Source organism: Haemaphysalis longicornis, unplaced genomic scaffold (assembly GCF_048455015.1).
Source record: "Haemaphysalis longicornis isolate Haplotype H1 unplaced genomic scaffold, Haemaphysalis longicornis Haplotype H1 scaffold_3, whole genome shotgun sequence".
NCBI lineage: Eukaryota > Metazoa > Arthropoda > Arachnida > Ixodida > Ixodidae > Haemaphysalis > Haemaphysalis longicornis.
Window position 1 is genome coordinate 49,183,343 of NW_027526335.1, and position 72,089 is coordinate 49,255,431.

The 72,089-nt window shown below is 47.2% G+C and overlaps 1 protein-coding gene across 1 annotated transcript; it reads right to left on the bottom strand.

Annotated features, from left to right (window-relative positions):
• Positions 1-18,461: 18,461 nt before the first annotated feature.
• On the bottom strand, positions 18,462-54,775 carry LOC144173244 (cytochrome P450 2A13-like). The gene is made up of 9 exons (XM_077701741.1): positions 54,634-54,775; positions 46,916-47,160; positions 45,010-45,134; positions 30,122-30,228; positions 27,656-27,960; positions 26,214-26,329; positions 24,358-24,616; positions 21,406-21,596; positions 18,462-19,103 (listed from the first exon to the last, which is right to left on the bottom strand). The coding sequence occupies exons 2-9, from the start codon at positions 47,131-47,133 to the stop codon at positions 18,928-18,930; spliced, it is 1,497 nt and encodes a 498-aa protein (XP_077557867.1). The 5' UTR covers positions 47,134-47,160; positions 54,634-54,775; the 3' UTR covers positions 18,462-18,927.
• Between the last annotated feature and the right edge of the window lie 17,314 nt (positions 54,776-72,089).

Genomic DNA, 72,089 nt, shown 5'->3' on the forward strand with positions numbered 1-72,089 from the left:
TCGTAATGCTATGGTATTTTCCTCAACCTCAACTCATTTGAACTCTATGGCGACTCTAAACGAGCTGATGATGATTGAGATGATGAAGAAGAGGAGGAACGAGGCCATTCCAACAAATCAAGACAGAAACGATTACCTCTCGGCGTTTTGCCAATCGGCGTTGAAAGGTTTCCCTCTGTCTTCAGAGCCAAAGCTGTTCAGTAAATGAGTGATTCCCGGGCGTAGCAAATTGGTGTGGAAGATGGGTACGCAACAACGAAACCACAAGACATGATCCGCAGCTGACGTCTCGCAGGACTGCAACGTACCAGCGATGCCTTTGCGTGGCGATAGTCGTTAGCCTGAATCGGCGCCAATTGCCAGCTCGCATCACCAATGAGAACCACGAACCTTTTCGGGGTATACTGCAGAAGACGTTCAGGAGTAGCTGACACATACCAAGCGAGTGAGTCGATTCAACCGCTGAGACGCATCTGCTCAGCTCTCAAACGTCGTATTAAGTGCGGAGAATTTTATGGGCTCGCCTTGTCGTCGTAGCTCGCTCGCTGGACCCTAGTAGAGCCACACAGCGTTCCGTCGTAGCGGCTGTCATCGTGACGTAACCCAGAGGCTTCGAAAGACAAGCCGTTTATATAGTCATAAACGTTCAAAACTCCTTAACCACTGGCGTTTGTCATACATCTCCCCGTTGCTTAGCGCAAAGAAAACTGTAGGTACACTTGATGCATAATATACGTAATTAACCGGCAGCGCCGGAGTTCATTTAGTTAGGAACGCTCGTTGAGTTGGTTTTTTCGACAGTAAGCGAAAAAATGTGGCAGTACAACGCCTGCACGTGCGGGAGGAAAAGCAAGCAAAAAAAGAACAGAACTCCCTATGGCGCAGTTTCAGGCAGTGGGAGCGCGAACACTGGGTAGGCGGGAAATTTGTATTGCATTGGGTGGTAGGAGAGAGCGTATAACGACGGTACAGCCCATTACGGCTAATGACTGCTCTACACTTCCGACCGTTTTCATATTGAGTGGAACGGCTTTAATTTTTTTCCGTGAATGGAACAGCGCTCACGTGGTTTGAAAACGACGAAGACATGATTACCACTTGGGACCACGTTGTCGAAGAGATATCAGGCCGCTTCGACGACTCCATCGCAAAAAACGGGAAAGCAGAGCAGACACTGCTTCAGCGGGCTCAAATTCCTGGCAAGATATGTACCACATATATAGAGTAAGTACTAAAGCTATGTCAGGTCATCAACCCGCAGATGTCGGAGGAAGACAAAGTTGGCAATCTCTTAAAAGAAATAGCCGATGACGTCTACCATTTTCGATAAGCAGGGAAAGAATGGAGTCCGCCGCGGACGCCATTCAACAATGTCGTACCTTCTAGGAATGGAAAACCTGCCCCATTACCCCTACCTTCGGCCGCTTGGCCAACGTTGCCACCAGCGCAAGTGTTGACGACAACGCATCGCCTGACTTGGCTGACACTATCCGCGCCATCGTGCGCGAAGAACTGGCACGACGCCAGGCATATTGGGACAATGTGCCTTTATCCCTTAATTTGTTGTTCGTGTCTAGGCCATGCGTAGCACGTATCAACCAACAGCTATTTTTTAATGGAATACGAATGGAATTCGTAACAAGATAAGTGCATTCCATCAATTTATAACCTGCTATCTGGGATATCCCTATCTTTGCAGACACTAAGGTGACCGTGGGACATTCTAACAAACCTGAAGAAGTCCTTTATTCGTAGTTTGTGCACCTCTTACAAAACACTACCATAACGACGTCGTGACATGAAAGAAGCATTGATGTTGATACTAGGGTATGTTAGCGCGCGACCTTGCGGGAGCTTTTATCTTTATTTTAATTCCCGTATTTTTTTTCGATTCTAAGCACCCTCCCCTACTTTCGGAAAAAAATTAAAAAAAAAAACGTTTGCATGTGAATCTAAGAACCTCCTTTTCTAAGCAACCATCGCAAAGTTGATTTCAGACGCGTAGAAGCAAGCCCGGGCTCGCATTGTGGCCGAGTCATTTTTGAAGTTTTAAATTGCAAACCACTTCAACGGAACAGAAGACCTGCTGGGGATACTGAAAGCGGCGGCCCAAGTGGCACAGCGTACTCGAATGGTGGTGAGGGTGACTGGACCTGGACCAGGACCTCGACCAGGACGAATTTTTCTTCAACTACGAAGTTTCTGAGTGTCATGTGGTAAGAACCCATACCCGAAGGGGGATTGGCCCGAGAAGAAAATGACGAAAGAAAAGACGAAGAGGAAGAAGAATCAGCGCACGGGATGGAAAGGAGGATTGGAAGGAACCAATAAAGAAGGTACACAGGGTGACCGAAGAGGAGGAGAAGGTTATCTACGACAGCAAATTGGAGCCTCACACGATATAATGCGAGGTGAAGACGGGGAGAACGAAGTTGGAGCAAAGAGAGTGGAGCGGGTTCTTCGGAGGAACGGTGGCAAGTTCGGGCCGTGCCTGCACATCGCACCAGCGGCATCGCACCGTTTGGCAGCGGGCTGCCCGGAACCACCGATTACCAGCAGCTGCGCTCTGCTGGCCTCCTGCTGACCGGCGGCATCGCACCGCCGGCGACCCGTCGAGCAGTGCCCCACGACGCACCAGCGGCACCGCACCGTCTGGCAGCGGGCAGCTCAAGACCACCGATTACCAGCAGCTTCGCTCTGCTGGCCCCTTGCTGAGCCGCGCTGCTCAGCGAAGCCGTGGCATCTCACCACGGTCATCCCGACCACTGAAGAACACCACCCGCCATCGAGACGAGCTGCTACGTTCGGAAACATGTAAGCCAACCGTTCCACTGGGCCACGTCATCGGCGTCGCACCGTGTTCCTAGTAGTACCGGAGGTGGGATTTGTTTGAGTTGGGCATTAACAGTTAACGTGTTATAGTGACGTTTTGGCTAGATTTTTGGTAGTGTGAGGTCGACCTTGTTTTTTATGTATTGTGTGATATGCTTGTGGGTTTGCTATGATTCTGTTCGTTTGAGTAGTTTTGTTTTGTAAATATATTGTGTTGCCATCAAATGAACCAACTTGAGCCTCATTTCTTCGCCGCGTGAGACGCGTGACAAAACATTTGGCGAGCCTGCCAGGATCTATCCTTGGCCCAACCACACGTCTCACCTGGCGGAGAGATGAATCTCGAGAAGATTTTAACCTTGGCTAGTACGTTAGGTTTGACCAAGGAGGAGGTGTTCAGTCTGTACGAACGGGAGAGTATAAGGTTACGAGAGAGAGCTCAAGAAGATGAGAGGAAAGCCGTGCAGGAAATAGAGATTTTGGAACGTAAGATACGCCTAGCAGAGTCAAAGCGGCGCCGCGAGGAAATAGAACGGAGAAACAACGGTGAACGCGCCGCACGTGAGTATAAAGGCACGAGGGTCGCTGACCTCTCTGAGGCACGAGAGAAAGAAAGAACACACATAGGTGACAGCGAAGAAGCACGTGCTGTGGAGAGAACGCGGCTTACACAGCGCGGTGATGGCAATGAAAAAAGAAAAGGAAAAGGGGTCTCGCCAACGACCGCGGAGGAGAAAGGCGCGTTCGAAGCGCAAGGAGGTGAGCGGGCCGGGTTTGGCAGAACCAAAGGTGAAGAGCGTAAAGATGAGTGCACTGAGATGACACCATGCGAGGACAGCGCGCTGCCGCCTAGTGTCTCAGTTGAGCCAGTTGGCTTCACGGTCTCTGAAATATCAATAATTGAGGCGGAGGTACCTGCCGCTCCGTGCACTGGCAGTGATAGCCTCCGGACAGAAAGCTCTATTGCTGGTCGGGTGAAAATGCCTAGGACTATAGAGAGTACACTTGTCCCACAAAAGGACAGTGCAAATTCTCTAAACGGCTCAGCGGACAGCTCAGCATCTAAGATGGTAAACGAGGTCAACAGTGCACAGCCAGGTGGAGGGATGCCAGAGCAACTAGGGAAGCTCCCTCAGACCGAGCAGCTTGTTGTTGACAAGGAGTCCCGACTCGAGAAATTTAGGCTAGGCACAGGACCGGGGTTAGTACCCAGCGAAAGGCAACGGCCAGCACACCGTAAGGGTGCTGAGACACAAGACCGCGAGAAAAAATGCCCACGCTTTCGTAAGCGTACGAAGCAGAGGGGGAAAAAGAGTTTGGTTCTCAGGAAGGTTCGAGTGCATGAACAGAGCTGTGCGAAAAGTGACAGGGTAGTGAGACAAGTGAACATTGATCGTGGGTCAAAGAGAGATGGCAGTGTAGCGAAAGGTGCTGAATGGAAGAGGCGCAAGAAGGTGAAGATGAAGGCAAGGGTCACCTAACCTGATGGAATACACGGAGATGACCTGGACAGAAAGAGGACTCATAAAGGTGACGAATAGGTTGGGTACTAAGATAAAGCATAAATGTTGTGGTAGGGTGCAGACAAGGTGTTGTAGGAGTATGAAGTGTACATGGAAAGGAGGTAGTTTAGTGTAGATTAATTGGGTTTGCAAGCTTGAGATGTGTTGTTGTGTTGGACTTTGGTGATATTAGAGCAGATTGCATGAGCAGATTAGTGTATGTGGATGAGGAAGAGTTGTCTGTTATTGTTACGTGTTGGGATTGGGTGCAGGATTTGTAGTTAGTTTTTGTGAAGATTGAACTTGATGTGTGATGAATAATAATAGTTTAGTAGGACTGATGTAGTAGATTAATAGGACTGATGTTGTTGTGACGTACGGACTGCGGACTTTGTTCCCACGGACAGGTGTGGTGTTTAGCAGTTTTTTTTTAAGAAAAAAAAAACTCTTCAATTTCGGGGGGTAATGTCATGTGGTAAGAACCCATACCCGAAGGGGGATTGGCCCGAGAAGAAAATGACGAAAGAAAAGACGAAGAGGAAGAAGAATCAGCGCACGGGATGGAAAGGAGGATTGGAAGGAACCAATAAAGAAGGTACACAGGGTGACCGAAGAGGAGGAGAAGGTTATCTACGACAGCAAATTGGAGCCTCACACGATATAATGCGAGGTGAAGACGGGGAGAACGAAGTTGGAGCAAAGAGAGTGGAGCGGGTTCTTCGGAGGAACGGTGGCAAGTTCGGGCCGTGCCTGCACATCGCACCAGCGGCATCGCACCGTTTGGCAGCGGGCTGCCCGGAACCACCGATTACCAGCAGCTGCGCTCTGCTGGCCTCCTGCTGACCGGCGGCATCGCACCGCCGGCGACCCGTCGAGCAGTGCCCCACGACGCACCAGCGGCACCGCACCGTCTGGCAGCGGGCAGCTCAAGACCACCGATTACCAGCAGCTTCGCTCTGCTGGCCCCTTGCTGAGCCGCGCTGCTCAGCGAAGCCGTGGCATCTCACCACGGTCATCCCGACCACTGAAGAACACCACCCGCCATCGAGACGAGCTGCTACGTTCGGAAACATGTAAGCCAACCGTTCCACTGGGCCACGTCATCGGCGTCGCACCGTGTTCCTAGTAGTACCGGAGGTGGGATTTGTTTGAGTTGGGCATTAACAGTTAACGTGTTATAGTGACGTTTTGGCTAGATTTTTGGTAGTGTGAGGTCGACCTTGTTTTTTATGTATTGTGTGATATGCTTGTGGGTTTGCTATGATTCTGTTCGTTTGAGTAGTTTTGTTTTGTAAATATATTGTGTTGCCATCAAATGAACCAACTTGAGCCTCATTTCTTCGCCGCGTGAGACGCGTGACACTGAGGAAGCTGTATAGCTCTCCTTTGTAGCCGTACGGCTGCTTTCAGGTGGATGTCAAACTTTCCTTTGCAGTGACTGAGTATCATACGTAAGCGATGTGTTCGCTCCCTGTACCTATTTTTTTTATTTTCACCATATAAAACATTATTCCTTTCACCCGTCTTCTCTAGATAAAACCGCGAAAAAAAAGTAGCGGGGAGGGGGGTAATCTAGGTTCTTCGAATCTAAGCCCCCCCTCCCCTTTGGGCATCGCGTTCGTGGAAACAAGGGGGTGCTTAGAATCGAGTAAATACGGTACTTATAATAAGAGCCATGGTTTAAAGGAGTACTGATACCAAAACATTTTGTTCTTTCTTTACTGCTTTTATCAATGTTTAACGGCCTGGCGAACCCACAACAGCGCTTTAACTTGAGCGCGCGATAATTGATTTCATTTAGCGGCCTGAAAATTGTCCTTTTTGGTTTCCCGCGCTTCCAGCCCGGAGGCGCGTGTGGCAGAACCACGGAATGACCTCACCGTTTTGTGCGGACGTCAACACACCGCAAAGGCCAGAGGAGGCGTTGTTTTGACCCCCCCCCCCTTCCCCCCCCCCCCCCCCCCCCTCCGTCTTCCACCCGCTGGAGCTGAGCGGATGAGCTGCCGCAAGGCGTTAGCCCTAGCACTGCGGCGGAAATTTGATGACCGCTTTCAATAAAAGACCTGATGGCAGCTTCTGTTACGATTGTGGGCTTTATTATTGGCTCTTTTTCCGCGTGTGGAACATTAGTTTTGGTAACAGTGACTTTCTTGGCTGTTACGCCTGTAGCTCTGGCTACGTGTATCGCTTCATGAACGTGCCAGCGCCCAATCGCAGCTCGCCGGGCCACGCGCGTGAAGTGACGTCCCGAGTTTCTGACGAGGTTTGAAGGCAGACGGCCACGTCACTTCTTTTCCCTCTCGCGGAGTGATGTCAGGCTGATGTCGTTTAATGTGCTACCGCTCCGCGAGCTGTTTCGTCGGCGCGATAAATCAGATCAAATTGAAGTACGTTCCACACGTCGCAGGCCGCTCATATTTCGACCAGGGTATTCTGTTTTGTAAAGCAAGCGAACTTTGTAATAATATTAACACCAAAAATTGGTGTCAGTACTCCTTTAAGATCTGTGCTGTAGAGGACTTAGCGTAGAACTGGCCCACTGCTGGCTTCAGAAACCTCTTAATTCAAAATAGCAAATAGGCTGCGGCACTGTTTGATATTGACGGGGGGTGAGTGTCATGTGTCAAGGGCACCCCCTGAGAGGGGGATGCATCAAACCTCCGAAAAACAGGAGAGAAAAGAACAAAGGAATGGAAATTTGAAGTGCGTGCCACGAGCGCACCAATGAGGAAATGCCAGCGCCTAAACGCCGAGGCATCATGGTAAAATATGGCAGCGCGCTAGTCATCCAATCGCGGAATGCCGCGCAGAAGACCAGGGGTGTGATGGCCATATATGGATATAGGAAAGGCAAAGAGCCAATGAGAGTGCACCATGGCAAAGCCCAGAGGGGATAAAAGCGGGCGCACAAAGAGAACGGAGGAGGCCAGAAACCGGGAGGCAGACAACCAGGAGGCGGCAGGAGCACGTGTGCTGCAAGGAACGAGCCAGGGGGACGCGGCCAGGCCATCGACCATGCCATCCGAGCCTGGGTGGGAGCGGGCCGACTTCGCATCGGCACCGTCATCCGAGGTGCACCACGAACCTGTGTCTTCGTGGCCCCAGCGGCATCGGTCAGGCACCTGCGGCCAACGTCCACGCTCCGTCGACGTTCGTCTCGACGGCTCCGAAAGGCTACGTTCGCGCCGAACATACCTGGGACCTCCAGCGGCAGCGGCTACCAGGGGGTAGTCACCAAAGAAGCACCCCGCCCAAGAGATGACCGCGCGTGTCGAACGCCGGCATCAAGGACATCCAGCGGGAGCGGCTACCAGGAAGTAGCCGCAGAGGAAACGTCAGGACGCGCGGAGCCTACGCCGTCCAAGGAGTGACCGCGCGCATCGAACGCCGGCACCGAAGCGAGACGAGGACGGCTACCACCAAGTCGCGGCCACGCAACGGGAACGACACGTCAGCGCCGACGACAGCGGGTAGGCCAGTCCAGTAGGGACGCAGTTGTAAAGGATACAACTAGGGAGTTGTGGTACGAGAGAAATTAACTAGAACTTGAATAAGGAGTGTATTTGAACTAATAGTGTAGGACTTTATGGGAGCGACTTTTGGGTTTTGATGTGAATTGTATAGTGAGCGGTTAAGTTAGGGGTTTATATTTGAGTTGTGTTTTGGGATTGTTAGAGGTTTGAGGGCGTATTATTTGTGTGCAGTTAAACCATTGTGTGCTTTCCGGTAAGTTTTTTGAGTGTGCATAAATGGGTGTTTTGTCAAACATGTCAACGACTTTCCAGCGTCCATTTCTCTGGGCTGGTAAAGACAACCTCACCATCGGTTCACGTGACAGGGAGGTTAGCTGAGCCTGAAGCAGATACGCTTTCGTTGGAGGAAAAACACTTCTCAGCATTTTATCTTGATTCAGGCAGTGAGGCGACGTCCAGTCCCGAGTGTGGCCTCGTGCCTTCGAGCAAACAACGTTTTGTGGGGCTCGACTAGCGGCGTTGCGGTTGCGGCAATTGTGGCGGTGATCTGCCTGATAAGTGCAACTGCGCCAACAAGGAAAACAAAGACACTTTGACAGGACAGCGCCATAAACGCTCATGACTACTGATGGAGTTTTGTATATGTATGTTGGGGACAAGTTCAATTTCATTTTTACCGGTAATTCGTTTTGATAGTTCATTTACTACATTTTATTTGTTTGTTTGTGCAGAAATTGTTTAATATGCTCTAGAAATTCGTATGAAGGCTGCTATTTTGGTTCTCGCAAACCTTACCTAATGGCTGCGCGCAGTTTTAGGTGATAACGGCATTAGTTCTAGGTAATGCCACAAATTTTTATGTCGCTGAAAAAACCATGGTCAGCTGAAGCCAAGGGTACTTCAATAAATCTGTTTTTATGTTTATTTTGTTCGTTTGATTGATTGATTGATTGATTGATTGATTGATTGATTGATTGATTGATTGATTGATTGATTGATTATGACTTTTAACGCTCCGCCGAATTCATTCATTTGTATCCAGTTTATTCATACGTACACATGCGCTTACGCACCAACACACACACGCACGCACGCACCCAAATACATACGCATGGTCGCAGAGATCAATGGTTTTAGGACCTACCGTGCTCCGTGTGGTGTACGTAAACATTTCCCACGCTCGTCTAGGTCTGTTTCGCGATTTTGCGACGTATTAGCTAACTAGATAGGCTACCTAACTAACACAGCCCTCTCCGGTGCACGCGGAAATGAATTACGCTGATATTTCAGGGTCAGAAATATTTGCTGCTACAGCGTGCGCGAAGTGCTTGCTTGAACAGGCAGTGAACCCTAAATGCAAGCTTTTTGCACAGAAACTAAGCCTTTCGCTCCCTTTCAAGCAGAACATGCCCGCGCTGCAGCCAGTCAGATGCATATGCGAACACCTGTGTTCAATACTTGAGGTTCCGTGCTACAGACATATTTTCCTTCCGGTATAACGCTCCGTAATAGATAAGCCTCCCAAAACAAGAAATAAATTAGTTGCTGTCATTATGCTTTCCATTCATGATGCTTTCTTTATACATCCACTATGCGCTCTAATCCCCATCTCTTTTAGTAGGGAACAACGCCAAAATAAACAGGCCGAAACACACAATGGCAAGTATCCTGCTGACCGAACAATACCGGAGGGGAAACGCCGCTTTCTGGGGCGGCCAGATAACGTCATGACCACTTCCCGCAGCTTAAGCTTATGGAATCTTTCACCAGAGAAGAAACTGTGCGGCCGCCGTCATCGGCGTTTCACTGCGTAGCCCCGTAATGAGTTGTCACCCCCACAATTTCGTCCATCAGGTTCCGCTAACCTCTCCTTCGCCCTTGCCACTACGAAGCTTTAGAGTCCGGGCTAGTTTGCATTGTGGCATTATCTGGTTGCTCACCCGCGCCCCCTGCGAAGGACTGTTTCGCTTGTTATATATATTCTTGGTCCGTAGTCGGAAGGCAACAGGCAGCCTGATACCTTTTCTGTAAGGGGGTGTTAAATTAATTGTGTTCCTGTTTTGAAGCACTTGTGTCTGTAGCGTTTTCTCGTTCCGCTCTCCATCTTTGTCATGTACGTCGCCAGGTTCCGGGCTCACCGAAGCGTCACGTGTGTCTAGTTTCCTCCATCTCCTCGATGCGGTGGGAGTGGTCCACAGAAGTTTATATAAAACCAGACACATCAGAGAATGAACCTCTCTGTCTGCCTTTTTTTTACGACTACCAGCAACTAAACAATAGATGAATTTCTAACTTCGTTCAAAATTTTGCGCCCCCTGTGCTTCCCTTGCCATCCACCTTCACAAAATGAATGGCTGGTGATTTTTTTTTCAATCATCTACTCCTTGGAGGCGGATTTCCAAGAATCCCGCCATGCAAAGCTTTAAAGAAACAAAATAATACACTCGTGATAGGACAGAAGGTGATGCGATCTAAGCGGAAGCAGGCGGAAGGATATACCTATATTGTAGCAGCATTGCGTGCTGTGGGCAGAGTCCTTATTCTAGGACTCTGGTTTATCCTACTGCCGTCACCTGACTCATCGGCCGTAGCTAGACCTCAACGTGAGAGCTGGGCAGCTCTTTATTTCACTGGTGGAACTGGGGGATGGGCATTGCATTAATCGATGTGTTCTTTTGACAGGCCCACAACATGTGGTAAAATAGAGGCACCAAGAAGAGCTTCCTCACTCAAAATATTGTGAACGACGAGTACTATTCTTTTTCCCACTACAATCGTTCCGCCATTAGTCACCCGCACAAGACTCGCCTCCATGGGGTGATGCGCAGTGCAGAAAACCGGCTCACGCCAATCCAGCAGGTCACTCAGCCAACTCGCTATGCTATGAATACGTTTGTCCTAGCATAAACGGTAATCAGGTCCATAATACAGACTGTAGATTAGTCCACTGCGATTACCCGAGTTACAACAAAAAACAATATCAAAGAAACAAATTCAGATATACAAAAATATAATTCAATAAACACCAAAGTAAGCACAACTCTACTCTATTTTCGAGTTTTATAAACACGTTACTTTTGTACACATATTTTATAACAATCTATGTGCAATCACTGTGTCACATTTACCCGGTAAACAGTAGTAGGTATGGGTTAGGTGTTTTTTATTTCTCTGTATTTTTTCTCCTGGCCCCGCAATAAATGAAGTCAGACCACACAATGCCAGGCCGATATCCCTCCACTGCGTCGAACTCAAGGAATGGAGATTTGGGATTTAGGCGGGAGTTCGCCGTTCTGAAAGAATTCACGCAGAAGACGGATAAAAAGGTCAATGGCCGCGCTATGACTACCGCAAAACCCCTTTTCCCCCTTTCCATGCTGTTACACTGAGCCATTCTAGCGGAGCACCACGGGAGTTACTTACGCAGCTAAATACGCAGGTCCCTCTCGTCTCTTACGAGTTACTAACGACAACCCCATTTTGCAACGTACGTTCAGATAATACCCTAACTAAACATACAAGGGTATCTGGCACACAGCGTCCAAGTTGAAGGTTTAGGTTCTCGCAACTGGCGTGTTGACGGCTGTTGATAGAGGTACGCTACACCAGCTAGGCAGGAAGTGGGTGCCAGTCATGTGACAGCGCCGAAAAGGTAAACGAAAAATTTTGATTCGATGATTTGATTAGGCCGCACTGCCAGTTAGTCAATGTGCAAGCCTTTTGTTTCCGAGTCTTTGTGGGCGCATCCTTGCCCGTCACGGAAATATCGAGCACAGCGAGTGGTGGTTGCAGCGTGAGGCGCTCTTCATTGCGCTCCTATTCAAGTGACAGTAATTGTAATGCTTGGAGCCACTCGTGTGGCCGCCTTCAAACGTGGAATGCGGACGTGTGTAGTAGATGCTCGGTAGTAAAAATACAGCCCTGAAGGACTTCACAGCTTTCATTTGCAAAGGTTAAAGTCATGGGAGCAGCGGGTTTACCGCAAAATCGGTAAAATTCGCGCTTTTAACGTTTCGTGAATGGAGCATATGGTGCACACCTCAATGCCGCCAAATGATGCTGAAGTTTGGCGATTTATTTGACTTTCAGTAATTAGCATATACGCCTTGCTGTAGCACCGGCTGTACAATATGAAGAATATATTATTCCCACTCATTTGAAGTTGAAGCCGTCAGAGTGCTTTCAAAAAGTGTCAAGCGCGGCGACTTTTCAGAAAAGCACACAGTTAGTAACTGCTATAGTTAGGAGACTGAAAGCGCCTTGCACCAAACGCAGCATGCTAATCGAGCTGCGATACCCTAATTGCTTTTACTCCGGACCAACCTGTAGTGCAGATGCTTGGTGATAACGACAAATCGGTCTCCGCTGAGCACAATGATGTTTGCTTTTCGAATTTTTTAATCGAGATTGAGCTTTGTTGTATTAGGGGTCTCGAAGAACTTAACTTGCAGATTGAGCAGAAGCGAAGTTGAGAATTTCAGCGCATTCATACGTTCAAAAAAAAAAAAATAATAAAAAATCACGTGTCTTCTTTGTAAAGAACATTCTAAATTCATTAACATATCATTAACTTTGAAATTGTGAAATTCCCGAGAATAAGAGGCTCGCGATAACAAAGGATCTTAGAGTAGAAAAAAAACAGTGCGCTTCTTAAAAAAATGTGGCTTTCTTTATTTTCATAAGCCTGCTTCAAAGCGGTCTGTGTAAGGCGCAACAAGGTGAAAAATAGCCGTTTTATTCTTAGCTTTATATGCAGCGAAACAAATTACAATGTATATCGTATAAGAACTAATTAAAAAGCAACAATAGCGGGGAGAAATACGACTGCAAGCTTAAAGCGTTGAGAAAGGTCACTTCGAAACGAACGAGTCCTATGTTGCGCTTACGTCATTGGCCGTACGCGGAAATTATTGAGGATTTTAATTTGGCAAGCCCCATGCCGTCCCCATATTTTTAAGTCCTGAACCATGAATAGATTAATTGCGTTCGGATTTTCGTGGTTCTGTTGCCAGCAAAAAAAAAAAAAAACTTTTTCAGGCACCTTTTCACGGCTAAGGGAAAAGTGGCCGAGTAGTGGCAAAAAATGACATCCACCTCAGATATGGCAGCAGCAGTTGACTAACGCTAACTATACATACACGCTTGCACGGTGGCACGCCGGCACACTGTCAAGCGGCACGCTGTGGATAGCACGCGGGAGCTGCCAACGCCCTCTGAAAGTGATGGCTATCGCCCTAAAAGCACAAGTGGGGACAGCGAAAAGCACAAAAAAGCCGTTTGGAACAAATATCCTCTAAATATTAAAGACCACCACGCAGACATTATCGACCCGTGCGGCCTTATAAGTGGTAACAGTTACGATTACCCCCCTCCAGAAATGACTGGACAGCGACGTGCTGTGACATTGTACAGGGCTGAATACGATTTGATCCAAAATCCAAAGGAAGGTGCTCGAAGCAGCATCATCGGTTGTGCAGACGTTTATCGGGAAGACTAGGAGCTATTTTTAATGTCGTGTTAAGTTAATGGAGCGATACGCCTTAGGCTGCACCTATTGTAAATTTATGACCCATAACAGAAAGATTGAGATAAAAACTTGGACTAGGCCTGTGAAAAGCTGCTGGTTATCGCTCCCTGACCAGGATCGGGCAAAGAGAAACGACAGAACAAACACAAGTTGGGATGATGCGAGCATTTTTGAAACAATTCACATAAAATATTGGGGAAAATGTTGGTACCAACAAGCATGTTATCGAAAACAAGAGCCACCGGGAACCAAACGTTGCAGTGGACGTTACTTAGGTTGCGAAGAGATCAAGCTTGTTCTAAATTCGTATGTGTTGTCCCAATTTTGTTTTCAGTACCAACAAGCATGTCATCGAAAACAAGAACCACCGTGGGCCAAACGTTGCAGTGGACGTTATTTAGTTTGCAAAGATATCAAACTTGCTCCAAATGCGTATATGTTGTCCCAATAAGAAGACAGTCAACCCGGTAACCCGAAAAATAAAGTGAACTGCACAGCGGAAGGAGTGCATCTCACTTTTGGTTTCTTGGGAAAAAGACTGGAATGGAATCGAACAAAAAACTACACGTTATCGAAATATGGGCGTATCTGCGCTCCCTAGTTCCGGTGTTCACACTAAATTGGCTTCTTGGAACGAACTCCGGAAACAATCCTTTGCAATTTCGTAACGAGAAGCTCACGGCACTGTTTTCCAACATGTTCGCTATTTTTTTTCCCGAAGCCGGTGTCCCTTGCTATCCTTCATTTGCACATACGGCACCGCGGAGCTGTCTTTAAAAGATGGTGCTGTAGCTAGTACCAGCAAAGATAAGTTCCACAAATTTTTCGGTGACCCATCTAAGTGTGGCCGTACACGGTGAAGTGAGCCGTTCTTTGTGACCAGAAGGAAATAAAGCGATATTCTTCGTCTTCTGACGCAACTTCTGCACGAAGCTCTACAGTCCTGCCGCAGAACCGCCATTCTGTTTCATCGTCGGTACAACGCAGAAAACATTCACCGCTGTTTCTGACCGTTTTTAAGACTGCTTAAGCTTACATCATCACACATCATCCCCCTTGCCTCCATCCGAATTGACTACGTACGTTATTGTTAACTTTCAATAAAAATATAACAACTAAACAATAATTATTTTCTGCTGTTTATAAATCGATATTGACATGTATATAGAAGGTAATTTATGACAAACATGGTCGCTTTCGGGCTCAGTATTTTTCCTTTGGTATTACCGATGAAAAGTTTGGAAAATACTTCGAGGGAATTCGGGACGCTGCCGACGAACGCTTCCACTCTTTGTTTTCTGCCTGCAAGCACTTGAAAAGATTTAGTTGTCACCAGGGGCGGTATTCTCGTAACTGTCCCTTTTGAAAACGTCTCTTTTCAGTCCTTTTCATCGTGACGTACTTCCGGTTGAGCAGTGAGCATTGGCAGTAGGTTTGTTGCGCTTGCGTTACGTCACTTCCGGTTGTTTGCTTTTAGCCAATCAGGGCTCGCCAAAAGGGACACTTTTGAAAGGGACGCAAAAGGGACAAAACTCGAGAATACCGCCCCAGGACAGAGCATCACTGCGTGATTTGCTGGTCGCGACAGAGACGACTTCTAATTTCTGCTTCTCTTTTGTCGAGATGTCCTTTGAAGTGGCGATCGAGCGCGTTTATTACTGCTACTGGAAAGGGGCCGGCCAATCGTCATGACGCTCCTTAAGAGCCTTCATTCCTGCGCGGAAACAATGGCAAGACCAAGAAAGAGAGGAACATTTTTTGAGAAAATTTCCAAGTTTCATGATCGGCGTAGCACACTAATATGTGACTGGGGTACTTTGCGAATTCCCCTAATTAAATATCACGTGCCCTTTTCAACAATGTTTATAAAACATTCACGATTCAGAAAAAGTTCCATAAATGTTGCAGGGTCCCTTAACACAAAGAATGTTATGTAGAAATAAAGTGAACCCGGAGGATCTGATTTCGGCGGGTAATTTAAAAAGTTAAGCCGTGCGACAAACGCGAGCAGATTCGGCAAAGTTGAACCGGCTGTACAGAATTTATTCCTCGCTGAGGGGTTGGGATAGATTAATAATCGGAAGGTGTGTAAATAGGCAAAGAATAGAAAGATCAAATCATATGCGTCTAGTCCTGTTGATCCATGCGCACTTGGGATCGCTAAGTACAAACATCCATGCCATGCAATAGTGCACTAATTCCTTGCGAGTATGTGGTGGGCGGAAACAAGTTTGGCCTTCATTAAGCCAGCCCCCTGTACCCGATTCTTCGCGGGGTCCCGTCTTGCAGCTTATCATAGCTGCGCACGCGCACGCACTCACACAAGTGTACACGCACACGCAATCGTGAAAGCCCATGTTCTCAAAGGGGAAAAACAACTTACGCAAAAATAGGTGATAAACTTTCATGTTTCCTTTCCTTTTATTCTTCCACACTGCGCCCGACGCCCTTCAGAATTTATGACAAGATGTAAGTTATAAAAATACACAAACGACAATGTTTAGTGGTGCAAAACAAAGCGTTTCGTATTTGATGTAACGGATACTTGGCGCGGAGTCCTTATGTTAAAGGGGCCCTGAAAGGCATTTTGAGCACACTAAATGAACTAGCGCAATCGCTAGATTGGGTCGCCAACGTCACCTGTGCCAAGTATTACTCTTTTACGCGCAGCGGAAAGCTCACACTTTTGTTGCAAAGTTTGTCGCTTTTTTCTCACCCTTTCCTTCGTGTTTTTGGACGCCGCCATCTTCACATGTCTACATCATCGATTCCCAGATGTTCGTCATGAGCTAGACATCCTGCTATTGGGCGGCTTTTTCACGCACTTCCGCCAAAGAGATGAGTCGTCTGCTCAGCGTCGGCTCGCCGGCTGATCTGCCAGCGGAGTGCCGGAGTGCTTTGACATTTTACGACAAACGAAACAAGTGTAAACAAACGCTTAACCGTTTGTATTGAATGCAACACGGCCATAACACGACGTGGATTTTATCTTACGTGAGTACGTACCATAAAGAAAGTCCCGTGGCACTTTGGTGCAATCGCAGAGAACGCCCTGAGCCGAATGCCCGGGTTTGACGCGTACATTTTATTCAACTTCAAAACAATCCAGAGATGCGTTTCGAACGAACGCAACGTCACAACATGCGTTGCAAGTCTGAACCGCGATTGACAGACGATGAGTTGCCTCCTCCTGCCCGTCGTAAATACGGCACTCACCTCACACCCGGTTTGCGGGGACGAGCAGAAAGTCACAACTCTGGCGCGCAAGCGAGAAGGCTTTTAGCCAGGCACACTGCACATATCCCATGCGAGGTTGAGTGGTACGTCGTTCGAGAAAGATAATCCAGACCATGGGAAGCACTATCCACCCGCAGAAGTACAATGTCGCATTTCATCGCGAAACGAACGCGTCCACAACACACAGGAGGCGATGCACACACACACACACACACAGCTTCGGTCGCTGCATTGGCTTAGCTGCAAGCTTCGTTCGGACAATCAGCGATGCTACGACGATACAGAGCTGCGTGAGGACGACGTGCTAACCACTTCACGTATTTAAAAACACAGGGGCAAAGAACTAGGTTCATCGGAAGCAAAAAATCTTTCCTCCATTATAGTGCCTGAAATATACTGGCTAGTGTGCCGAGGGCGGGCTCCAGGCGGGCGCCGGGAGCGATGTACGCGACCATCTGCCGCTTGGGGCGCTGCCGTGCGGGAGTGTGCGCGTTCATCCGGCCCGAGCAGATCGCGCGGTTACCTCCGAGCTGCGTAGCAGACGGCAGCGGCAGAACTTTCCATTCCCGCTTGCGACGAAAGCGAGCGAAAGCGACGGGAATTCTGTCGCGCAACCAAAATTTTTCCCGACCATTCGACAAAAACGATCGTCGCGCGACAAAGCGACGGAATTCCTGCCGCTCTCACTCGCTTTCGTCGCAAGTGCGAACGAGCCTTTATGCGCAATCTCCGCCCCACATAAAACAAGCTCTTGCTTGTCGCCTGAGCATACGGTTGATATCTGACTACGTTACACTGTGCTTGCCAGTGTATTTAAACGATGTCACTAGGTTTGAAACGTACGCGCTCGGCGTGCAGCTTTGTAAACGCAAGCGGTTTCACATACGCACGCTATTTTGCTGCTAATAGAGTTTTAGTACAGCGTTTGTGGCCTTTGCATACGCTAAACGCTAAATTTTTGCGTCCCGCTACGTGACACCGCGATGGGAGTTTTAGTAGAGCGTCTCATCAGTTTTGCGTAGCGACACACTAATGCATACGGCGCCATCTGTCAAATGTTTTCCGAAATGTCTCGCCGGCTGATCTGCTAGCGGAGTGCCGGAGTGTTTGGACATTTTACGACTATCCAAACAAGTGCAAACAAACGCTTTCCCGTCAGTGTTGAATGCAACACATGGGTGCAGCTTGTCAGAACACGGGTTCTCGCTGATCGAGTGCAGCGTTGGTTTGCTCTTCGCCTTCACGTTCATCGCCGCTGATAAAGCGATCCGATCCGGCGCGTTTTGTGCACGGGTTCTGTGTCGGTTGAAAATGTCTTTTTTCACATGCCGCCGGTAGTAGGAATTACAACCACCGCAAAATAACACCCGGCACCAGCGGGGCCACATCTGAGACCGCGCTTTTTGGATAAACAGTGCGCGGTGCACCAAAGGGAACGAGCGCACGATTCTCCCCACGCGGCTGCGAGTTCGCCGCCGATACCAACTGCAGCCCTGCAGCTACGTACACCGCGAAAGGGCAAGGCCAGGCCGCACGCATGCGGCCAGGTCATTCGTTCGCTTTTCTAGCCTGTGTCCATGGTGTCTACAGAGATGAAAAAGCCGAAAGAGCTGGCCCGTAGCAGACGGCAGTCTGTGGGAGCGCAATAGCGGAAGTACGTCACCGCTGAGGAGCGGAGCATCATGGGAGGGGAGGCCAACAGCGAAGAAACAGTTGAAAGGAGGAGGAAATACGGCGCGGCGATAATTCGCAGTTTTTGATTTACGATTTCTCAGCTAATACTCATCGCTTTAACAAAATTCTTGCAGGAGGAGATTGCTAATACATTGCTTTATTTGGTTACATGTACATCCATGCATCGGCGGAAGGCATTTCAGGACCCCTTTAATTGCAACGGAAATATTCCTCCCTTGGCGCACTTTTCGTAGGCATGCATTATGTTGTGATGTTCCCTAACAAAACAACCTTGACTATGATGTATATTTAGAAATCTTATTTATCGCCAGCGGGGAGTGACGGCGAGAAAAATCTCAATTACCATTCAATACTTTCTTCAACTGTCAGTGTTCACGGCGATCAAAAAAGATTGTTAAACAGACATAATTGTGTACATTGTTTAGTTTAGCCTAACGGAACACATTTTATTTTTTACTTGCAGGAAATAGTGAGTCGTAAGACGTAGCTCACGGACATAAGACAGATCACTTTCATCAACTGTGTCTCCATTCGATGGCTATAGGACCTCAATGAGGAGATGGTACCAAATAACTGAAAGAAATATATTTCGCCTAAACAGTCTTACACTGGAAAAATCAAATAAATGTGTGTATTACGTTTAGGAACGTTTAGGAACCGCTCAACGGGGCGTAAATGTGAGCTTGTGGTTTTCGAGGTCCACCCATGGAATGTCGATGGCATTGATGTCATGGCTTTTCCCATCTGCGGGTAGGATGCGGTACTTCTGCAGGAGGCACGTGATATACAGGAAGACCTCAACGGAAGCCAGCGTCTCGCCGGGGCACATGCGTTTTCCTGGGTAGCACAAAGAAAGGCAATAGAGTTGGATTCAAATAATTGTGATGGACACATCTTCCACAAGATATCATTTGCCAGTGAAACAAGATTGGTCTTGCACTCGTAATGAACGTTTATTAATGAGTTAACACGCTTTGCCGAGTACCCCAGCTGCGAAAAGCGCCCCTGTACCCTGCTGTAAATTACCCACTTGGCGGTGTTGAGACATTATGCTGTCATAATGGTGTGAATGTCCGGGATTTGTCCAAGAAAATAAACCACAAAACAATGAACTAAGAAATCCCAAAGACCCATTTAATCTAAAGCCTTCACGTGATTAAAACAAATGCCAATAAACAAAAAAAGGCAATGAAATGTTTAACCAAAATCCGTCCAAAAGTATCAACCGTGTAACCCGTTGTGTCTGCAGAAAAATGCGTGATTGGCAATGTTAAGTAGAGATTGTTTCAAGGAACAAACGAATATAGAATAAAAAAATAAAAAAACGAAAGTAAAAATAAGCCGATGAAATCACAAAGGTATATCAAGGGTACTGCCAACACGCCATTATGACAAAAAAAAGTCCCCCCCCCCCCACAACACAAAAAACAAGAAACAGGCAAATATAACAAAATCACCAACATTGTAGCCGTTTGCATTTGCCCATATAACGCGCTTTTAGCGAACTGAAATCATGTAGTCGTTATTATATTGAAAATATTGATTATAGGCAACAAACTTGAGGACTCTTTAGCTTCGCCGTTAAGCGGGAAATGCGGTAGCGTTATCGCGCTCGGTGACGAGGTAGGCTCTGTTGTGCACGCCGGACAGATAGACGCCACCACATCCACCGCACGTGTATCAAGAGGGAGCACGCTACGGCGTATTACACCTTATTGCTCACGTCATCATATTCTCTAGCGACGGCCGCAAGTGGTGAAAACATGCTGCTCTTGCTTGCACGTCATCTCTGTTGCCGCGCCATATGATCTCGGGGCTTTCAGTTGGCTCCGCAAGGTGGCGCTAGGGGATTTTTGGCTCACGGTCAACTCCGCCGCCAAGTGAGCTTTTATGCGCCGCGGAGCCCTCCTTAAAAATAAGACCGAACGAAACTAAACTTTGCCCAGTTTCTCACGATATAGCGGAAGGCAAACTGAAGATAAAAGTCACCCGGTTTGGATAGTCACAGCCGAATTTGTGTGTGAAAATCGGAAGATGAAGCAATAAGGCTTCCGCATTAGTAGGCGATTCTGAGAATTTCTGTGGGATATTTTGTTTGTGGTGGTTCATACACGTCCTCCGTTACAAGTTTTTGCTTAAAAAGGAAAACCCAACTTCCACAGAAACTATATACAGCGATACAAAACCGAATACAACGGGGAGTTCAAATCCTGAGCAACTAAGCGTTTGTAAGGCCAAAACTTTTTTCAATACACGTTTTTTTTATGACACGGTCAAACAGAATTTACTACTGTCTACTTGTGAATATTTACGTTACATGTACCGGCCTATACTCTACCGGCTAGGACTAAACTGTTCTTCGTTGTCCTTATGAATTTTATAGACGATATAATGGTTGAGAAATCACATTCAACGGCGTGATGGTTCATGGACATAACTTGTTTATCTTTTATGCCTTCTTCTGATAAACTACTGTTGTCATTGCGACCGATCATTTACGGTACTTCCAAACGCAGGTTGTTGACTCTGATGTGCATAAGATTAGGCGATTAGGTTTGCATAATATTAGGAAAAATATATTCTGTATGTTAGGATGGTGAGCTTATTGAGATGGCGAGAGTTGTGCTTGAAATCTTGAAGAGCCCCATTCGGTTCTTTCCCTTCGGTTTTGGGAGTTCTGCTACACAAGACGTTACTGAGATGATATTTATTCTCTAATCAATGCTAAAACCATCGTTTCAGGGTTACTTTAAAATTTTGGTAAAGTCTTTAAGGCTCCTCGGAGTACCACATGGTGCCCTCCCTCCTGGTTCGTGCGTTTAAGAAATTGCTTGTAAATATCATAATTTAGTGGGGCTGATACATCAATTTTGTAGCAAAAGCAAGCTTAATTACGGACTTTGGTTTAATTTCTCTGACGTACCACACATTGGTGTATGCAAATATATAACACCGACACCAGCTGTCCTCACCTAGTGCACTTACCTATGTCTTCAATAGGCGGATTAACGCAGCAGACACTTATAACGGAAAGTATTTCTCAATTAATTACCATGTTAATCGTGCATGAGGGCCTACACTGATTCACCTGACTCAGAATGTACTGATCAAAATTTTTTGAAGTCTAGTGTTTCCTTACCGATAGAAAACGGTATCAAGTACTCGGGCTTGTGTTGGATGAGCGTTCCGTCTTCGTTCAAGAACCGACTCGGGGCGAACTTCGATGGATCCTTCCATAGCGCCGGATCGTTGTGAACTGCCCAAACATTAGGAATGACGGTAGTTCCTTTAGGAATGTAATAGTCGTCGAAAACAGTATCTTCCCCAGCTCTGTAATAGAAATGACAACAGAAGAAAATATTGTTAATCTTGACGGGAGGAGTTGTTAAAGGGACACTTAAAAGTGAAACCAAGCCGGCTTAACCCCCCGGTTACGGTACACAAGTTAATGCCGACAAATCATTTCCCGCTGCAGCAGCTGCTCATTAACGTACAATTACAAAATCTAGAAAGCGTGTTACGCCACGTCATACTTTTCAACTGTATAGGTGGTGATGGCACAATCATAAATGGTCAAAACGGTGAGCCGAAATGTTACCGCATAAGACTGTATGAGTTTTTTTTTTTTTTTGCAAAAAATGAAGGTAGGGGAATGTAAATTGAAACTAATGAATACGGTAACTTTCTCTGAGCGCGTATTGTAGGACGAAAAATAAATGATGCTATTAAGCATATTGGAAAAGATTGCCTCGCGACCACAGGTGGAAGACGATTTCATTTTGAATTTCGGCGGAATGTTTCGTTTTGGGCACAAGTGAGGTTAAACGATTTGTGGTGATAAACGCAATAGCTAACCTCCTTCTTTTGGAGTATATAAATACCACCACCAGCAGTGAAATTTCCACATTACAACCTCGATAAGCAAGGCCGCCAGGCTGGGCTTCAGCAATTTGGATCAGCTATTTGACCAACTTAGCGGACATTTTCGCACCTGCTCCTCAACTGCACAACCACACGGACGTTGCCGGCGGGGTTTAGCTTTTGAGCTCGCTCTGAGCACTTAGTGACGTAGTTTTCTGCATCCCGAAGAAAAAGCGATTACAATAGCATGATTTTGGCCTTCATTAAAAAAACGCATTGTTTGCGCCACACAAACGCTGGTAAAGGTACAAACGACGTGAAATTTCAGGAAAATATCAAATATTATTCAGCCCTTTGTGTCCAAATAAGGGTGGAAGTGTTGCCAAAACAAAAGTCTTCCTCCGCAACTCGTCATAATTTTGGATTTAATGCACTGGCATGCCTTGTGGGGTAGTTCCCAGCCGCGAGAAGTGGGGTGCTTTGTACTTGTACAAAAATGCCTATATTGCAGATATAGGTCATTCATTCTTGGTATGATGTACCTTTGATTATTCGTTGAGGAAATACGAAACCCTGAGAAATAAAATAAAAACTAAGGAATTCACGAAGGTCAATGTACTCCACCGCTCTACGCGTTAAGACCAGACAGAAACAAAAACTCGAAACATCGGCAGAAAATTCTCTTTAAAATTGCACCAAATCTGTAACTGCACAAAAGGCACTATGTCCGAACTATTTTACTATTTTACTATTGTAGCAGTCTAAACATATATTGCTAATAAAAAGCAAGACAAACTACATTAAAATGAAAATTAATCTACGAAGTCACATAAGCCTATCTAATCCAACTATCTCAGGCAATTAGGCACCATCAGAGAAATAAACATTCGTCAGAAGGCAAAATATGTGAACACCATGTATATCCACGGGAAAGACAATTTGCGAATACATTACCCACTAAAACAGCGTAAACACTTACGCGTTGTCGGACAAAAAAGCAACAACCAGAAATTCGAAACATCAATTAACGCAATTAGAAATACCTATCAAATCATCGTCCTTACATGATCACACAAAAATAAAAGCTCCGCCACAAACACACAAAAAAAAACGTAAACGTCTGTCTGTTATGCAACGCATTGTTCACGCGAATGCGTGATTTGCGAAGTTATGACGTTTAATAATCATAATAATGCAAATGTCTCCACTTGATAAAAAAACGAAAAACAAGAGCTATCGCCGAACTGAAGCAAATTTGCCCAATTTCGCTCACAATTGCCAAAAGCGAACCATAAATGACAAAAAGTCGCCTCTTGTGGCCACTAATATAGCCTAATGTCGCAATAAAATGCTAGATCAAACTAACGAAATCACGAAGATACACCTAGTTCGGCTCCCTCACGAAATTAAATAAAAACCTAAAACAAAGACACAAAATGCCTGCAAGGCAACAGAATGTTTGGGAAACGAAAAGGCGGCGTAAGAATTTGTAGACAATATTAAAACTTTTTGTACATTACGTGATTAGCGCAGGTTTCTGCTCATTCTCTTCCTGTCAAATTCCCGTGTGCGTCGGTGAATCATCCATGAATCACGTGATCATCCGGCAACACATGGCTGGTCGGAAGTCACCAACGACCAATCACTAACCCAGTATTCACAGTGGGTTAGACCCACTGGGAGGAAGCACACGAGCAAAATTACTAGCTTGTACGGGTTACAACAGCAGGGACCAAAATTTCTGCGAGTAGAGATCCCAAGAAAAGTACAGCTAAGACCTTCTTTTCGTGCTGTGAATGCGAAAGCATTAGTGCTTAATTCAATTGAGTGATCAACGTTTTTGGCGCTGGGAAGAGCAGAGGTGGCCACAGCGCCGGCAAGAAATGCGGAGTACGCGAGGCAGAAACGGCTCTCTCGTGGTTGAAGCAGCGGCGGGAGCTCGTGCCACGTGCTACGGAACCCCAGCAGAAGCTTGGCCTTCCCGTCCAAACGTGGGAGCGACCCGTGGTTTCATCACCCCCCCATGAAAAGGTGGGCATCGGAGTCTCTCAGGACCACCAATAAAGTTCCCTGTCTGTCTGCCTGTCTGTCTGTCTGTCTGTCTGTCTGTCTGTCTGTCTGTCTGTCTGTCTGTCTGTCTGTCTGTCTGTCGATCATTACTTCTGTGAACATCTCTCTCTATATATTTGTCCGCAAATTTCAGTAACACGTCAACCGCATGAAAGCTCACCCCCTGGGCACGCCAAGCGGCGAGGGAGTATTCCAGCGGTACATCTCCCAGATGCAGGCCACCGTGAAGGGCATCTTGTTGCGGTCCTCCCACGTGGGCTGTCGCTCTTGGCCCACCACCTCGTCGATCTCCTGCTGCACTCGAGCCTGCAGCGTGTCCGCGTTGTTGGCGAAGTTCAGCATGTGCCAGTGGATCGTCACGGCCACCGTGTTCGAGCCGGCGATGAAGAAGCTCAGCACGTTGCCCACGAGGAAGCCGGCTGTTAAAGATAAGGAGTGAAGTCACATTATATTTGCCTTTAAGTTGCATTCCAGCAGGTCTTGTTTGCTCCATTTATCCATCTTTCGAGATATCTGAGATCAGCAATTTTTCCTCATCCTCCTTATACCAAGCTAATAATTATGCAAGCTTGTACGTATACGTACGGGTTTTGAGCCAGAAGCACGGCCGCGATATGTGAGGATCGTCAGGTAATCAATTTTGGACAACTGCCGAAACAAAAAGCTCTGTGTATATGATAGAAAATTGTGGTACGTGAGATTATAAAAAGCTGGCTACCTATTTTGCAAGCATAACTTCTGTGCTGCTGTTCCACCATATGAAATGCAGAAGAAGGAAATATCTGGATAAAGGCTGTATCTGGATAAAAGGCTGGATAAAGGGCTGGATCAGGTTAAAAGGCTGGATGATATTTTAGTGCCGACCTTAGGCTTAGAAGAACAGCTGGCATTTGCTTCTGTATAGGTAGCAAATGTGCGCCTCTCTAGTCAATTTTACGCTTTTTGGCTGCTGTGATTTCGTCTATACGTGAACGACCGATGGTCCTTTCTATACCTTCAACCAAATGCGACACAGTCTTCACCTTATTGGCATACCTTATTTGTTTCACTACATGACACTGTGCACCACAGTCTTCGCATTACAGCGAATTCGAAAGTTGTTCTTGCAAGGGCTCTTGAGCCTCCTGCCAGAGTTAAAGCAACTTTGAGTGGACATGAATAAATGTTTAAACAATCATCGGTGATCGGGTGCTGCCAGAGAAGGGTCGCCGCGAAGTACTTGAAGTTAAAAAAGTATCAGGAACATGTGTGTTCGCAAACCTTTGTAATGTGGCCTCCAAGAAAAAAATTCGATAAATTTCTTGGATTGCTTCGAAAATGGGCCTGGGGTATTGGTCATCAACGTGGACATCAAAGTTTTCTTTCGCTCGGATAAGCGCAGGTCTTCGCGTCTTTTTAACAATACGCCGATGTCAATAACGTGTGAAATGTTCTGCCCATGCCAGCATTGTATTCATGATTCGTTTAATTTTTTTGTTATTCCGCTAAATTTCCATGGCAGCGAGCCTTGCTTTGAAAAATCTTGTGATTTGACGAAATTCATTTTGACATTGTAAGACTTGTGAGGCTCATTTCTTCGTAGAGCGAATGCTGTATCGAAGTTGCGTAGCACTGTTACCTAGTGGATGAGTGTAGATGTGGTAAAAAAAAACTTACTGCTTCCGTATAAGACTAAGGAGTGTCTCAACCGTAGCGCAGATCGTAGTGAACTTCAAGTATTTGATTTCAAAACATAATAGCTCAACGCACGTTAAGGATGGCCAGTTGGTCTAAATTGATCCGCAGGCGTCCTCTACCAAGTGCCTGATACCCAAAATGCAGCCTTCGGCGACCCAGCACAATTCGAGCTTTAAAGTGACGTTCTAATATGATAATTCATAGAATATAGCAAAAAATTTTAAAGGCCTTGATACAGTAGGCAAAAGCGCTTTATTTTGTGAGGACCAAGAATATTAAGCTATTCAAGCATTCCGAGACCAAAAAGTAAAGCGCAAATTTATAAGCATTAGTGCTTACGCAAGAAGTTTGAAGCGGGGTCAGTTTCGTGCTCCTCGATCTTCTTCAGGTAGCCGTCGATGAAGTCGCGGTTAAAGTGCTCATTTATGGTTGACTTGTGCTGCTGTACTTGTTCCCTGCAACAGAACGCCATGGAGATGCGCTGTCACAAAACTGGGATCACGTATACACATTAAACGAACCGAGAGTACAATATATTTCCTAGTTGAGACACGAGCGAAAATTATATGCTCGAAAATGAAACAAAGCAAAATTTTCCCAGTACACACAGTGTTACTAGCGGCTGTACATGCCGAATACGCTTCGGTAAAAGAGGCATAAAGCGTGCGCGCGCATTGTTCAGGTGCGTATACTTCCATGATGCCTCTGCAAGTAAAGAGCGACGAGCGTGCCATTTGATACTACCAGAACACCCTATACGCTCCCTGGACACTCTGTCTTATGAGCACTGGGACTTAGGTGCGTCGCCCGGCTAACTCCGGCTCCCGAATAGGGTGTCATCCCAGTGCTCGTCTGTCGCGCCGTACTATTTTCGTTGTGCTATATTCATGTTACGCGTGCACCAAGGAGGCCGTTGTGAGATTAATGAAGGCTTTGTAATAAAGAACGCACGTCAACCGTTCTGATCTGGACCATCCTGGTCTCTAAATTCATTTTTAGTGGTGAAGCCCCTCAGGGGCTGGTGCTTCTGGCGTCTCCTGTCGTCATGGTGATCATCGTCTCATGTAATCACAGTACTAAAACACCGGGTCACTCGTTTACGCCTCGCGCTACAGACCTTCGTGCTTAAAAGACAAGAGACCTTTACAGCAAAGCAGTATACCTCCACCTCCCAACGGTTTAATCTCCGTTTGCAAAAGCACCAAGGTGGCAAGATTACACTGCATGCTTCGCCCTTCCCCAGGTTTCACGTTAGCGGAGATGGCTCCTCATTTCTTGGTAGAGCGAATTCTGTATCAAAAAAAGCGACTCTGCCAGATGCTGCTCTTTTTTCTGTCTTCCTCGCCGTCATCACTTCTTTCTTTCGGAAAAAATCTGGTGCTCGCAAATGTCGAATAGTGGCTTCACGGCGTCAAAAGAAAACGTCGGGCTCGTCGTTCGGGTCACCAAAAAGGGCCCTTCATGTACTCGCTGTTTCAGTGGCATATTTTACTTTTTGGTGTTTGGAAACCACCCGGATCAAGAATACGATTAGTTGGGTGAGTTGATGCAAATTTCGTTTGATTCAACGCAATTCTTACGTGGACAAACGAGAAATATATACGGGCACAGCATCGTTTACAATTGCGCTGGTGTCAGTTAATTTTCTCGATCGACATCATCTCCGGGCAGGGGATTTTTGATTAATAAATAAAGCATAAAACATTCGGTTGGAACGACAGATGAGGCGCCATATAGTTGGTATTACCTTTAAAGGTGGCAATGTAAACGACAGTGCTTACTTGGTGTATTCTATAAACTCCTTGAGCTTGGATATAATCACAGTCCGGCGCATAGATGGAAGTTTGCTGAGAATTTTAAGCACGATTGGTGGCAGGCACTCTGCAAGCGCTCCAGCACGGACGGCCTTGAGAAGCACGCGGAGCAGCTCGTCAAGGTAGCGGCGACGCGGGTGGTCGAAGGGAAAGCGGCTACCGTAGACAAGGGCTGCGATGTTGTTGGAAGTGCTGGGTAAAAGGTAGTCCTGGATGGCAACGGCGCCTCCTTTCGTTTCTTCAAGCTTCTCCACCAAGTCATTGCACTCCGCCTGTTCGATAGGCCAAAAAAACACTCAGCTTTTAGCACAAATTCCAGTTCACCGAAGATGACCTCTTGCACCCAACCGTATCTAAATGATCGAAATCACCTTGCCTAGTGTTCGGGTGAGACGTCACATAATTACAAAAAAAAAATTAGAAATAGAGCCACCAAAGCTTGGCCATACAACACGTGGAAGGGATTAGGAAGGAAATGAGCAGAGAAACGTCATTATGTTATAGCAGTTATGAACCTGCATGATCTAAAGTGCTCAACAGCATATACTGCGATGCCCTGCGCTAAGCCGAATACATCACCATTTAGACAAGAACCGGCTTTCTGGGCAAAGTCCAACTACAGCGGGAAGCAGGAACCATACATCAAAACGCAAACGCCGAGGACTGCAGCCTCTAGAATTCAGCACAAAATTCAGAACGCTTAGTGTTTTGCCCCGAAGTCATGACGGCCATCAAAGAGGACATCCAAATCTAGCTAAAGGGACACGCAATCATCCACACCCTCCGCATCGAAATTCCTGGAGTCCACCTACAAGCAGACAGAAAAAGCTGCAAGTATACGTGCAAAATCTGAAACGAACCAGCGATCAAATTATGCACATTGTTAGGAGTGTATCATTAAGAACAGAGGAATGAAATACGCAGATACTATGTTTGGTCGAGGCATTCTTTTCGAGAATAACTTACATCGCCTCATACCTTTCACTGAACAGGGGCGACTTAAGCCTCACCAATACGCATTAAAAGGAAGTCAATATAAAATCCCGTAGGCCTGCAGATTAGTCTGTCCCCAGACAAGCTTTTCAGAATGAGGCTTCACAACACCGTAGAATGTATCAAACATCACCTTTTGTGTCCTAAGGCTAGGCTTAGTGAAACTAAAGGAAGGCTAAAATTCTCAAAATCTGGTGCACGACCGTTGACGAGAACCCGCAAGGGGAGGTTTAACACCCCTTGCTCCAGTCAATTGTTACTCTTAGTACAGGAGCATAAATACGGCCCATCATGAAACCGCAAGAGCAGCCGGAGCCTGAGAGCTGAACCCGGACTTCGACAAAGACCCCAACACGTTCCCGCTCAGAAGAAAGCCTTAAGTAACGTTGCTGGGATAAACAAAAAACAGCCTCCAAGTGAGCGCATACATCAAGATCACGAACATCACGGAAGCCGACAAAATCCTATTGCGCCGGCCCTCACACAGACGCCGGCACACACAACTGTCATCGACTAATAGTAAGCATATAGCAACTACCTATTGGGTTGGGTGTCTCCATGGACACTCAGGTTACTCCAACACAGAATGCTAACAAAATAAAACCCAACAGTGCGGGCACCCGATCACGTCTCCATGAAGGGCAACGAGTTTGCCCACCTCCGCACTTGCACTACAGGCTGCGGAGGAGGACGTGGAGTACTTCCCTGTAACACTCTCAAAGCAATCCCTAAGCACTATCCGCTAAAAAAGACATCACGTCTGCACCTGCCCCCCTACTCTCTATAGAGCTTCAACCAGCCCTTCGCCTAGTTATAGCTTTACAATCCCTCCACCACACGAAACTACACACTATATTTCTGGTGGGGTACGCTGGAGAAAGTAAATTTTGTGAGGAATTAGGATCCCACCACCACACAATAGGGGAGTGTGACATAAGCTCGGGTGGATGCAATCATCCACAGACAGGACCAGCCCTCGCTCTCTTGCGTTGTCTCTTCTGCGCTTTTATTGCAAATACAATAAACCCAGGTGGCCAGCAGTAGCTTTTGTTAAGCCCCCTTTTTTTCTACAACGGACCCTTTTTCTTTTATCTCTGCTTCCCCTTCTCCATCTCGAGCCTACTTCTTCGCAAGACACAAAAGGAAGCAAAGTGCTATTTGCGTATGTATATGTGGTGCTGTCTGATCTGCGTTAACTTTTATTGCGAATTCATTAAGCATAGCTGCAAGTTTTATTTAGCGGCCGCAGAGCGCGCAGTCCGCTATTTTGATGGGATTCACTAACAGAATAACTAAAACTATTGCAATGGCAACGTTTGGTAGGCACCGCCGTTTTTACACCAGTCGCCGTTAATTCAGGTGCCGCCGCATCTCTGAGACTTCGAATTCGTAAGTGCATCTACAACATGAACAGAACAAGCTAAAAAACTCAGGAATCACCTTCACGTGTGCCTCCATGGAGGTCTTGCCGAAGCCGAGGTCCCGCAAGACGTGCAGACAGAACCGTCGGTTGTCCGCCCATGCCTCGCCGTTGAGCGTCGCGACCCCTGGCGATAACGAGGGGCAGCAATTGAAAAATTGTAGTGTTTTTACCAATGGTGGGAATTTATCGTCGGGTTTCCTCACTAGAAACGCTTGCACGAACTCCTATCTGAACCGACCATATCTAGGGAAATCCCCAAGGGAAGGGGGGGGGGGAGAAGGTTTCTGCGAAGAAAAATTTGTCATCCAACTTAAGTGCACCGGTACGGCTACTAGGGAAAGATACACAAGTTTCTTTGAAAATTCGCAGCTGAATAAAAATATTCTCTGAAGAAGAACTCGTCCTAGAATGCGTCTGGTAAAGGACAAAAATTTGTGTCTGAAGAAAAATTTGTCCTGGACCAGGACCAATTTTTAAAAACTGTGAAGTTTCAGGAAAAGTTGTATAGCATTCCTTTTAGCAGTACGCCTGCATTTCAGGGCGATGGGAAATTTTTCTTCGTAGATCATGTAAATATTTATAGTCCGCAGATATACTTCGTTCCAACCATTCGTTCCTAATCATTTTCTTACTTATTTCGGTTGATTTTAGGGTCTGCATCATGCGAAATCTTAGTCAAGAACGGGCCTGTCCGAGTAGTACTATTTAAACTGGGACATGCCAAATGCACTTTAAAGGGAATGCAGGGTGAAGTCAACGCGAAGAGACATTTTGTTTAAATAACGTTCAAGTAAAAGCTCCAAGCACATGGGGGTAAATATGTTTAAACAATGACCGGCTTTATAGATAAAGCCAGTCGTCGTTACACAGACACGCGGCCGTGGAGAGACTAGTTTAAAGTATTTAGTGTAATCTCACGTGCGAATTCGAGATCAGCGTCAGAGCGGTAGGCTGCCCCTTGGCGATTCTTGGTTTAGCAGGGATTATGCATGTAGGAATTAGAAACGACATTCAGGTAGCACACAGTTCGTCCCAGGTTGCCATACAGAGCTTTACTAGCAACTAGGTTTCATGAAAGTGAATTATGAGAAGACAAACTATGCTGACGACACGTACTTTGGTGAAAGATATAGCTAACGAAATAAGGACTGTAAGATAAACGACCTAAACCCACGCTAACGCTTTATATGTAACATAAAACAACACTTAACTTTTATATACAACCTAGGCTCTGAAAGGCGCTCCACCCTAAGTTTTACGGGTGGTTCTATGCGAAGAAAAGGCCGCCGTGGGTGCGGTTCACCCCAACTCTCCAGAACGACCAATAAGCGTGGCCAGCTGTGCGAATTCGGCGAGTGCGACTAGAGCAAAAAATTGAATCTGCGCTAAAACAAAAAAGTACTTGCACGCCTTGCGCTGTTGCCCTAACGCAGATTGAGTGAGTGGTATTATACGTTATTTACTCCAATCGCATGCTGGGCCCATTAAATCACCATATTTCGCATAGTTGGCAACTCTGGTTGGTTTTTCTGAGGCGTCGGGGTAAAGCTCACCTGCGGCGATTTCTCAGATTGTACTCATAGCGTGACGACACGAACACCAACATCACTGCACACAGAGACTACACACACGCTTGCGAGCAGAGCGCCGAGCCACGCTGCTCAGATCACGTTATGCCAACAAGACACACGTGCTCTTGTTCTTGTTGGATTTCCATTTTTCTCTCAAAAGGTGAGCTGCTGTGCGCACGCCCAGGCGTCGCCTAGTGACGGAGTCGTGCTCTCGTCTTTCTTGCTGGCTTGCCTGCTTTCGCTATTGTGGCTTCACACAAAGGATGGGCGTTTCACAAGTTGCAAAGCGACCTCTTTCTCGGTCAAGTACCATTCCCTAGTTATGGCGCAGAAAAAAGCCTCTGTTCAGGGTATTGCCCCCACCCACCCCTTCTATTTACAGCCTTCCTGCCCTTGACGCTCCAGGAGATGGTTATAAAATATTAAGGCGATAACCTTAGGTGCTTCATCAAACGCGAAATCTGACCGTCGTTGGCGTCAATTTGAGTGCTACCAAAGTGGTCGCCGCGGAGAAAAAAAAACTGAAAACAGATTTTGCTTCGCGTGAGATTTGAACTTCGGTCGCCAGAGCAAGGGTCCAGTGCGTTTTTATTGCTCTAACTGAACCCTTGCCATGAGAAAAGAATTAGCCTGGTGCATCTCAGTTGGTGATTAATTAATAACCCGCCTTTAGTGGTATGATGAATGCATTACTCATTGATTAGTAATTAATTGTAATAATTAGAAAAAGCGAGATTAAAGCGGTTACAGGCAGATTGAGGCAGTACAAGATGAATTAAGATGGCTTTGGGTGGAATATTGAATGATTATGTAGGCATTAAGGTGGACGAAGCTAAAATAAGGGGGGTTAAGGTTGCTTTCACCACTTTAGAGGGGAACTAATATGAGCTAAGGTAAATAAAGTGTATTAAGATGGATTAAGATGCTTTAATTACGCTGAAATTGCGTGGCCGTTACGTCGACGGGGAAATGTGCATAATAACCTGTCACAATAATCCTGTAGTCTTTATCCTTCAAATCACGCCGTCGTCATCATCATCATCATCATTATCATAATCATATCCACGCCCACTGCAAGGCAAAGGCCTCTCCCATGGATCTCCAATTATCCCGTTCCTGCTCGAACTGCGGCCAATTTATCCCGGCAAACTTCTTCATCTGATCTGCCCATATAACTTTCTGCCGCCCCCTGCCACGCTTGCCTTCTCTAAAGATCCACTCTGCTACCCTTAATGACCGACGGTTATCTTGCGTTCGCCTCACATTCCCTGCCCACACCCATTGCTTCTTCTTAATTTCTACTAATATGTCCTTAACACGCGTATGATCTCTGAACCACTGCGCTCCCTTCTTGTCCCTTAATGTTACATCCATCATATTCTGTTGCCTTGTTCGCTGAGCCGCCCTCAATTTCAGTTGAACCCTTTTAGTGAGCCTTCAAGTTTCTGCCCCGTATACGCGTAGGTGAACACCGGGAAGTCAAAGAACGTAAGCAGGCTTAAAGGGGCACTGACACAAAAATTTTGCATCTTGTTTTTTTGTTGCGATAAGTAGCTAGTGACCTACTTATAACCTGTAGAAACCTCATTTGCTACAGCGTGCGACGGTTGTTTAATTAGAGGCATTTTCAATGCGGCCAGTCGCAGTTTCGGTTCCAGCGAGTGCCGCGAAACGATGGATTTTGTGTGAACAAAGCTGACCACGTGAACGTCGGAGGGATGTCACAGAGCAGAGCCGCCGTAGCACTGTCGAATCCGCATCGACGGCAGTTTCTGCGAATGCCCCCACGTACTGATATCGTGAGGCGCTTAATTAAAAAGCGACCGTAGATGTGACGCAGGCGCTGCGAGTGCAAATGCTACCGCGGCTAAAGAACGACGCGCGACGCTCGAGACGGTGGGTGGCAAGACGCGCGCTGGGAGCAGGCGGCCGGTCTGCCTACAGGTCCGCCTACAGATGTGTTCGGCTTAGCACTGCGGCGGATATTCGAGTGCCGCTCTCGTAAAGCAGTGCAGATGACAATTTTAATGCAACCCGCCATTGCATCATTAACTCCTTTCTCATGTAAGCCACCATGGTCGGGACTTGGGGACGATTTCGTGCAGCGGTAGCAAGCTATCACTCGAGCTACCTGCGCCGGCCTGGGCCACTTCGCGGCCGTGGCCGCCGCCTGCATAGCGACCGTGCGGCTAGCTCAGTGGGCTTTTCGTGCCTCCGGCGCGTTTTCGCATCCAATGGTAATAAACAGTAATAGAAACAGAGTGCTTGGAATCGCTGTAGAACTTTGGTCGCGGCCAGCTGCCCGATGAGCTGACGAAATCACGGCGCCTCCGCTGCCAACGATCGGGTCGTTCGTCCTCGAGAGCAGAAGCTCCGCCCTCCGGCCCTCCGATTGGAGCGGCGAGCCGGGCGAGCCGGCAAAAAACGCCGGCAGTGCGGAAGCGGCAAACACAAACTCGTGACGTGTTTCGATGTTGTTTATTTACACAATAACCTCGGGATGTCGATTGCGCGTGGTCCTCTGCTGGCTGCTCGGTTGCGTTTCGCACACTTTAAAATTGATTTTAAATATGTTCTAGGCTGTATTCGCCGCTGATATTTTGCAGATGATGTATATGTGTTCCCACCAATCTATCTCCGAAGTTATCTCGCCTTCAAAATTTTGTGTCAGGGCCCCTTTAAGTGTCCCGAGAAATTTTTCGGGCCCCGTCCGACCGCAAATGTTCCTTAGTCACGCATTTGAAGTCCGACGACAAGCAATTGTTCACGGTTCGTTCCTAAAGAGACATTTGCACATGACATCTTCCCTCCTGCAGCCCGGTGTTGTACCGGGAATAGTTTATGATCTCTTAGTTTTGACGTAAGTAACAAGTTGCACATCTAGTTTGTTTATATGTAGCCCCCCCCCCCCTCCCCCCACACACACACTTTTGTACGTGCAGTCCCCGACGTGATACGAGAGAAATGTCAGCAATGTATATTTTTCGAAATGCCTTGCGGGACCATTTGATCAGAGGGAGCTTATTTAAAGTGCGCATTCACTTTGCGCCAAGAAAGAAAAATAGGCTCTGAAAGCAGACTCCTCTTTCTTGTACATTATGACGCAAAGGGCAACTTAGTGCACGCCTTCAAAATGCTAGCTTCTAAAATCAAAGCAATACCTCCCGATAAGCTGCTACAGAAAATATTGTACACATCAGAGCATTTTTAGGAATCCTCTCAAATTTGGAGCTTCGATTGAGATTCGAAACTGTTGTTATTTCGGTGAAATTACCACCCAAAAGCAGGCCCGCTAAGTAAAGCTGCTTTGATAAATGCTTACGGTAAAATTCCACAGGATACATGTTTATTTTTAAGCAGGCAAGTTTATGCGAAATGATTCCTAGCCAGTGATTCAAAACTTGGTTTTCGTAAGGCTTGTTTCATAAACTATAATTTTCCACTAGCTTCTTATTTGTGAGTGTTTGTTGCATCTAATAGCCTTGTATGATTAAAATATGTTAGTGCCGGTGCAGAGGTTATTGTGCGAGCAGTGTTACCGTACAATGGAAAGAGCGAACAAAAAATGTATATTCAAAAATCAAATTTCCTATCAGTTTAATGACGTCCGTAGTTCTTAATCTTCATACCATCAAACCACATTAATCATAATAATGGTGTCACAAGCCTTAGTTGAATCTATGAGCAGGCTTCTACGTTTCAGTTAATATCTATAGATAGTTGATTTTCAAGGAAGGTCATGTAAGAAAATAAGAACAACGCATATTAGGTTTTAGGCGTTCGTGTTTGGCGTACGACCGAACGCAATATCGTAGGGCTTTTTGGTGAACCCTAAAAATGGCAGACCTGCGCAGTGTCAGTTTCAGGCTGTCAGATATATATGATGTAAAGTTCTGTATGCATAAAACCCGTATAAAAGCGAAAGATAGCCGTGGGATACGTGTGGGAAAGGTAAGACAAGTATGAACAATAGAGGAAGGGACGATTACATGCAGACAACGTCATAAATTATAGTCAGACACGCCTGACAGGCGAAGTTATCAAATGGACAATGCAGATACAATGGTGAAGCGGTTGCATTTATAGGTTGCATTTATAGGTTGAATTTATAGGTTGCATTCCCGGCTGGGTAAATTTATGAGCCGTTATACTATGGGGCCATTCTCGCTATGGGGATTCAACATTCCTTTGGAGTAGCTCAGTTGAATTCTTTTATTGTGTCGTCTCAGTTAAGACACCTTTCAAAAGGGCTCAAGTGATCTGTAAACATTGCCGTATAACTAGCCCAAATTGCAGTCTCGAGTCTCTAGGCCATGTTTCGACAACTCTCGTAGCGTTTACGCGACTTTATTCCCTAGAAAAATGAATTCGAAAATGTTGTCCTCCTCTCTGCATCCTCCTCACCAATTTCCTAGGACGTTTCGTGTGACACACCCAGTCAGCCGGCGGACGGCGGGTCGTCGCAATTCGTTCGCTCAGTTGAAACTAAGCGACGGAATGCTTTTGGCAGGAAGAACTAAGCCAGGAACGCTTGTGCATCCTCCTCGCCAAGGTTGCTCCCATTTTCAAATCCAATAACAAACACGCACCCGGAAATTATCGCCCGATTTCTTTGACGTGCATATGCTGTAAATCACTGGAGCACGTTATTGCACCTAACGTGTATAACCACCTCGAATCCAACAACTTTTTTTCGTCCATCAGCATGGTTTCAGAAAAGGCCTGTCATGTGATACACAACTGTTGGAATTTCCAACTGACCTACGCTCTAACATGAATGCTAACTAACAAACAGACTGCATTTTCCTTGATTTTTCAAAAGCGTTCGACCGTGTTGCTCATTCCCGCCTCATTTCAAAATTATCTGCCCTTTGCCTGGATTCTTTAACTTTATCATGGATTCGGAACTTTCTGTCCATGCGCCAACAATTTACCGTGGTCAACAACTTTTTTTCACACCTCGCTGATGTTACTTCTGGAGTTCCGCAGGGCAGCGTTCTGGGTCCGTTACTGTTCCTGATCTACATAAATGACCTGCCCCTCAACATTTCATCACGGAAACGACTCTTTGCTGACGATTGTATTATATATCGTACGATTACTAGCATTAACGACCACCTTTCGTTACAAAATGACTTAAACATAATCTACAATTGGTGCAATACATGGCAAATGTCACTTAATTTGAGTAAATGCAAAGTAATATCTTTTAGTCGGAAACACGATAATTCAGATTTTTTTATTCTATCAACCACAGTGCAGTTTCGCAAGCCGCTTCCTATAAATATCTGGGTGTTCATCCAACATCTAATCTCTCGTGGAGTACCCACATTTCCGCCATCTGCGCAAAGGCTTCTAAATCACTGGGTTATCTGCGACGAAATTTACGATGCGCACCAGCCCTTGTCCACAAACATGCGTATCTAACCTTTATTCGTCCACAGCTAGAATTCACGTCGGCAATCTGGTCCCCTCACCAAAACTACCTAATCGTCCAGCTGGAATCTATTCAAAACAGAGCCGCCAGATTTATTACACGCAAGTATGACCGTCATCTCAGCGTTACCCAAATCAAACAAGAGTTATCACTTCAGCCGCTAGATACCCGTCGCACTATCGCGTTATTATGCCTTTTTCATAAATACATAGTTCGCGTTAGACCTAACCCGCTTCCTTTTAACGCTCCAGTAACGCTTCCTTTTAACGCTTCCTTTTAACGTCACGACGCCTTCATAATAGTCATAGTTTCACGCGCACTTTTGGCAAGACGCTTGCTTTCAATTCATCGGCATTGCCTCGAGCAATCATGCACTGGAATGATCTTCCTGACCAAATTGCATCCATACTTAGTCAAGATAGCTTTACCGAAAATCTGCACCGACATTTTTCTTAGTAATTGTGGGATGATGAATTGCCAGAATAATATTGTTACTGTTTATGGGTGTTTTCCACCTGGTATTTGAGTGTTTTCTGATGTTTTTGATTCCACAAAAACCCTGTGCGTTTGTGATAATTGTCTGTTAGAAACATGTATGACGTGTTTCATTTACGTCTGTAAGCCGATTACCAAAACTTTATATTGTGTACTTGTCTTTTCTTCTTTTTCCCCACTATTTTTTTAATGCTATTTCAAAAATGTAACCCCCCTTACACAATGCTCTTCAATGGGCCTGTAAGGTATAATAAATAATAATACTGTGCCTTTAGTTTGTTAGTTTGCAGAGTGTATCAGGCTCCAAGTCCAAGTCACTCCACACAAAAGCACATGCTACGCTTCCCTGGCGGGTACACTAGTAGAAAAATCTAAGGCCAATCGAAGGCGTACGAGTCAGGGAAGGTAATGCGGGTGCAAAAGAATTAACATCAACCAAACGTTTGCTGTAGAGCGCAAAACCAGGGTGCGCAAAGCACTTTTTGCGCTGGGTGAACTGGCACAGCGGTCAGCAGCACGACCATACATCTGCGAACGTTTTTCCGTCTAAGGAATGCAGTCGCTAAACATGAGATATTGTGGGACTTTTCGGAACGCTTACTGCACCAGCGCTATACCACAAATAGTCATCTAAGTTGTTTTAATTGCTAGAACTAAAGAAAAACAATTGCCTCCATCTCCCCGCGAGGGAACCCTGGTGTGATGCGGCGCATCTGGGGGTTCAATTGGCGTTTCCATTGGGTTGATTCTCTACATCGCGTGAAACGTATTGTGAACGCGTAGGATGCCTTCGATCACATACGGATGTTCTCACACATGGGACGATGGAGGCAATTTTACATTTTCATCACATGCATACGCGAAATGAGAGAGTACACGTGTTTTAGCGGCCACCACCCAGCGCGATACCCGCTTTATATTCACAGCGTTTGAAGGAGAGGAGACCGCGGAGGAGAGTTGCGCATGCGCGCACATGCGCACCGGAGTAGCTGTTAACGCAGCGTTAACGCAGCGAAGCGCGCGCCAACCAAGCGCGCCAGCTGTCGTTATGCTAATGCGCCGGAGTGAGAGCGTTGCACACAGCTGTGGGAGAGGCGAACGGAGGAGGGCTGTGGACGGACGCCGCCGCCGCCGACGACGACGTAGGAGGGACATGCCTCAGAGCAAGAGATGCGCCGCATCTAAAAATGTAAACTGGCTATACATTATATACTCTATATTTTCGCCCCTGGCATGGCTGGATTACGGCTGCAATGGTCCGGAGCACTAGGTTTATTGCTTTGCAAAGTCGCAAGGTTGCCTCACCGATAGTGCATGTTTTTATTAAAGCAGAGCTTTCTAGCTCTACCAACCAACAGTTCTTTCGTGACCTGCGGGGCAACAAACTCCCAACGCGTCGGAGGCGGTGGTGGTGGGAGGGATGAGGGAGGACGGGCGGAAGGTTTCACTCACGTAGCACACTAGAGATGGTGCGGCGAATTTACCAAGCGTTACCTGCCCGGAAGTGCCCGCTCCCAGGTAGCGGTGTCGGCGGTACGGCTTTGTCGTCTGCTTTAGCGACGGTTGTTTTGGGCCTGTTTTGGTGTAGCTTCGCGTGCATTGCGGGGTGTCTTCGCACGGCTTGATTAACTTGTTCGACCGCACCTCCAGGGTAACTCGCAACCGACGGAATTAAGTGGTCGTACGGCAAAAATACGCTAAGGGTAGGTGTTCAGTGTGGGAAAACAAAATGTACGAACCACATACAGACATATGGCCGCTAGAGAAACAGTACCTTTTGCGCACTGCTTGCCACGCATGGGACTCCGTTTTCTAAATGGGTTATTACCGATTCGGTGGCGTTTTAAGAGGTACTACAAAAGGCGGAAATAGCAACTGGTTCTGAAAAATTGCGGTTATAAAAGTCCCCACAGCTTTATCCCAATTCTCAAACTTACTAAACCAACTAGTTTAAATCGGTATAAATGGGAATCCCTAAGCTTCCATGCTGAATTGTTTCGCTGTCTGCGCCTATGTCGCGCGGTGGTGTAGCCCAAAGCTAGCATATCAGGATGGCCAGGTTCCGCTGTCTCACCCTTCGAAACACGCTCCTCTCTGTTTTCTTTCTCCCGACTCACGGCCGGCCTACAGCGGCGCCGTCCGCCGGTGTAGCCCGGCCGCGGCCGACGCTGCTACTGCATTCGGGAATTGGCCCCTTCAATTCCAGGTAACGGCTAGCAGAATCTCTGATTTCACTGTTTGTAGAGCCACGTGTGGGATTTCAAGTGACGTCGCATGGCCGATTGTTGTGGGTGTAGAAGCTTTGCTTTCCAACAACCTTCACAGTGTTGATTAGGGCCAATTTTTAAATGCGGAGCATTTCTTAGGCTCGCCTTGTCCTGCGTCGTTGATGGCGGCGCCGTCCACACGCTCACTGCGCATGCGCAACTCTCCTCGTTACACCCACAGCTCCGTGACACTACACTATAAAAAAAAGAAATAGTTAGCGGCGCCCGGTTTCGATCCCACGACTCTCTGGCCGCAACGGGAGGTACGCGGTGCTCTTCCCACTACGCTACAAATCCGGGACAGGAGCAAGTGCTACGAACGCGCCTTATGTCCTTGACTCATTCAAACTACGTCAAGAAGCTACTGATACAACGAAGGCACGCGAAGCTGAACGTCAACGGAAACGACGAACTGAAAACTTTAGAGGGGGATGCTGAATTTCCCGTGGGAAAGCTGTGGCGGGAAGCGCCACGCGCCTTGCAGCTCAACCAGCCCCGTCCGCAGCGCCTCTGATGCTGATTGTGGCAGGATGCCCCTAGGGATTGGCCAACCAAAGAATCCATCACGAGGTAGGTTCGCGTTCAACCACCATCGTCATCTTCCCGTAGGGGAACCGCCGAAGAAGAAGAGGAACGAGAAGACAAAGCTGCGAAGAGGAGGGCGTGTACATTGCTCTCAGCCGGTGCACCAATGTCAACAACCTTTACCTCACCAAAGCTAACGGAGACTACCGATTCTACCACAGAGACAACATCGACAAGAACATGATGGACGAGTTTCGGCGCCTCGAGAACCACCGCCTACTCACCGTAACACAACAGCACTTGCGTGCCTTTGCCACCGGTGTGGACCCGGAAGCGGAATTCCCTCTGGCGCTAGTAAAAACCAGATCACTCAACATAACGGCAACACAATGGAACCACACGGAACCGCCACGATGCTTCGCATCCTTATCAGGGTTCCCCACGGGAAGATGGTGTAATTTTGTTGTAGTTGATTTATTTCTTTTCGGGCGATATTCGCTATACTGAATTCGCAATCTTTGCGCTGTAATCTTCATTGCTCCACGAGCGAGTTCACAGAACGCATGCAGACGTACACTGACGCGGTGGGGAGTTCAGCCCACTTTAATCGGGTTCAACTAGGTTAAGCCAATTCTGATTCAGCCAACCCTTGGCCTGGCGCGAACACACCTCTTACGATACATGCACGATCCAGCACAAGCTCCAAAATATGGGACAAAGCACATCGCATTTGAACGTCACCGGTGACGCGGAGGGCCTTCATCCACTCCGTACGCCTCGGCTAATGTTTTCTACGATTCCAAGCCGCGCTGGTCGCATTTTACAGCCGACAACATGGCAGAAGCGCGGTATGCCGATTATTAAGATAACGAGAATGCCCATCGAACGATAACGCCGGATTGCGAGCATGTTGTTATACAGAACCGAAACCCAAACTGGTTTGAATTCTAATCTTGGACATCATACAATCACGTAATGCCTTGTATTCACGTCACTGCTGTCAGTTGGTGCGGCCGCCGCAAACCGCGCATGGTAGTTTTCTTTTTCTTTCAGGCTTTCAAAAATAAGTACTGCCGTATCGCCGAAATAAACGATGAAAAGCGTATTCGTTTGAGCCAGTCTACGCAGAGCAGGCAAAAATAGGAGCTTGACAAATTCATTTCAGTGTCCCAATAAGGTGCAAAAAAAACCGTTGCTCACGATGTAATGGTTGTTGGGACATAAACAACATATCGTAAAAAAGTAAGTCCTGGACAGATGGGGTTACGAAAATTGTACAAAGGCAGAAATGCAGTAAGGAAAGCCGGGAAACGTGGACATCCATAATGGTACTTTAGTTTTATAAAAGCAGGAAAAATGTGAGAAATCAGACTGCGAGAAGTTTCCGAAAAAAACAACAACTTTAGGACACCAAAGTGCTCGTTATCATTCAGGGAATACGAAAGCATTAGTGTCGAATTGTAGAATGAATATTCCGGTATTGCGTGTGCCGCCATCTGTATTAAAGATGTCGCCGTGGTGCGTTTGACTCGTCTCCTAACAATATGCTGCTTGTGCGTAATCTGTTGGTGTAGTGCCGTACGATTGCGACTGTTTCATAACAGCTGCTGCTGTACAGACCTCGTAGTCGGTCAGAGTAGCTTCAGCTTCTTGGCCGTCGCGCCTTCTAGTTTTCCATTCCCGCCGCATTTGGGGCTCCGCCCTCGCTTGTGTGCGTTTGCATGTGCGTGCTTTCGTGGGCGTGTGATTGCGTGCGTGCGTGTGTGCGTGTGCGCATGTGCGTGCGTGTGTGCGTGCGTGCGTACATGTGTGTGTATGCGTGTTGGCCGCTGGTGCGGCTTCCTTCGCCGTGTTCCTCCCCTCCCGCTCCCCTTCACCAGAATTGCGCAAGTGTGTGGTGAGCCAAGCGGACTATCTTGCCTTGCCCCATATCAACTAGGTGTCATTACAGAACATCGCTGGTGTCCCCGCAACAAGCCCAAGCGACCCACGTGTCAGCGCTTACAGCTAGCGACCAAGGAAAGCGCTCAACCACTGGTCAAACCGGTGAGCCATTCGTCTAGACAGCCGGCTACAGCTGGTACGGCCGAGAATTGCAACTTCCAAGTAACGCCCAAAGCCCGGGCCGATCAGGCATTCTTGTTTCTCGCCTCGCGTCTAATACTGTGGGTTACTTACGTTTAAGAACCTCTGACGGAGCTCATTGGAGACAAGACAGTGACATGCACTAGGCGAAAAACTAAATACGATAGGTACAGCTCGTTCTACGCATCCCTAGGCAGCGAACTCCATGGGATCGTTAACAAGCCCGAAGTGTGGCCGAGTGGCAGGGTGTTTCGTTCCTTTTACGGAACCTTGTCACCTTCACGTCATTCCGAACACACTGATACCGGCCTGAAAGCTTCAGATGAAAACAGAGAAACTTGCGCGGTATTATCAAGATGAGAGGGGCCTTCGAGCCAAAAGCGAACAGTTCTTCAGGAATGCGTACGACTGTGAATGCAATATCATTTGCTTTAATCGAGGATTGGCTACATATTTCCAGCATAAGTCAGTCCCACTTTTCACGCGAATATTTTGTCTTTAGGGAGGACAGAAGTTACAGAGAAAACAAAATTAAAAATGGGGGTGGTGTCTTGATAGCCTGCGTCTATTTTTTAAGCATTCCGCAGGAGGGACCTTGAAATTTAGCCGTGGCGTGTAGATCGACCTTGCAGTGGCCGAAACTGCCTCATTGGCTTTTATTACTCTCCACCAAACTATGACGAAAGTGCATTTGTAAAATGGTTTGCTGCTCTCAGATACGTGGTTAATGTCTCGTTATGCAAAGTGCACATTCATGGCGATTTCAACTATCCAAAGCTTAATCGGTCGCTTGGTCTAGTTGAAAGTGATTGCGGCTCCGTACTCAAGAAGGCAGATTGTCTGATTGAGGTCTTTAGTTTTAATGAATTTTATCTAGATGGTATTTCTGCAAATGTAGCTGGCAACGTTTCAGATTTAATAATACTGAATGCCCCCATTTTTTACGTGACTATGGCTAGTGATGCTGTTGTGCTTATTTACAAGTTTCATCCACCGTTTTACCAATACTTTTATCTGTCCTCCTGACTGGAACATGTGCGTTCTGTACGTACCAAGGTTGACATATTTTTACGGTGATTACGCAGGATTGTACAACCATTTTCCGGGCCATGACTGGACTCAATTTATTTCGCATTACGTCTTGTCTGGTCTGTTACCTTGGCAATAGTCCAGGATGCCATGGTGGAATTTACACCAAAGCATTGTCCCGCGACATCAAATCCAAACTTTTTCGGTCGGTTCTCGGCTGACTTGAACAGTTACATACGCAGGAAAACGGCACTTTGATAATTTATATAAGAACGATGATTGTAAGTGTTGGTACTTCAAATACACCGTTTGCAGAGCAATTCGAAGGGGAGCCGCATTCCTTTTAGAGCTACGTACGGGCTCAAACAAAGGATAATGTCAAGGCTACTGTGCTCAAAACCGATGGCAAGGTATGCTGCTCATCCGAGGAAGTATGCGGGGCCTTTTTTGTCGCAATCCGACGGCATGTGCACTGGCTTCGATTTTGAAGATAGCTGCGATTGCCTACCCAGCAGGCGTATAACGGAAGACGACGTAGCCGATGCGTTGCGTAAAGTAAAAACAAAATAACCAACTGGTTGTGATGGGGCTCTAACCTTGATATTCAAATGCTGCGCAGTCATTTCAGAACCCGTGTTGGCTCGCATATTAGACTTGTCTTTACAGGCTCGGTGTTTCCCTTATCAGTGGAAGAAATCACTGGTCGTCCCATTTTTTAAATCTGGAAGCTGTTGTGATGTTATCAATTTTCGCCTGGTGTCCCTCTTGTGTGGTTCTTTTAAAGCACATGCGCCGAGTGAAGCGGCTTCACAGGAATGATAACATAACGCGGGGGGGGGGGGGGGGACAGGAGGGGGTAGTTAGACATATGCGGCTTCGCAGTCAAAATAAACGTTGAAAGCAATATTTTGGCACAAACTTCAAAGTTAGCACGGGAAGATTCTGGACCACATCTCGTCGTTCAAAGTTCTGCTGTAACGAAAGCTTCCAATTGAGGACGCGTGAGCAGTGGAACACGCGGAAATTGAATTAACCTAAGCGAATGTCTTCCAACGTTATCTTGGGAGTAGTGAAACTGGAGTGGAAGAGCCTAACAGATTGGTGGGAGAGGAGACAGACCCTTACGCTGCAGGGACGGCAGAAGGCTGTCGTCTTTCGAACTTTTTTTCAGCGAAGTAAGCAAATTTTTTGGCCAAATTTTTCACCTGTGCAGTTACTTTGTTCCTACTAGCTTCTCTGAGGACTGTGGCTAAAGTCTGAACACTCATTATCTCTTTTTCCGTTATTTGAGCAATTGTTGATTTTGCGCACAATTCGTTGGATTTTGACCTACATAGAACTAATGCTTTTGAAGTTAAAGAAACAGTCAAGAGTAAATGGTAAATACGACAAGTTAAGCTGCAAATGAAAAGAAATAAAAGGCACGACATGATCGAAAACGAAGTTGAAGGAAGCCAAACAGACAAAAAAAAAAAAAACAATGTGTCCGCATGTACCTCCGTACGTTTGTCCTCTGAACATCCAGTTCTGTGGCCGGTATAATATCTCCCTTTTCGTGAGGAACTTCTTGATTGATTCAAAGTCGTTTAATATAACCATGTCAGCTGAACCCGTCTTGATCCTGCGCAGGAAGGAAAACCATCTGGTTAACAGGGAATATATTTTTAATAACACATCCCACATTTTAAAGCGATGGTGCGTATGGCGAGCACGGCGGTTCACCTTGCAGCCCAAGCGTACAAACACCAGGCCATTACCGGATAGGGACAGTCAACCTCCACGGCCACCACGAACAGAGGACCACTCCTTCAATACAGAGATGTCCTACCACGCTACAGCCATAGAAGACAAAAATTCCCTCCACCTCATGCTGGGCTATAAAAAAAGCCACTAATTTTAGGTGTCTGGCTGCTTAATCCACACACCACCCTGCTCCATCTAGTCTGCCTAGTTCGATATGTCACCCTCTTGTAATTTCTGTCCCACGTATGGTACTTGATAGCAGCAGGCATGGGAGGGCCAGCGAGTCCCTAACCTACCTCCTATAACCCCCCTTTTAGAGTAGTGGATGACTTGTCGGGCCTACCCGGACTTTGGAGCCCAGTAAACCATGGTGAAATGGGCCTGGATGGCAAACCGTCGGGACACTATGAACGGTGATACGTGCGCTTCGCATGGAACAAAAGATAAGGAAGCCGAGTGTGCTCATGGGCTGGCCTGCCATATAAACATATAAACAAATCCATATAAACAAATAAGAAGGCATGGTTCACGGCAATGTACAGAATTGCTGTCATTGATGCTGTTTCTGAACCCATCCTGACAAATATTTAGCTCCTCCGACAATGATTGTGCGTGGTGTTAGAAGGGTTACTAATTTGCCCGAATTCCGTACGCGACAAGGTGGGAGTTAAGTGTAGCAGATCCCTTATTCTTCCGGCCCAGCAAAGGTACTGCAAAAGCAAGCGGAATGCACAAGTATGAGCACAAATTTGGCGACAGGTGACCAGCAAATTCATAGATTATACACCATGATGACGTCTCACGCATACAACTTTGATAAATCATATACATACACCTATTCGTCCTACGTATATTGTACAAAGTGAACTTAAGTCGCTTATCAGTGTGCCTTCGATTTCATGTGAACGGTGTTGTGCTGTTATAACTCTCGTCTGCATGCAAATAAAGCCAACATGGTCGTCGTGGTAATGCTTACAACTAATATTATTTCAGTGGACGTGCATGTTTGAGTCTTTTAGAGTCCACTTATGTTTTTCTCTTACACAGAGATAAAGGTTAGGTGCTCAAAAGCTACCAACCAGTGCCCAGCTCGGTCCCAGACGTTCTAAAAAGTTCAGCAGCAATACATATCGATTGTTTCTAATTCACTTACAGCACGCTCTGCTACCTAATCAATCTTCTAACCTGTTGCGGCTTGCTAACCATGTATCTGAAGGGCAGTTTCCAAAAGGCGTAGGGATCACTTTGAAGATACCCTTGTTGAAACACGCTGATTATCGTCCATGAATTTATGACAAATCAGTCTCCTTGAGGCTGAGTAGCACAAACCATCGGGTCTGTTTTTTTTCTTCCATGACAATATTTCCTCTGCGCATGCTTTGAGGGCTGCTTTCATAATTGGCTTTGCCAATTGCCGCTACCCAGGGTCTCGAATTGAATCGGAAGCGACCGGTTGCTATGAATGAAATCTCAAAATGTATACTGCGACAATGCCAATGGCCAAAACGTTTACGCGCAGTTAACTGCGCGTAAAAGTAATTGTTGCATCAGTTTGCAGAGATAATGACACCACGCAAATGACAGAATACATGATGACATTGCTTCCAGTTTTCGCGCTGCCTTAAGTCGCAGGAGGGCCCCGAGAAAAACCTCGCGTACCTGTAGACGGGGCCGTACTGTTGTGCCCACTTCATGGCCTGGTTGCAGTGGAAGTCTTTGTTTGTAAACTGCGTGTGCCCTAAGAATGGTCGGCCAGGTGGACCGGGCGGCGGGCGTGTTCCTGGAAGACAACTCTTGGCCTTCTGGAACCAGCGCTTCACGGCGATGTACATCACCGCTGACAGTAATGCCGTAGCAAATAACGCCAGCCAATCCATGGTTTTTCCGGTAGGTCACAATGTGGGCTGCGATAAATAACAATATTAACGTTCCCCAGACTTCCTCTACCCCAAGCAGAATATGTGCAGTGAATAGACAAACAGCGAATTGGGACATGTGTTTTTAAAAAGTAGATTTTGCCGGCATTTCTCACAGCTCTCGCACTTCCCTTAAATGCCGCGAGAGGGTCTCAAGCGCAAGGTTTATACGGTACACGGCTAAATAAAACACTTCGGTGGTGAAGAAAAAGCATCTCTTGATGCAGTGTGAGATACCTAGAAGGCTTGGTTATGCAGAAATAACACTTAGTTCACATCGTACGTCTACGTATGCATTCTGATAACGCCCAACACAACACCTCAAATATTGCGCTTTCATGGCCATTTCTTACATTGTTTTTCTAATACCATTTGTCGCAAAATGTTTTGAGGGAGTTGACCAGGCGGCGCCAAGCCGAAATATTCCCCCTTTTTTGGGGTGCGCATGTAAACAAAACTTCACTCAGTTCTTTAAGCAGAAATATTGCATAGAGACACAGTAAACAGGGCACGGTGAAACACCAAGGGAAACCAAAGCAATGCCGGAAGTGATGTCAAGACAGGGCTGCGATGGTACCGAAGTCTCGCCTTTCTGTTGTGCCAGTCGTCAGAAATTCAGTGTGCATTTGGCTTCTCTTATACACGTTGCATATCCGAATAAATAGTTGTATACACATCCTTCTCTTCCAGAACATAGAAGTATGACGAAAACGAATGTTCCAGCTGCCGCACGTGCTTCACTGAAAATTATGAGCAACGTCGTTTGCCGTGTTCTTGTAGCATTTCCTGGCTTCTGCGAAAATTACTACACGTTTCCAGTTGATAAAAAACGTAACGGGACAGGAGAGGGGAAAATAAATCGTCCTAATACAACCGACTCCCGTGAACGCGAAATTCCACCAGGACCGAAAAAAAAAATCAAAATTCTAATTAAACAAAAAGCCTAAGAACCGCATTTTTAATAGTCCGCAACACGTCTCTCTTTTTGACTAAATGTTCAAAATCTTGATTGTAATCGCCAAGTCGAGCGTACGACATGGGTTTCCATTGTACTTGAGACTTTTCGATACAGCAAAGCCTGAGGTGTCAGCAACAGAAAATTCTCACGTGGTGCTGAGCCGAACAAAGGTAGCTGAGGACATCAATAGGGAGATGCGTACGCTGGCGCGAGTCTCAACCGGCCTGCCGGATCATCAACAGTGCACTGCCTCTGTTGCCATGGTACGCGTCCGTACAGAATACGGCGCTGTTTTCGCGCTTGAAAATTGTGAGTTTTACGAAAAAAAAAACTTGGCTACAATCCACGCTGGGAAGGTGGTTGGAAAGCAAAGCTTTAAACGACACTCACAACAATTGACCATGCGACGTCACTTGAATTCACACACATGGTCTTGCAAAGCGTGAAACCAGAGATTCTGCCGGCCGTTACCGGGAATTCGCGGGGGCGGCGTCCCGGACGCAGCAGCAGCGTCAGCAACAGCCGGGCTAGGGCGTCGGACCCCGCCGCTCTAGACCGGCCGTGAGCCGGGAGAAACAAAATGGAGAACAGTGTCTTTCGAAGAATGAAACAGCGGAACCTAGCCATCCTGATGTGCTAGCTCGGGGCTACACCACCGCGCGACACAAGCGCAGACACCGAAGCGATTCGGCATTTGAGGTTAGCGATTCCCATTTATGTCGATTAAAACTAGCTAGTTCAGTAAGTTTGAGAATTGCGAGAAAGTTGAGGGAGCTTTTGTAATCACTATTTATCCGAACCAGTTGCTACTTTGCCTTCTGTAATACCTCTAAAAACACAACCGAATTGGTATACACCTGTTTAGAAAACGGAGCCCCATTCGTGGCAAGCAATGCGCAAAAAGCAGCGTTTCTCTAGCTGCCGGATGTCTGTATGAGGTTTGTACATTTTGATTTCTTGCCCTGAAAACCAATTCTTAACCTATGTTTGCCGTATGACCACTTAATTCCGTCGAGTGCGGGTAGCCCTGGAGGTGCTGTCGAACAAGTAATCAAGCCGTGCGAAGGCAGCGCGCAATGGACGCGAAGTTGCGCCACAGCAGGCGCGAAAGAACCGTCGCTAAAGCAGACGACAAAGAAGTACCGTCGACACCTCCGCCAGTAAGCAGGCACTTTTACGTGGGGAACGCTGGGCAAATTCGCCGGGCCATGTACAGTGTGCTCCGTGAGTGAAATCCTCCGCCACGTCCCTTCCCCACGCCGCCGCCTCCGCCGCGTTGGGAGTTTGTTGTCCCGCGAGCCACGAAAGAACCGCTGGCTGTTAGAGCTAGAAAGCTTTGCTTTAAAGCATAGATTCAAACCTGCGCGAACAGAGGCGGCAACCCAGGATCAAATTACTCTTAGAAAGGTTCCGAAACCATGAAAACAACCGTATAGGCCGACGCCGGGACGTTGAAAACTACAAGGCAGCAATTGTCGCACTGGAGCACTCTGGTAATCAGTGTAATTGAATTACCTTCATACACGCATGACTTGAATCCCCTTTGCGATCCCCCCATCGGAACTATCGAATAGATGCTTGAACATCATACAGGCTTCAGGAAGAGTACCTAAATATTTGAGAAAGGCTCCAATACACAATGATAAAGGTTGACTAATACATGAAAACTCATGCGCAAAGGTTTGGAAGGGAGTGACGCAGCCGACCAAGATCTCCTCGAACTCGCATTCTGTTCTCCCTGTTGACCATGGCTATCTTAGTTACCCCTGTGAAAAATATAGAATACGTCTCCTCCTCCTACGCGGGCGAACTCCTTCCTTCCCCGTACCACACTGGGATCTCATCGCCCCAGAATAGCAAACCAACACTTCTATTCAGAAGAATAGAGAGGCGAAGTTGTGGGACAGGAAATGTCCGATATAAATTTAAACTGTGCTAAATACGGGTAAACACCCACTCTCTTCTGCAAAACCTGCTCATAGCCAAGGATATGCTCAGGGGAGAACAATTCCAACATTACATATCTAACTTACCAGCTTGTCACCTCAAGATCAGCGTGAGCTGATTCTGGGGTCCTGGAATTCTGGCTCAACCCACATGTTCTACCATCTCTTTATCCCCTACTCCCAAAGAGTCAACACTTACTACACAGACGCTTCTCTCTCCCTCTCACCCCCTCTCTCTGTTTAGCTTACAAACAACCAAAATTTTTATCACGCCAGCCCAATAAACACTTTTAACTTAGACACTGTTGCTTTCCCTCTCGAACTGACCAACACCCCGCAGCCGTAAATGTTCACTCCAATATCTTAATAAGCCACGTAAGCTTACATTTCCTCTATTTCCTGCGCTGCGGCGATTAAAACCATTGCGGCTACCCTAGCTCTCGTCCGTGATCTTTCAGTACTTGGAAATAATAAATGCTAAATGCAGTAACTCCCTTCCAAAACGCTCCCTCGACGCCGGAGTAACGCTAGCGCGCCGCACATCTTAAGACCTAAACGCAGACGCCATTTGCCACTTTTTCTGTTTAGTTGTGTTGCATCTCTAGTAAATTTAGCTTGTTTTGGACTTGCAACTTTAATCACTCCGGGCCGATCTATTCTGTAAGGAGCGATGGAAACTAAGGGATCCCAGTTCGAATTACTGTTCTGGATACCGCTGAGGTCGAATTAACATAATTCTTCGAATTAACGAGCTTTTTACTTTTACTATATATATACATATATGATGTCATCTAACTTGCCCTGCTGCCCGGCTGCAGAGCATCCGTCCAAGGAAATTCCATCGCGTCGGCTCGCTCGCCGTAGGCCCGGTAAGCCATCGACTAGACCATTACCCAGACCCGCCTTCTCTGCCCATGACCCGCAGTGACGAGACGACCTGACCAAAGGCGTCATAACCCAAAGCCGACGACGTTCTCATGCCGAGATCTCCGGCGCATTTCCGAGGCTTTTGAACCTTCCTTCTAGGCATCGGCGGATCCTGAACGGAACACATCACGTGGCAGCAGGGCAAATGGGACTAACCATGGAAGGTGGGAGCGATGTATTTGCACTAATTACAAGTGGGTCATTAGAGATCCCTTGGAGGCTGCGCGACCCGCATTGCTTCTTCAGGGAAAGTTGCGCCCACAGGTTTCGTCTTCGTCCCTTTACAATATAGCGTATGGCTACTGCATTTCTGCATGCTTAATGAATCCTATACGCCGCACTGTTGTATATTCAACTTATGGTTCAATGCTGGAAACGCAAAACATCTGGCCTGTGGCCTTTGGTTGGAGCGATGCCCGAATATCTCGTATACTTAAAGGCAACATCTTTTTCTTTATTGTTTACCGCGATCGCGCACTTGTTTGCGCGGTCAAATAAACAGCGTAAGTCCCGAGGTGCTCACCTTGGGTTGCTCACTGTGGATACCGCCCCTTATTTTGAGTGTGCAAGATAGGTGCAAGAATAGCCTCAGGGGGGGAACGTTTATCGTACCGTTATCTTTGCAGGAGGGCTACATCGGAATGACAAACGCGAGGTTGAGGAGACGAAAGATTTGAGCTCACTTAGCAATAGTTCCGTATCTCTGCGTAGCGTCCCTTCGGTTTCCTTTCCCACAGTTTTTTATTTTTGCCATTTTTGGCAGGTTGATTGCTGTGTAATTGCAAAGAGTCCAATTAATCGGAATATGTTCTGCTGCATCTCTTAACAATATCGGCCCGGGAATTTTTATTTCGAACGATGATTGTTTTCTGCATGCTTGCGCGCAGTCTTGGACCTCGGATGCATAAATATAATAAAATGGGCTGATAGTGTATTTATTAATCTGCAGACGTGATATATGAAAAAATACTGGTCAATTGATTTTTTTTTCTTTTGAGTAGAAAAAAAATTACTGAAAGGTATGGCACTCTGAGCCCAAAGAAAAAATTAAGCTGGTAATGCGAGTATTTACAGATTTATAGACATTTCGACAAATCCGGATTTCAGTTTCCTTGCTCGCCCCGTCATCATACCCTGTGTCTTCCGGAGCTTTTTTTTCTTTTTCATCACGTCCAACTCACCGAAAACGCAAAAATGGTGATGTCTGTTGCAATAGGCATTCTTGAAAGACTATTGCCCAGAAAACTCACAAATTTAATTTTGCTACCAAGGCGTTAGAAGGTACTTTGTGTGGTGTCGTGAAATGACGACACCAGGGCCCGAGGGGTAAGGCCATTTTTATCCTGATTAAACTTCGCATGTTTGTATGAGCCCGCAAGGGTTTTGTGAATTAATGCGCCCACCACGGCACACTCATATGCAGGCAGCATAGGAATCTCTACCAGAAGTTCAGTGACCCCTTCACTCTTAGTACACCCAAAGTACCTTACCCAACCCCGCGGAACTCAGTCTCTCCAGATGACCCCTTTTTGGAACTCACTTACATCCAGACTGGGGAAAGACGATGGCCAAGTTTCTAAAAGATATCTTCGTTTATGCTCTGACCTCCGTCCTTGATTTTGTGCGTCATTTCGGGAAGTTGCATGCTTCTCTTCGCTTTGTTTTGTTTTGTATGTGTGTGAACATTTAAACGCGACCTTCGAGTGACATTTGCAATGGTTTCAAGCAAGCATGCGGTGGTGTTACGACCACCAGTGACTTCCCTGATCGCCCTTCGTGCACGGCCATGTACCAACCCTCCCCTCCGTTTCCATGTTGGCGCACCTCACCCCACAAATCCTCCACAAACTGTCTCCGAGATATATTGCAGCACGGCATTTCAACTGGTAGCTCGGTACCACCGCAGATTTGTCAGCCATTTCTCATCGCCCACACGAAGGTACAGATGCTCTGGACGAATAGCGGTGATGAGGCGGCTCCAAAAATACAGCCGAATGATAATAAACAACAGCGCTGGTAACTCTTTCCCGCCGCATCCAAGCGCTGTTGTCTATTATCAGTATGTACCAACAAGCCCACGCTAATTATTTTGTTCATACTGTCGACTGTTCAGGTTACGACGAAAAACATCGACGTACTCAGGGCAAGATGACATCGATTACACCTACGAAGAGGGTTAAGGTGACTCATTTACAGCAGTGACATATTACAACAGCAGGCCGTCGGGCATCCACATTCTGTTTAAGACGGTTGCGCCATTTTTTTAAACGTGAATGCAAACCGGGTGGCCGTATGCAAAAGTTGTCGCAGTTTCTAAGGAACAAGTTTTTAATCCCCAAATCAACCAAGACCCCTGCCCATTTATCAGTGTGCCTTTTCTACGTGTTGCTCAGTGGTATCAGAAGATTCCCACACAGCTTCGCTCTGCGACCTCGTTCCTAATGCCTCAACTTCAGCCGTATTACTGGCGTTCCCACAAAATACATAGAGAAAGGCCTACATAAGTATGTCATGGACGTGGTAGTTGCAACTGTAGGCCGACATCTCGTTTTTATCCCGGAGAAAATGGCCCTGTAGACGTGCGGCACCTTAAAGCGGTATTTTGCAGTTTCTGGAAGACCTTCCTATGCCACCAGGCGTTTTCCTGATAATCACGAGTGCACCCTTTCCCTGAGTAGTTTGTAGCAGCTCTACAATAATACAAATGCCAGCGCCATGGACATATTGCTATGTTTTGCCATGGGCCCTTGTAATGCAAGGTATGCTATGGCGCCCACAGAGAGAGAAAATTTCCTACAAAAGAGAGCGTGCCGAGTACGGTGCATCGCACGCAGCGGCTTCCCCGTAATGCCCCACAAGAGAGCTGCAATGGCTGTTAGAAAATAACTCACAGTACATGATAAGTCCCCATTTCGGCGCATGAAGGCGAGAACCGGTGACGTCACACTCAATTTCCTTTGAGCAGCCCCGCTCACATTGTCAGGTTCGATGCTGACGTCAACGCTGACCCATCACACCGAAGACCCCGTCTCTACCCTGTTCACAAGCTTTGCGCCTAATTCCACTACCGCTAACACCGGATTCGTTCCTTCGGTCGTTCCATCATCCGTCACTGCAGCGCCCGACCCTTGAATGCCCATACATGTTTCTACCATGGCATATATAGGTGACCGGAGAGGACGTCAACTGAACAGTCCCATGAAGTACTATCTAACAATGCCATTTAAAATATCCTAATTTTAGCGCTCTGTTTCATTATAAGTTCATTTCTACAAGCTCGTTCCCGTCCTGAAATTAAATTTCTTTTCTTACTTACACGGGCCAGCCTTTTTTTCATCCGTGTCAAGGCCTTGTCTAGCACATTTCAGCCAACAGCATTTTTCAATGAACCACGTATAGCCTTGCCAGCAAAACAACGGCATTCCAACAATTTGTAGCCTGTTATCCTGGACAGGCATATATTCGCCCGATACTATTGGAGACGCGGAACAGTCTCAAAAACCAGAACAAGGCCTTTATACATGGTTCCTGTACCTCTTCTAAACGCTTCCATAACATCATCGTCACTTAAAAGATGCGTTGCTGTAGATGCTACGGTATGCTTACGCAAGTAGTTGCGCCAGTTCTTACCTTTATTTTAATTGGTGCTAGCAGGATCCAGGATGTAAGAGCTGTGCCGAACAGGAAGTAGCGAAGAACTGGCCCAAGGCTGTCTTCACAAACAGGCCTCCGTGTAGGGGGATTTGGCTGCGCCACTGTTTAATCTTGACAGGGAGAGGAGGGAGCTGAGCCTGGAGCACGGCGCTTTTGTTGGAAGAAAAACACTTCTCAGCGTTTTATCTCGATTGGGACAGTCAGGCGATGTTCGGTTTGGAGTGTGGCCTCTTGCCTTCGAGTAAACAAGGTTTTACATGCCTGAATTCCGGCATTGAAATTGCTGCATTTGTGACGGGAATTGACTTTATGAATATAACAATGACAGGACAGTCCCATAAACGCTCTTGGCTGGTGATAGAGGTCTTTATATTAATTTAGCAGACGAGTTATATTTTATATTAAAGTTCTTTTTTTCCTTAGTTCTGTCAGCGTATTTCATGTCTCTATGAGGGAACAAATTATTTAACTTACTCTGCGAATTCGCATGGAGGTTAATATTTTCATGCCGGTAAAACGTTTCCTGCTGCCAGCGCGCGGTTGTTGGTGACAACGGCGGAAGTTCTTGGTAGAGCCGTATCTTTTTTGTTTTGATGACATACCATAAAAAGCAATAGGCCATCCGAATCCAAGAACGGTTCAATGAAATGACTGTTCCATTTTATTCCTTTGAATTCAATTTGTTGATTTCATACATACGCACGAACTTGCAATGTATCACATGCACGAGTACGCACACCGAGGCACAGAGGTGCACGTACGTCCACACGCATGGCGCACTGATCAATGTGATTTCAGGCCCACCGCCCTTCGATAGATGCACTAAAGCCCGTTCTACATGGGGCGAATTTCGCCTGCGAATTCGCAGTTGCGGCGCTGCCCGTGCGGCAAAACGATTTATTTTCCTATTTTCACTGCTGCGACATATTGCCAAATGCTAAGCGGCGTTCACAGGAGAAGTTCGACTCTTCCAAACATTTGGAAATTCACTACAGCAACGAGAATCGAACGTTTTGGTGCACGAGCGGCGCCGCAGCTGCGAATTCGCAAGCGAAATACGCCCCATTTATAAAGGGCTTAACGCTTTCCCACGACTATTTCACCGTCTTTTCTGCATATTAGCTGACATAACTGTTTACATTACAGGCAAGTCCAAGTGAGTAATGTCGCTATTTCAGTCTCAGAATTATATTGTGTGCAACAACATGCGGGAAGTTCTTGCTTGGACACGTTGTGTAGCTTGGGTGCGAACCAGGTGCAAACTCAACCTTTATATATTTCCGGAGCCGTACAGGCGCGCTTCGTAGCAGGTAAGATGTATAAGCGAATAGCTGTGATCAGTATTTGACGTTCAGTGCTACGAAATTAGTTTCGCTTCTCGTGTCGAGCTGCCGTAATAGATGACTTTTCAGTGTGCGAATGGTAGATCAGCCGCATGAACGAAATTTCTGGTATTTTGCTTCGAACTCAGGATTTCATGTATACCCACTGTCCATTCTCCTACTCTTTTTTTAGTTCTCAATAATGCCACAATAAATAGATCGCGCCGCAGAATGACAATGACCCGCTAGCAGTCAAGTTCGGGGCTTCTTTTTGTCGCGTTAGCGGTCAGTTATTCCGGATGGCTACCAACACGAACTTCAGAATCTGCCCGTTAGCGTGACGTTTATTGGTCACGTGAAAATAAGTACTCGGGTACCTCCCTTTCATGGTGGTGTTGGAGGAACTGTCTTCCTACTTACGAAGAGGTGGAGCCATGGTTGAGGTGGCGGGACTACATTGAAGAGCTCGCGTGTCTGGCCTTTTTTTCTTCCGCTCCTGGGTGGTCGTGGGTACGTCGCCGAGCTTCAGGGAGGCTAAAATGCCACGTGTTCCTACTTACGTTCGGTTACACGATACAACGGTACGAGTCTACGCTAATCATTAACATAAAACCAGGAAGATAAGGCAATAAATGTGCGGATGTAACATTAGGTCTCCGATTATGCACTAATAGCTTTCCCCGCTTTATGAGGTACACGCAGATTGTACCCTAACTACATATATACGCGCAGCTGGCACCCACCCATAACGTTCCACTGCGATGTAAGTTTCTCGCACCTGTTGTGTTGACAGCAGCTGTCGTTTTTGCTGCACAAGCACCATGCTCGCGTGGAAGCTGCCGGAGTTGATAGCCGCAATTTGGACTGCACCCTCCCTATCCCACTCTCCCCTATGATTTTCATTCGCTCAGAGAGAAAGCAGCTCGACAGCGGTTCAGAGCACAAACCCCCCTTTTGTTGCTGGCAGATGTCGACATACGAAGCGATGCGGATGGGCAGGAGGCTGGTGCCAGTCATGTCACCGCGCCTGCAAATTTAGCGAGAAACTTTCGCTAGGAGATCTAATTATTCCTTGCTCTCTAATAACCTTCTTGCGTCTTCTTTATGAAGCTTTGTGGTCGCATGCACGCCCATCGCGCGAAAAAATGGAGTGCTGCGAGGTTGAAGAAGCTGCATGCGTGAGGGGTGCTTGTTGAGCACCCATACATCGGCGTACAGGCGAGTGACGGTATTGGAATAGATACCACCACGGGTGTGGCCTGGGTTAAAATTAAATTAGGGACGTCTGTAACGCATGTGCGGGAGTTGGGAGAGAGCCTATAACTCCAAAGCTCCCTATTTTTAATCTCTCAACTTTCGGCGACAGCGGGATTACTGCAATATTTAATTTTAGCTGGCATAAAGTTTCGCACGTGGTGGGTACGGGGATGGCGGCGAAGTTAAGAGCTTGAAGTGGAAACAAAGGGTTATTGCGGGAGTTCCGGAACTACTTTTGGACAGAAATACCCGGCACACGCCATTTGAAGTTCGAACAGCAAAACTTCATTCAAAAAGCGCCTTACGGCATTCTTCAGCAGGTCAAGGAACTTTTCCATTCCAGTGTTGCGGAATGGGCGTCCCCATTTCATTCCAATTTTATTCCGAGGAATTAAAACTTGTCGTAATTTTATTGCTTTCAATTCCTCTGAATGGCAGAATTTAGCCCATTCCCACTGCTGGAATGGACGGGCAGTTCAATTCCATTCCTTTATTTCCTCAACGTAAAAACTGCCTCAGGTGCTCTATCGAGTTATCTAGGAGCGCAACATAAATATGACGCTATCATACGCGTTAAAACCTGAAAAGTATGCAAAATGTGTCACTCGTCACCGATTTTGGAGGTAGCATGTTGGCTACATATCTCATGCAGAATAACTACCCTTCCAATGCGAACATTAACCATCCCTTCGCAACGAATGTAGAGAGGAGCGTGAAAGCTAAAAGTGCATCCAACCGATCGCCAAACCCTTAAACACCCAAATCGCAAGCGAAGAACGAACGGATTCGACGATTTTTCGCGCACTAAGTAAACGCATCTTCGAACGATGTAAATGTACAAGGTTACGTGGCTTATAAGATAAAGATATACCATTTCACTCCGTCTTCATGACTAACGCGTGTGTTGTCTTATTTAGAACCGTTCTTTTTTCGCGATTTTCAAGTAGCCGTTTTGACCCAATGAAAGCCCGGTTTCAGAGAGATAGATAGATAAATACTTTATTTGCGGTCCACGGTTTCATGCATGCGCCGTGGGTCCGCAGATGTTGTCAGAGCTTTTCGGTCGGGTAACCGGTCTAAGGCGAAATGTATTACCTTTTGGACAGAGCGCCATCGGTCCAACTACGAAAGCTTTCGCTTGAAAAAGGGGCACTACCCCTTTTTGCATAATGAGTAGCGGGATCGCGCTACTTATTATGGTATTTGCATGTTAGCCTGTTTCAAAGGCTTGTTCTTGCGCGACGCGAGATGACGCAGCTATTACGTTGATGCCTGCTTTTTCCGTTTCCTTGCGCAGTCTGTGGCGTTCTTTCTTGCTGCCTTCTTTGCGTGCCGCCATACCAGCGTATTTAGTATGCTGTGGAGAACTCACACGCATGTCGTGCGAAGCTTTCCTCACATGTACACGCATTCTAAAGGCTGAGTTAAATGATTTCAAGTGAATTTACAGCATTGTCCACTAATGCTACTGTACCAAAAAGAGAGACGGTAGGGCAGCGTCACCCGTTAACAGTTTTGCATTCACCGTGGGAAAGCTGTCCCCGTTTCCACGTTGACCTCCATTCCGCTTGTTTATTTCCCTGGCCCTACTTCAGCCCAATCCGTCCAATTCACGGCATTGTTTATGACCCCCTCGTTAGTGGCAGAACCATATCGTGACGGGAGCCCTGGCAATTTAAAGAAGTATGGCCAGGCAGTTTGTTTCCATGAACGCACAACCAATGTGCACGAAAACCTGATCAAAATTTTGAAACGAGGCTTTCCTACCCGAATAGTGGCGATGTTCCAACTTTCAAACCGACGACTAAGTCGTCAGTAACAACGTGCGTTTTTACCCATGCGCAAAGGCTATGTGCACAGAAACACATCAACCCAACCACGAACCAGTTTAGCACAAACGGAGGAGAGGGCCGCACTTTCGGATTGAAGCAAAGCACGGTGTCGCACTGCTTAGGGCTGTAAAACCCTCGCGAACAAGGGCGCTGCTGGAGCCGGAACTGTTCGATATAAACGCCCTTTGGCAGCTGTATCTTCTGCATTGGCATCATCATCATCACCAGCCTATCTACGCCCACTGCAGGGCAAAGGCCTCTCCCATTATTCTCCAATTACCTCGGTCCTGTGCCAACTGTGACCAATTTATCCCCGCAAACTTCTTGATCTCATCTGCCCATCTAACTTTCTGCCGCCCCCTGCAACGCTTGCCTTCTCTAGGGATCCACTCTGTTACCCTTAATGACCAGCGGTTATCTTGCCTTCGCATTACATGCCCTGCCCACGTCCATTTCTTCTTCTTAATTTCTACTAATATGTCTTAACACCAGTTTGCTCCCTGACCCACTCCGCACTCCTCTTGTCCCTTAATGTTACACCTATCATTTTACGCTCCATCGCCCGCTGAGTCGTTCTCAATTTAAGTTGAACCCTCTTAGTGAGCCTCCAGGTTTCGGCTCCGTAGGTGAGTACCGGTAAGATGCAGCTGTCATACACTTTCTTCTTTAGCGACAATGGTAGGCTGCTATTTATTATCTCAGAATGTCTGCCATATTCACCCCACCCCATTCTGATCCTTCTAATTATCTCTGCCTCATGGTTGGGATCTGGGGTCACAAATTGGCCTAAGTAGATGTATTCGCTTACCACTTCCACTGCCTCGCCATCTATCTTAAACTGCTGTGCTGTCCCGAGGTTATTGATCATTACTTTAGTTTTCTGCATATTAATTTTCAGGCCCACGGTTCTACTCTGTTCGCCCAGTGCGGAAAGCGTGCTTTGCAATTCGTCCCCCGAGTTATTCAGCAAGGCAACGTCATCAGCAAATCTGAGGTTACTGAGGTATTCTCCATTAACCCTTACTCCCACCTGTTCCCAATCCAACGTTCTGAATACTTCTTGTAAGCATGCTGTGAATAACATTGGAGAGATTGTGTCTCCTTGTCTGACACCCTTCCTTATACGTATTTTACTGCTCTCCCTATGGAGGATGATGGTAGCTGTAGACCCATTGTAGATATCCTCTAGTATTCTTACATAATGCACATCTCCCCCTGGTTCCGTAATGCCTGAATGACTGCTAGGGTTTCGACTGAGTCAAATGCTTTCTCATAATCTATGAAGGCTATATATAGGGGTTGAGTATACTCAGCGCACTTCTCTATCACCTGATTGATCGTGTGAATATAGTCCATTGTTGAATAACCTTTACGGAACCCTGCTTGTTCTTTAGGTTGACTGAAATCTAAGGTTGCAGAGATTCGGTTAGCGATTACCTTAGTAAATACCTTGTAGACGACTGACAGTAAGCTGATCGGCCTGTAATTTTTTCAAGTCCTTCATGTCACCTTTCTTATGGATTAGGATGATTTTCGCGTTCTTCCAAGATTCCGGTACAATTGCGGTCATTAGGCATTGCGTATACAGGTTTGCCAGTTTTTCAAGTACAATTTCGCCGCCATCTTTCAGGAGGTCTGCTGTTATCTGATCCTCACCAGGTGCTTTGCACCCTTTAATTTCTTTCAAAGCCTTCCTTACTTCTTCGGTCGTTACTGGTGGGATGTCTATGTCCTCTGAACTACTTTCTCATTCGGCATTATCCTGTATGTCCCGGCTACTGTACAGATCCCTATAGAACTCCTCGGCCACTGTGACTATTTTGTCCCTATTTGTGATGACATTGCCTTGCTTATCCTTAAGTGCATACATCTGATTTTTCCCCACGCCAAGACGTCTCTTCACTGCTTTCAGGCTACCTCCGTTCTTTACAGCGTATTCGATCCTCTCCATATTATACTTCCGTATGTCAGCTGTCTTGCGCTTATTGATTAACTTCGAAAGCTCCGCTAGTTCTATTCTGTCAGCTGCGGTAGAGATTCTCATGGTTTGCCGTTTTCTGATTAGATCTTTCGTCTCCTGTGAACGTTTACCAGTATCCTGTCTAGCCATAGTGCTCCCGACTTCTACTGCACACTCCGTGATAATGCGTGTAAGGTTGTCGCTGGCTTCCTGTGTCGTAAGCTCGGCTTCCTCGTTAAGGGCGGAATATCGGTTCTGCAGCGTGATCCTGAATTCTTCTACTTTACGTCTTACTGTTAGCCCATTTATCGGCTTCTTTCGTACTAGCTTGTTGCTAGTACGAAACCGTATCAGAGCATGGCGGTAAAAAGGTCAGTAACACATCCGAAGTTCGCTTCTTACGCCTATGGCCGGTGCCGGGCGGCACACACACAGGGCCCTCACCCATTATTTTCATTTTTCTGCCTTTGTTTTGATTTGTTTGAGCACCAGGGTCCCACTGCAACAGACGGACAGAGGGTCGACAGGCTGGCGTTGTATTCCCGGGAGATGCCTACCAGGTCAACTTACAAGCTACAACGATATTCATTGTGCGCCGGCCCCGTGTACGATGGCTGGGAGGAGTATGCCAAGAAGACCCGTTGTTTCATGTTTCATGGGCGAACGATTTATATTGCTACCTCCAAGATTTCGTAGCATCAGCTTACGATGAGAAACACCGGGGCTTCGGATGCGCACTGTTCGTATTTCCCACCCCTGCTTCTCGATGCTATTCCCCGCATGCCGGCATGGGTACACAGCGCCTGCCACTGAGACGCCGGTCGGCCATCGGCGCCACGGACAGTTATACAGACATAGCTATGCCTCAAAAAGCCTGCCAAAGCACGAAGAGCCGGCCTAACAGCGCCACCGGCCAGACGCTCTTGCGCAGCTCTAAGTTCACTTTCACACGCGCTGCAGCAGTCTTTGCGGATTCGGTTACTCGAGATTCCGTATATGCATTCTCGTTTTCATAGCCGGTGCTCCCTTTGAGATATACCGACGCAGTCGTCGCCACAGTCTAATTGAGGTGCCGGAAGCTGCCACCGACGGTGACGCCGTCGGCTAAAAATCACCATTCCATTCGCATTCCATTCCGGGCAAAGGGGGCTTAATTCCATTCCCGTTCCATTCCTCCGAACGTTGTCCTCATTCCATTTCATTCCATTCCGGTCTCTGGAAAATGTGGAATGAATCCGGAATGATTCTAATTCCGGAGGGGTACCTCCGCAATACTGTTCCATTCCACACAAGTAGATGCGGCTGGTGAAGAGTGCTTTCTCAGCGCGAAGGCTTTCCTGAGTCCGGCTGGGAGCAGACTGAGAGTGCTGTGGGGAACATAGGGCGGCATGGCTATCGAGGTATAATACTCCAAGCACTCTCCCAGGGACTGTCCTGTGTTGTGGTAACCCCGAAGCTACTTCTACTGCAGGCAATGAAATAAGCCTTCCGCTCATTTGTTTACAGAACGGTTGGATGTCAATAGGAGCGGGCTTCGTCCTGCAGTTGACTTCAGTAGGCTGATGATGATGACAAATTTCTAATGAGCTAAACGCTAAGCGTGGCATTTCTTGGGTTGTCAAGAGAACGTACTTGCTCTGAATGCAACTGAAGCGTGTTTTTCGCCTGGTATTTAGCTTTGTCCAGTGTGTTAGCTAGTACGATTAATTCCTCAGTTTGCTGCGAACGGCTAGACGTTGTTCTAATTGGAAGCCAAGAAAGCGTTAGCCGCAACACCCCGCATACCCCACAACGAAATGAATGCATCGCACCTTTCTATTCTGGGGAAAAATGTATAATGACGTGGAACAAAGAAGCTGCACAACATGGAGCTATGAACGTGTCTTTTCTGCAAAGCTCCACTGTTCAACAGATGACTTCTTGAAACTACTGCCTGAATATTTTTCCGTGTTGTGTAAGGCGGAGCTCTAGACGCCGTTTTTCCACCTGTTCGCCGTTTTTCTTCATACAACCTGTGCACTTTGTCATCGCTCGTTAGCACATGCTCCAACCTGGAGCTGCGCCACAGTGCAGGTGCTGCCCCTGCTTCCAGGAAAAAAGAGCTCCACAACTTTTTCTGTGCCGCATTTATTTGTAGCGATACACAGTGGAGTGAGTCACTGGGACGAGAACAAAGTAAAGCGAGTGAACGAACAAATAAAAACTTTAATGACGGAAGGGACTGTTTTTCGAGCGTCCGCCCGATCGAGGGGATCCTTAGTCCAGAATCCCCTGGTGGTTGCTATACTTGACGTTGAATGACAAGCATCGGCACTTCCAGTAAACAAATAAAACAACTGCTTTAATTCGACTAAATTCTGCGCCTACAAAATTCACATCTTCGTTCGTCATGTTCTTTTTTGCCACTGCCAGTCCCTCCTACACTTCCCTCTCTCTTGGCCAGGGCTCAGAGTCCAATCGCCGCCGGGCGGCGGGCTCTCCCTCTCTGTCTCGGTCATGAGGCCCGATTTGGGGGTTGTGTGCGAGACGTTGTGTTTAGGCGACGGGCCACGTTTTCTGCTGGTCGGGAGGCCCCGATATGAGGGCTGCGTTTGATGTATTGTGCCCGACTCCAGGGGGTGTATGCTTAAGACTGTCTGGCACTTCGTTCGTGACACATTCTCCCCCCAAAAGGACGATGTCATTTCTCTCAGTCTCTCATCTCCAGATGGTAGGTAGAGCACCTGGATAAGGCGCCTGACTGTCGATCCCCCGGATACCCGCACCGTACACGAACGCACTTTTCTGTCGCGGCCAGGGAAGGTGTGCTCAACCCGCCCCATTTTCCAAAGTTGTCTGGGCTCCAGGGACTCTTTCAGTAGCACCAAGTCCCCACTCTTCAGGTCCCTCGGTGTTCCTCGGTGAATTTTAGATCCCTGCAGTTCGTTTAGGTATTCTGATGCCCACCTCTTCCAGAAGTCGCTTAGCAGTTTGCTTCGACTGGTCAGCATTTGTTTTAGGTTACCGCAGGGAACTTCGGCGATCTCCTTGCGCTGTAGTCAAGGTAAAGATGTTAGCCGTTTTCCGGTCAAGAAGAAAGCCGGACAGAGGGAATAAGGCTCAGATGGTTCGGCGTAGACGTGGGTCAATGGGCGAGAATTGAGCATGGCTTCTACTTCACTCAGCGTTGTCGTGAGGTGCTCGAAGGTAAGGTAACTAGTACCCAAATTCTTCTTTAGGGCTTCTTTAGTCAGGCCAACGAGGCGCTAGTAGAGTCCACTCCACCACGGTGCACTCTCCACGACGAATTTCCATTCAACACGGGTGTTTGCGATAAAGCTCCTCACATCATCGTTTCGTATGACCTTCCATAGCATGGCTAGGTCCTTGCTGGTTTTCTTGAAGGTGAGGTCATTGCCACTATAAACGGTACTTGGTACACCGCGGCGGGCAATGAATCGTCTGAAGGCAAGAAGAAAGGAGCCCGCTGACATATCGCTGACCAACTCAAGATGTACTGCTCTCGTGACACCGCAGGTGAACAGCGCAATGTAGCACTTTGTCGTAGTGGCACCCTTGACCAGCAGTGGCCCCGCGAAATCAACACCCGTCACCTCGAAGGGGGCTGCCTCGGAGATGCGATCGGCTGGCAGCGGCACGGTAACCTGAGTGGCCGGCCGTGAGCTAAAGCGCTGGCATGTTATTCATTCCCTCAGTGTCTTCTTAACAAGTGGCCTCTCTCCAACCACCCAGTACCTTTCTGTGAGCTACGCCAACGTATCACGGATGCCTCCGTTAAGCACTTGACGGTGGCACTGGACAACCATCTGTTTTGCGAGGCAGCTCTATTTAGGCAGTATAATAGGGTGCTTTGCGTTGTAGTCGAGTTGAATTCGTTGTAGTCTTCCATCGACTCTGAGAAGACCATTGTCATTCATGATTAGTGAGACGGTCTTTAACTGTGAGTCTGCAGGCATTTTTCTTTGGTTGTTGAGAGAATGGATTTCTCTTGGGAAGCCTTTTCTTTGTTTTTGAAGGACCCAGTACTGTTCAGCCCGGTCCAACTCTTGTGCTGTCAGTGGTCCAGGTTCGTTATTTTGTCTCTTGGCTTTGACAACAAAACGAAGCACCCTTGCAGTGATTCTCAGTATCCTCGTTAACGAACTGTAGTTCCGCGCGTCAATAATGTCGTCTGTAGTCGGTGGTGATGAGGTAGTCGGTAATACATTCGCGTGCCTTTTCTGCTGAAGCTCTGAGTCACTGAACACAAAGTCGAGAACATCATTAGGCCACTCGCTCTCCCCTAGGCATATCCAGGACGGCCCTGCCCACCACAGTTTTGTCGTTGTCAAGTGGGCCACCAGCAGCCGGCGAGTCAGGAGAGCCGCTGGGTTGTCCTTTCCAGGGCAGTGCCTCCATGAAAGATCGCCGGTCAGTATTTGGATCTCGACGACTCGGTTGAGCATAAACTGCTGCAGCGGTCCGCGTTCCCGAAAATCCAGTGTAAGGCAATGGTGGAGTCTGTCCACAGGTAGGCCGTTGCTGGTCGCTCGTCCAGAGTGTTAAAGATGTGCGGCACAACCTGGCTGCGAGAAGACACGCCATCACTTCCAGTCGCGCCAGGGTCAACTCTTTTACTGGGGTACCACGTGATTTGCTCATCACGATGGTTGACATAGTACCTTCGTCGTTAGTCACTGTGATGTAAGCCACTGCTCCGTAGCCGGCTGGGCTGGCATCTGCGAAGACATGTAATAATACCGATGTTTGTTGTCCCGAGAAGTCGGCTCCGTGAAACCGCGGCACTTGGATTTCAGGTAGGTGTCGTAGTTCTTGGATTCACACATCCCAAGCGTATGCAATGTCACTCGGCACATGGTCGTCCCACTGAATACCCTGGCGCCACAGCCGCTGGAAGATTATCTTCGCACGCACGATGAATGGTGACAACCAGCCAAGCGGGTCCAATATTCGTGCCGTTGTTTGCAGCATTGAACGCTTAGTGCTGCACCCAGATATGGCGTTGTCCAAGCAAGGCGCAAATGCAAGTACGGCCGTTATTGGATCCCACGTCAGTCCCAGAACCTTCAGAACACCAGACAGGTACCCGAGTGGCTTAGATCCACGAGAAGCTTCCTCAAACTGCGAACGAAGCGTTTAGTTGTTGGATGACCATTTGTGGAGCTTCATGGAGGCGTCAGTGAACATCTCGTTAGCCTCGTTGTAGAGTTTCAAGGCCGCTTCCTCGTCGTTGGCTCCCGTTAGGAGGTCATCCACATAGAGGCGGCGTCTCAATTGATGTGCACTGAGGGGAAACTGCTCCTCGCAACCACTCAGGTGGTGCTGTAAAGTGGCCGGCTTGCCGTCATCCCAAATGGAACACGTGTCATTCTCCAAGTGTCAACCGGAGGCATCGTGTTGCCAGGCCGCGGTGTCTCACGGAACCACATAAATCGAAGGATATTTCTGTCATCTTTCCTGACGCCTATTTGCAGGAAAGCTTGTTCAATATCCGCGACGAGAGCTATTCGATGTCTGCGGAAGTTGAGTAGCAGTCCGACAAGGTCGGCCGTCAAGTTCGGCCCAGTCTCTAGGTTTTCGTTGAGGGACTTGGAGTTCTTGTGGTGTGATGAGGCATCAAATACTATTCGGAGTTTTCTGGACTCACGAATCACTGCCTGGTGTGGCATGTAGTAGACGTTCTGCCTATCGTCCACTTCTCCTTCGACGCGTTCTACAATACCTTGAGCAATGTATTGTCGGATGACCACATCATATTCTTCAAGCAGCTCTGGCGACTTCAGGAGCCTGTATGTTAACTGCTGCAGCCTTTTTGTAGCGATTTCCTTGTTGTCGTCAAGAGATATCTCCGTTTTCTAAGGCAGTGCCACTTCGTACCGCCCGTCGACATTTCTTAATGTCTGTTCGAAGACCTCCATCGCAGCGCATTCGCCTCGCTTGCATTCTTCCTTGTCAGTGATTCCGATGGATTCCAAAGTGCAGAATGTGCTCAGGACATCTACCGTCTTGTCTTCAATGACCGATGTCCGCAAAGTAACAGTCCCAGTACACTGGCTCTGCTTAAATGTCCCTTCTATTAGACCCTGCATGCTCCAACCGAACAGCCCTAAGACTTTCGCCGAGTTTTCTCGTTCGGCCAGTTGTGAGGCCCCAGATGTACTCGGAGCCGATGAATAAACCAATGTCCTCAGGAGCATCGCCCTTGGTGAGGTCGGCGATGCCGCAGTAAAGGTATCCAAGCTGATGCGCGACTGACTGTGGTGGAGCCGGTATTTTATGGTCGCAAATGACGTCGATTTCCAGCACCTCCAACTTGAACCAGCGTCCCTGTTTTGTGCTCAGCGTCACCGTTACTCGCTGGAACATCTTTTCTTCTTGACTACCGCTGAACACGCCAACTGTCAATCTTTCGTTTCCCACGACTTGACATCCGAGCCTTTTCGATGTGGCAGACGTTATAAACGAGCGTTGGCTTCCTCCATCAAAAAGCGTTCGGATTTCAGCGTCGTAAGTTTCTCCGCTGCACATAACCTTCGCCGTTGGAAGCAAGACGACGGTCGTCTTAGCTGCAGGCACCCTATCATGGGTTACGGTTCCTAGGCTCACGTGCGAGTTGTTGACAGGCTCCGTTGGTTCGAGCGACTTTCTCTCTGTATACGTTGGATCGCACATGGTGGTGGCATGCTTCTTGTTGCATTTCATGCTTTTTACATTCACACGGCATGCGCGTGCTTGGTGCGTCCCCGTCATACAACGAAAGCATCGTCCCACAGAAAGCAACATCTTCTTTTCCTCGATAGACCTTCCAGAGCTACAGTTCTGGGTGGAATGTGCGTTGTCGTCGCAGAAAAAGCACCATTCTTGACTAGCACTCTGGGTCTACGTTGAAATGGAGGATGTATGCTTTTGAGGTCGCTTTTCAGATTGTTTCTGGCGATCTTTTTGCTCATGCTTCGCTTCCTGCCATACGTCCATGCGACGGAGAGCAGCCAGGTTCTCGCGACTTTCCACTTGTACTCTCAAAAGTCCAGAAGCCGAGAAAAAGACGTCACGGTACCTTTCTGCGAGTCAGTGGTAGTGTCGGGCACACCCTCAGTGTGAGGCGTTTGTCGGCTGTAGTGGCCGTCGTTCGATGTCTCGAGGACGCGTTTCCGACTATAATTTAGCACTAGATCTCCTGGCAACGCCCTCTGTGCGATGGGTAACAACATAAAACTGAAGCTCTCCAGCTTGCGCCCGAGTGTCTCCAGGCCCCTGATGTGGGCTGCCAGGGTGTCGTGCAGTCGACGCAGTCCGCGCATATCTTCCAACGAATGAACAGGCTTCAAATCAATCAGCTTTTTGAAGTGTTCTTGCATGGGGAGTTCCTCGTTTTGAATCGTTTTTTAGTAGTTGCACGGCATCGTTGTATCAACGAGCTGTCGGTGGAAGTCCAGCGATGGCGGTGGCAGCATTTCCAGTGACGGACGTCCTGAGGAAGTTGTACTTGTCGATAGATGAAAGGTCTTCATTTTTGTAGACAACTTCTTCGAAAAGCTCCCCAAAAGGCTGCCACTCGTTGCTTCGCCCGCTCATCTTGATCAGCTCCAGCTTTGACAATTTGATTTTGGACGGTTGTGTTTGCTCTGTGCTGACCACCTTGTTGATGACCGTTGATGGGGCAGCACTCGGCACTGAGTCGCCGTCTATGCGTTGCTGGAATCATGTGAGGCACGATAAGATGCGGTCTTTATAGGCCAGCACGTGCACGCACTCGTCCTCAAAGTCTTCATCTGGTGCGAGCATTTCGATTTTGTTGTCGAGGGTCTCCAGGTTCTTCGTTACTTTTTTCAGACGAGCGTACAGAACTGCAGCTTCGCTTCTTAGGAGGTCCCTCTGCATAGCATCTTGGCACTCGTTCAAGATCCGGGTAACTTGAGAGCGGAGAGCGGCACGTTTTCTGAGGCAGCGTTCCATGGCGTTGAGCTTACAGGAAGGCCCGATGACGTTCGTTGGCGGAGCGTCCAAGTCGTTGCGGAGACACGCAGTTTATTGAAGCCAATAATTGGGTGACTCCCGGGTTTCGGCACCAAAGTATTTGTCCTTGACGTTGAATGACAAGCACCGGCACTTCCAGTAAGCAAATAAAACAACTGCTTTAATTAGAATAAACGCTGCGCATAAAAATTCACATCTTCGTCCGTCGCGTTCTTTTTTGCCACTACCAGTCCGTCCTACACTTCCATCGCTCTCGGCCATGGCTCAGAGTCTAATCGCCGCTGGGCGGCGGGCTCTCCCTCTCTGTCTGGGTCATGAGGCCCGATTTGGGGGCTGTGTGCGAGACGTTGTGTTTAGGCGACGGGCCACGTTTTCTGATAGTTGGGAGGCCCCGATATGGGGGCCGCGTTCGATGTCTTGTGCCCGACTCCAGGGCCGTATGCTTAAGACTGTCTGGCGCTTCGTTTGCGACAGTTGCTGCTTCGCGGGGCCCTATTCTCCAGGTCAAGCTGGGTCGCAGCGTCTTTGCTCGTGAACCACCCCTTCCAATGTTGAATGGAGCAATTGGGAGTTGGTGGAAGACCTCGCTTTTGATGGCACTCCCATACATAATGGTATAGGGCGCCGAGTGATGGACAGTAGTCGCAGGCGGCTTGATATTTCGTTGGGTGTTTGCATGGAGGAAGGTGCGGTATAGATAGGTGTTGGTTTGAAGCCGTGTGAGGTGGTATTAGTGGCTAGTAGTCGAGACTCGCGTTGCAGAAAGGATACAGGCGTAAAGGACGGGGACGAACATTTATCTTGACGAGGCGAGTTAACGAAAAGAACGTACAGTTACAAACAGAAGGCTATAATAGCCTCCATCTTAAGGACACAAATTTTGGCTACGGCGGGGAACTAAGACGTAAAAGTTCGGTTCCAAACAGAAACCGGTAATGAAACAAACGTCTCACGTGCGGTGGTACCGTCGATGCAGTTGATGCTGCTATTGCCCAGGTTGTCGGCGGCCTCTTGCTGGTGGACACGGGGTACACAACGCTGCACAGTCGAAGCCGGAGATTTAATTGCGGGGTCGTCGACTGCCAGCTAGTAGACACACCTGGCACGGCAGCCAGGTTGGGTTTCTGGGCGTCTTCAACGACGGACTCGAGAGAACACGGCTACCGCATCTTGCTGGCAGCCCTCAGAATCGTTTCTCCTCCGAATTCATGCGGCTCCGTCCAGCCACGATCTTCGGCTATTTTGCTGGTTCCCTTGAGGCGACACCTATCCGCCAGATACCCTGCTATCCGAACTTCCCAAGAAACTCCTTGTCGACGCCTTTTGATGGACACACCACTGTCCTCTACCTCATCACACCATGTGAAAGTGGTGGCTTGATATCGTGTTGAGTTGAGGGTATAGATGGGGGAAATTTCGCCGATAATGTCATTAGTGAGACAGGATATTTTTTTGTTTTTCTGATGCTGCCGCTACAAAAACCTCTTAAGTACTTCCACAGATGCGCGATACGGTTTCGTCGCCGATACATCGCGGGAAATATTCATGTAGCTAAATTACGTGGTATTTTGCGTTCAGTGTGGGACACAAGAAAAAATATTGATCAGGCAATGAAGCAGAACCTACAGAGAAGAACTCGGTTGCCTCATTGCCACAAGTGGTCTTGTGTGATGCTGCCCCAGCATGAACAGAAAATTAAAAAGGTTCCCACAAATGTTATAACATGCTACAATGTTATAACCTGCAGAAAAGGTCCTGACTTATTGCATTAATTACCGTTTATAATTGAAAACTCCATCCACTGTCTCCTTATAGACCTGTACATGGCTTGGCCGTCCACTTTTGATTACCTTCGATAGCAACACCAGGCTCATACTGAAACTCATCAAGATAGGGCGCCACTCTGGCGAATCCCTGCTCCGCAGGTCAACAGCTTTCACGTTGAATGGAACTGCGTTTTTTCGTTCAAGAGTGATCAAAGAAGTGACAAAAAGTTCGTGTAATGAACCAATAAATCCACACTTTTTTGCAAAATCTTATAATGCTGATATTTTGCTGGGAAAGTAATTATTTCTAACGTTTTTGGATAGGGGTTTATGTGTTAGCTTTATTATTTATATGGGGGCAATTTGATTTCACATGTGCTACAGATGTCTCAACAGAGCCGCAATACAAATGTGCTGTAGGCAGAATAATGTAATAATGCGTTCACTTAATTGGTAGGGATTTTTTCCGTCACAAGGAATGCCAGCCTCGTGAAATTTACAGTGGTTAACTTGTGCTCTATCAGATTCAAACTAGGAGCTCAGCTAAAGAGCATTTAATTGTAGTCTAGATTTTTAAAATGAGCCCCTTTGGAAACATGTAAGATCTTATTAGCCCTCCGTAATCAGATAATATGAAAGCCATGCTTGACCCGCGCTCATGTAAATATGGAAAAGACGGATTAAAGTGGCCCCTTTTAACAACTCTGTTCGCTGGATCCGTGAATGGGTAATAAATGTTTTCTCTCTCTCTTTGCTAACAGACGACTCCGTTCGGCAGGAACATTAAATAATGAGAGAGTGACAGTAATTACACCCGAAGAAACTATGTAAAATAACTCTTTATCACTGAATATTACGTAGCTCAAAGTATCGAAACATTAATTTTTCGCATAAAAGTAGCCTTAATATTTTTCCGACATTTTGTGAAGAAGCGAAAAATAATATTTTGTCCGAATTGTCGTGACAGTCATAACCTTCTTTGATTAGTGCGTGAAGAGTAACGTTTTGCGTTTTTTCCACTGCTATTGTTTGACACGTGCCGCGTGGTTTTTTGTGTTTTCATTCTCTATTTTCCACAAAGACTGAGTCGAGAGTCAGCCGTCATCTTGAGTGATTCCTCCAACTCGACAAGTTACGCAACCTCATCCCGCTGGCGCCATATATACCCCTCCCTTCGCGGACATCTTCCCCACAAGATAACGCTGGTAGGACTCCACGGCCATGCCAACTTTGTTGGCAGTGATCGCGCACACGCATCTACCAGAGGACGCTTTCCAGGTCCGCCCATGTTGTTCACAAAGTACCACCCTGGCCCTCG

Bases quoted from the DNA above. Each gene is read 5' to 3' on its own strand.
- LOC144173244 (XM_077701741.1), bottom strand. From the start codon at position 47,133: ATGGATTGGCTGGCGTTATTTGCTACGGCATTACTGTCAGCGGTGATG. The intron at 45,135-46,915 runs GTACGCGAGGTT...CTTCCTGCGCAG, and splicing joins CAGTACGGCCCCGTCTACAG to GATCAAGACGGGTTCAGCTG. The intron at 27,961-30,121 runs GTGATTCCTGAG...CCTATCGAACAG, and splicing joins CCATGGAGGCACACGTGAAG to GCGGAGTGCAATGACTTGGT.